This window comes from Barbus barbus (assembly GCF_936440315.1).
Source record: "Barbus barbus genome assembly, chromosome: 1".
Classification (NCBI taxonomy): Eukaryota; Metazoa; Chordata; class Actinopteri; order Cypriniformes; family Cyprinidae; genus Barbus; species Barbus barbus.
Genome location: NC_136729.1, coordinates 18,409,152 through 18,481,240, shown reverse-complemented (window position 1 = coordinate 18,481,240; position 72,089 = coordinate 18,409,152). Strand labels below are relative to the sequence as shown.

Below are 72,089 nucleotides of genomic sequence, written 5' to 3'. Positions count from 1 at the left end.
GCAGCGTTTTCAAGATATGGGACATTATTCGATTTAGAGGGGGATAAAGACCCCATTTCTAATAAATACAAGAAATGAATGGTCAGTTCTTATATGGGATGTCCCATACTATATGTACACCTCATAAGAAACTATTTTTACTGCAGCGTTTTCAAGAAATGGTATGTTATTCGATTTAGAGAGCTATAAAGACCCCATTTCAAATAAGTGGAAGAAATTAATGGTCAGTTCTTATATGAAGCTATTTTGCAGAGACGTTTTAGAGAAATGTACCATTATATTTTACTTCAAAGGTGTAATCTACGTGCAATCTAAGTACAAAAACAGTTGATTCTTATAAGTCATTTCCCATCTTCTATACATACATCAGAGGAAAACATTTTACTGTATAATTTTTAAAGTGCATGCTATTATTTCAATTATAGAATTATAAAACTGTACATTTTTGCTTTCTAATAAGTACAAAAAAAATCAACAACCAATTCTTATAATGGACCTCCCATACTATCTGCACCCTTTAAATTAAAATATTTTACTGTAGCAATTTGGAGTTCAAAGTCAAGAAAATTCTCAGACATTGCACAATTTTTCCAGTATTGAAAACTAGAAATATTATTTCAAACAAGTTAAATTTCTTCCAAAGTACCTCCTCCTTTTCAGCACACCTAACGAGAAGTCTGTGTACTGCGGCAGTTTGAAGTTGCATACATCCAAATTCAACAAAGTTCTTAAAGACAGTACATTATTTCTCCAATTTTGAGGCTTATAGAAACATCAATATAAATATGTACATAATAAAATAATGGCCTTTGCATGCAAGGTGCCTCCTACTCTGTCAGCACAGCTAAAATGAAGTCACACACTGTCAGAACTGTTACACTATACCTCACAAACTTTCAGAACACTTAATATGGAGTCTTTGCTCTGTAGCAGTTTGGAACATGGATGGGTCATAGCGTATGCCCAGTCTTGCTTCTGGAGATCTCATTAAAAGTTTAGCTCCAAACCTAATCTAATTACGAGTCAGGAACAATAGATAGTTACAGGCAGGTTTGTTGGAGCAGGACTGACACTGAACTCTGCAGGAGGGTAGGTCTCCTGAAAAAGGATTGGGTACCCCTCATGTATTATGTGCCTTTTAACAAATAGTCAGTGGTTCTACTTCTTTGGTTAAATAGCATTTTGTTGTATTTGTTATATTCAGATGCATGCTATGTCCAGTACACATAGCATGAATCTAAATCGAATGATCTTCCATATCTCGAAAAAGCTGCAGTAAAATGGTTTCATATGAGGTGTATATATATTATGGGATGTCCTGTATAAGAACTGACCATTAATTTCTTCTGCTTATCAGAAATTATGTCCTTAGATAAAGTATTCATCTGGATACTGATTTAGAGTATTCATTTGAATACTTATCCAGAGTGAGCAAAAGGGCTGGGAAAATCACTCTGGACCCCTCACATCCAGCCTCTTTGAAGTGTTACCGTATGGTCGACGCTAGAGTTCTGAGCACCAGAACGACCAGACATAGGAACAGTTTCTTCCCTCAAGCACTCCATCTCATGAACACTTGACAATAAATGTAGAGCACACAACACTATTATACATTATTTATTTACCATACGTTCTTATTTTTTAATTTCAAATTTGCACATATCAGACCTGTACATACATAACTGTCTATATTATATGTTGTGTATTTGCTATTTTGTACATTGCGCCTATTTGTATATTTGTATATTATTCTTTTATTATTTTAACGCTGCAGTAAAATGGTTTCATATGAGGTGTGCATATAGTATGGGACGTCCCATATAAGAACTAACCATTAATTTCTTGTACTTATTAGAAATTAGGTCTTTATAGCTCTCTAAAGTGTATTAATGTCCCATATCTCAAATATGCTGCAGTGAAATGGTTTCATATGAGGTGTGCATATAGTATGGGACGTCCTATATAAGAATTGAACATTCATTTCTTGTACTTATTAGAAATGGCATCTTTATAGTCCTCAAAATGTAAAAATGTCCCATATCTCAAAAATGCTGCTGTAAAATGGTTTCATGTGAGGTGTACGTATGGGACGTCCTCTGTAAGAACTGACCAATCATTTCTTCTACTTATTAGAAATGGGGTATTTATACCCCTCTAAATCGAATAATGTCCCATATCTTGAAAACGCTGCAGTAAAATGGTTTCATATGAGGTGTGCATATAGTATGGGACGTCCCATATAAGAACTGACCATTCATTTCTTCTACTTATTAGAAATGGTGTCTTTATAGTCCTCAAAATGTAATGTCCCATATCTAAAAAATGCTGCTGTAAAAGGGTTTCATATGAGGTGTGCATATAGTGTAGGACGTGCTGTTTAAGAACTGACCGTTCATTTCTTCTACTTATTAGAAACGGGGTCGTAATACCCCTCTAAATCGATTAATGTCTCATATCTCCTTTTCTACGAATCTTGCAATGAAATGTAGGTAGAATAATATAGTAGGCCTAATACAGATACATCAAAGACACCAATAAATAACACGAATATTAAGCAGATGTACATAAAACAAACAGAAAAGTAACGAAAAATGTCATTAGCTATATCTCAATTCTGGGCATCTAGAATGAAAAGCGCTCTGAATGCGCGTTCCGTCTGTGTTGGTCCTGGTCATAGTAATACGCGCGAAATACATAATAATTTCAGTCGCGGCTGGCTTGACCGTGTTTTTCTTAACTGCGGCTGATTTGACCGCGGTATTCTACTGCTGGTTATCAGGCCAACACGGTAAAAGAGTTAATGGTTGTATATTTCTTTATTTGCGTTGATGTCCTTTGAATTGTTGTGTGTAAAACAATTTCTTTGTGTTTGTTTGCATGTAGTTTTCACGGTGTTCCATATCAGGAAAACAACACATATGGACATCAGTATCTTGGCAGCGTGGACTGTTTAATGACCAGCGATTAGTTATAGTGATAACGTGGCCTAATTCCATTCCATCGAAGTCTGTTTTGGCGGTGGTGTTCTGGTTTCAGCGTGCGGCTCGCCGCCTATGGATCTCGGCTCGCGGTTTGGCTGCTTCCTGCGGTGATAGAGGCTGTCTTCGGCGCGCGACTCTGCTACGTTGTTCCTGGGACTTTGGGTGCTGTTCGGCTGCATCTTGTTGAGAACTGACTTCATCGTGCAGCCGTTGCCTTATTTTTTGTAGTGCTGGTTGCGGAAAGTTTTAGCGTGCAACTTTGCGTCTTCCTCCTGTGGTGGATTGTCGCAGGTTGGCGTGCAGCTCTGATACAATCCCGGTGGAGGACTTTATTACGCAGCCTTGATTCATCTATGCAACAGCAGGTCAGACTGTTTAATATTCCAATACTATCTTTGGTAAATAATGGATGGTTTTAGACGTTAAAGTAAAATTGTTATAAGATAAAGCTGCCCATTAACAGAGAACAAAGAAAGAAATGTCCTGATGGTAACCGGTCCTTAATTTTTGTGATTGTAATAATGTTTAAGATTTTAAGTGTTTGCAAAATTGAATTTTCATCTTTGTTATTTAAGTGAATATTTCAGTGTTAAGGGCATTGATTTCAGTGTGATTAGTTAAGAGTGTTTCACTACTATTTACTGTCATTTCATTATTTGTTTGTACTATTTATCTGAAGTGACAAATTTGAAAGCTGAGCAAAATGAATTTTTGTTACAAGAACAAGCAGTCTTAATTGCTGATATACCAGAAAATGAAATTACTGAGGGTATTGTGAGAGATCACCACGCGTCATGTACCACATGCACAGAAAAATCAGAGGCAAGACTTAAAGAGCTTAATTTTGCTTTATTAAAGACAAATGAAATTAGAAAATCTTCCTGTGATAAACGTTTAACACCAAAGATGCAGGAGTTAAAAGAGCAAGAACTGGTTCGAAAGGAAGTTCAAATCTGCATATGAAAATTGGAAGATTTATGTTAGAGATGTTCGTTCAAAGTTAAAACATGAGTGCTCTGAAAGTGATTTGCGTGACATGATGGATGAGGTTGAGAAGAAAGAGTCTGAATTGAAAGAGTTATGTGATGACGCACGACTCCAAGCAGTACCAAGCCAAGAAGTTAGGAGAAAAATTGATGCATGCTCAGCTGTGACTGCAGACTTGATGAAATAATGAGGGTACGCCTAGTGGAAGATGGCATGGAGTTTGATGCCGAAGCTGAGAAAGCAAGATTGCGTATGCTGTTGGACTGTGAGTATGCTAGGTCCATATATGGATCCACAATTTGAATGATGAATGATGCATTTATATAGCGCATTTATTGTGTATTGCCATACACCCAAAGCGCTTTACAATCATGTGGGGGTCTCTCCTCAACCACCACCAGTGTGTGTTAGGACCCACACAGACCACAGGGTGAGCACCCCCTGCTGGCCTCACTAACACCTCTTCCAACAGCAACCTAGTTTTCCCAAGAGGTCTCCCATCCAGGTGCTGACCAGGCTCAACCCTGCTTAGCTTCAGTGGGCAACCTGTCTTGGGCTGCAGTGTGATATGGCTGTGGATACTGAGCCACAGTTTCTAGAGCCACAGTTCTTAGTAATCACTCTAAACCCCCTTCAGAGTCTGCAAGTATTTCCGCTAAAAGGGCAGAGACTGCTGCATTGTTAGCAGCAAAGAAAGCTGAAATGGAAATGGCGGCTGACATTGATGCACAAAGGCAGCGACTGAAGAAGCTTGAAAATCGTAGAGACGTAGCGATTATGGAAGCAAGGCTTCGAGTGTATACTGAGGAGGAGTCAAGAGTGAAAAGTCAGTGATGTGAGTAACCCCAGTCCCCTTGTTCCTAATACATGTTTGAATCGGCAAGTTACAAAAGGTGAAGTACCCGTAGTACAGGTGTTACAAGAGTCAATGGCCTTATCTCGACTTCCCATTCCAGAACCCTTTGTATTTTTTGGTGACCCATTGAAGTTTATAGAGTGGAGCATAACCTTCAAGGCTCTTATAGAGCGACGGTGTCTAAATCCAGCAGACAGGCTGTTCTATTTGCAAAAGTATACTGATGGTGAAGCAAGATCAGTTTTGGAAGGCAGTTTTTATAGGAAGGATGAACAAGCCTATCAGCAAGCTTGGGAGAAGCTGAATGCCAGATATGGCCACTCTTTTGTGGTGCAACGTGCCTTCAGAGAGAAACTTAATAGGTGGCCTAAGATTGGTGGATCAGAGTACGTCAAGCTAAGAGAGTTCAGTGACTTATTGCAATCATGTAGTGATCCTATGCCGCACATCAAGGGTCTTCAGGTGCTGAATGACTGTGAAGAGAACCAGAGGATACTGGTAAAGCTTCCCAAATGGGTGACAAGCAGATGGAACCGTTATGTCACAAAACAGTTAGATCAAGACAAAGGTTACCCAAGCTTCAGTGAGTTTGCTTCCTTTATTTTAAGGGAAGCACACATAGCATGCAGTCCGGTGTCATCATTGTATGCATTAAAGATCTGTGACGAAAAGCCAACGAAGGAGGTAAAGCGTTCAAGAGTAAATGCGTTGGCAACCACTGTGAAGGATTTAGATGCAGTATGTGCTACGGCAAATTCCAGCAATATCATTAATGGCAAGATTAAAGAGTCTAGTAAACCGAAGAGTACACTGGTGCGTAGCACAAATGCAGTTGAATGTATGTTCTGCGGAGAGGGTCATTCTCTCCATGAGTGTCAGAAACTAATGGAAAGAGCTGTGGAGGAAAAGAGAAAGTTGTCCTGGAGAATAAGTTGTGCTTTGCATGATTGAGAAAGGGACATTGCTCCAAGGACTGCAGGAATAGGGCCGTATGTGCTTTATGCAAGAAGCGCCACCCAACTCCATTGCATGAAAATCGTCAGCCATGAGACGAGTCTCCGTTACAGGTAGTTTTGCAGGCTGAAGAGAGTATGTCCTCCTTATCTTGCTGTGTGATTACAGGAGAAGGGGGTATAATATGATTGTTCCTGTATGGCTGTCTTCATCTAACTCAGAGTCTGAAACCCTTGTATATGCCTTATTAGACCCTCAAAGTAGTCACACATTTGTTGTTCAGGAAGTGTGCAAAGGTTTACAGGCATTAATGGAACCAGTAAAACTAAAGCTTTCCACTATGATGGGGAAAGATTCCATTGTGGAGAGTCAGTGGCCTTAAGGTTACAGGGTTCTCTTCAGACAGCCCTATTTGCTTGCCTCCTGTTTATACAAGGGACTTTATTCCTTTTGAGCACTCGCACATTCCCACCTGTGAAACAGCTAAAAGGTGGAGACATCTAGAAGTAATTGCTGATGAAATGCCTGCAAGAATGGATTGTGGAGTGGGTCTTTTGATTGGTTACGATTTTTCCAGAGCACTGGCACCTCGACAGGTCATCACTGGCGGTGATGAAGAACCTTATGCCATTAAGACCGACCTCGGGTGGAGTATCATAGGAGGCACTCCACTGCATGTGAGCTCCAAGGATGTGACTGGTCTGTCACCGCATGTTAGTCAGGGAGCTTCTCCCTGTGACACCTGCTGCTGATATTAGAGCACTTGAGCTTGATTTTGCAGATACTCAGGCAAGAGAGAAGAGTATGTCTCAGGATGATGTTCAGTTTTTGCGGGTTTTAAAAGGTATCCATGTGAATGAAGTTGTCCAACCTGAGATACTCCTTCCTTTCAAAGCACATCACCTTTCAAATAAGAAGTTTGCAGTTGTACGGCCAAAGCACCTTAAAAGAAAATTGGACCGGAATCTTTGTCTTTGATTGCTCAGCTAAGTTCGAAGGTACTGCCTTGAATGACCATCTATTGACTGGGTCTGATCTTCCCAATAGGCTGACTGGAGTGCGTTGCTGTTTCTTTAAACACTCAATTGCTGGCATGTGTGACATTGAGAAAATGAAGCTGCATCTTCATAAAGGCATTTCTGACAGCAGAGAAGTTCTGGAGTCCATTAGTGTGCACGACTGTACTACTGAGGTGAAGATGGTTGATTTTCATCATGACTATCTTCCAGGACAGAATGCAGAAAAGCAGAGTACATTGTACAGAGCGTCTCCTCCACCTTTAATGTTGAGCTTAATGGGAAACGTCCCACATGACGTGGAATTTTCTCCATTGTGGATTTAGTTTACGTTTTATTGGGGTTCTTGGCTCCATTTGTCACGTTTGGCAAGAGGGTGCTGAGATATGCCTTAAGGGCATGGGCCGGTATGAATCCGTACCCACTGAGCTGAGGCCAAGGTGGGAGAGTTGGCTGAATGATCTACCCAACCTAGGTAAACTACAGATCCCAAGATGCTTCACACCTCTAAACTTCGGGAAGTGCCTAAGAACTGAATTGCATCACTTTTTCAATGGTAGCAGTCAAGGTTATGGTTAGTGCTCCTACATTAGACTGGTGCAGAAGGCCACAATAAAGATGGGGGATTGGGGGTTGGGAAAAAGGGGTTGGGAAAACGCCTCACTAAACCCTCTATTGTTGAACGCCCTATTCAAAACTTGGTAGTTCTTGTAGCCAAAAGTTGAAAATTTTAAAATACTTTATTAGAATTTTAGTCACACTGATATCATGTAGGTATTAGTTGGTGTCTTGGTCACATGTTGTGTTTGTATCGTGTTGAATATTGTTCAATATTGGAATATGATGAGCAATTTGTTCATTTTAAAGAGTGTGTGTGAATTATGTTGTGGGGTTGGAATTATGTTGGTTAATTTCATGCATTGTGTTGACGCCTGGAAATTTCCATTGACTATTTGATTGTTTGCATTTTGCATGTTTTTCAAATAAGTCAAGGGTAATTTGGTGGGAGTGTAGCTGACGCTGATAGGTCAGTTATGAGTTATGACGGACGTATTTCGATTTTAGGGATTAATGTTTATATTGTTTGTATCGGTATGATTTTACGATTTAAGTGTGTATTTTTGTGTGCGTGTTAATTTCATAATTTTGTTGGTATTGTACTATTTTGTTGTATTCTCAGTTTGACTAAAATGAATGTCACATGACCCTTCCCGATTAATTTAACCTGAAAGTATTGGCACAAACTGAATGGCGAGATGTGAATTCAGAGACACATGTTAGAGCTCCTTACCATTCTACTGCTGGTTATCAGGCCAACACGGTAAAAGAGTTAATGGTTGTATATTTCTTTATTTGCGTTGATGTTGATTTCACGGTGTTGCATATCAGGAAAATAAAACGCATGGACATCAGTATCTTGGAAGCGTGGACCGTTTAATGACCAGTGAGTAGTTACAGTCAAATATAGAATAAATGCATTTGATTGGGGGGGGGGCTTTGGCCAGTCAATATACCAGCAGCCATATCACCCTGTAGCCCAAGACTGGTTGCCTACTGAAGCTAAGCAGGGTTGAGCCTGGTCAGTACCTGGATGGGAGACCTCCTGGGAAAAACTAGGTTGCTGCTGGAAGAGGTGTTAATGAGGCCAGCAGGGGGTGCTCGCCCTGCGGTCTGGGTGGGTCCTAGCGCCCCAGTATAGTGATGGGGACACTATACTGTAAAAAGCACCGTCCTTCGGATGAGACGTTAAACCGAGGTCCTGACTCTCTGTGGTCATAAAAAATCCCAGGATGTCCTTTTGAAAAAGAGTATGGGTGTAACCCCGGCATCCTGGCCAAATCCCCGGGGCTTCTGCCCTGCTTAGCCCAATGGTTAAAACGGCCCTGCCAGCACTGCACATTTGGTATGTCACCCTAATCAGACACACCCAATTTAGTTCTTGCAGTCTCTACTAACAAGCTGATGAGTGGAATCGGGTGTATTAGATGAGGGAGACTTACAAAATGTGCAGGGCTGGGAGTCCTCCAGGACAGGTTTGAAAACTGGTTTAAGGTCTTGCCACAGCATCTCAATTGGATTTAAGACCGGACTTTGACTTGGCCACTCCGAAACCTTAATTTAGTTTTTCTTGAGCCATTCAGAGGTGGACTTGCTGGTGAGTTTCGGATCATTGTCCTGCTGCATAACTCCAAGTGTGCTTGAGCTTGAGGTCACAAACTGACAGCCGGACAATCTGCTTCAGGATTTTCTGATAGAGAGCAGAATTGGTTCCATCAGTTATGGAAAACTGTCCAGGTCCTGAAGCTGCAAAGCAGCCCCAGACCATCACACTACCATCACCATGTTTGACTGTTGGTACGATGTTCTTTTTATGAAAACCTGTGTTGGTTTTATGCCAGATGTAACGGAACACACACCTTCCAAAAAGTTCAACTTTTGTCTCATCAGTCCACAGAATATTTGCCCAGAAGTCTTTTATGACCTCCTGGATGAGTCGTTATTACGCTCTTGGAGTAATTTTGGTAGTCCGGCCACTTGTTCCATGTTTTCTCGATTTGTGGATAATGGCTCTGACTATGGTCCGCTGGAGTCCCAAAGCCTTAGAAATGACTTTATAACCCTTTCCAGACTGATACATGTCAACTACAATATTGTTTCTCATCTGCTCTTGAATTTCTTTAGATCGCAACATGATGTGTTGCTTTTTAAGCATGCTACACTTTGTCAGACAGGTTATATTTAAGTGATTTCTTGATTCAACAGGGCTGGCAGTAATCAGGCCTGGGTTTGGCTAGTGAAATTGAACTCCGCTTTCTAAAATAATGTGGTTAATCACAGTTTTTTCTTAAAAATACGATGTATAATATTCGACAGGCAAATTTGTTATTCTATTTCACTTTCCAAATTCGCTGCCCCAAATTCAGTGGTTAAAATTCGGCAGAAAATTCCGCGTTGCACATCCGGGACCTGCAGACAACCGTTCAGACAACTGTGATGCTGTGTTCTCTGCTAAAAAAATTTTTTTTTAATTTTTTTAAATCTGATTTAATGTTATTGTTTATTTAAATTTTGCTTGAATATTCCCAAACACTATGGCAGTGCGATCTCTGTGTGAGATGTGATTGTTGTTTGCGATCTGCCTTTGATCTTGTAGGTATCTGTTCTACTTCGAGAGGTCAGAACTGTCCACCTTGACTGCTCTTATTTCACTCCTTCCCTCACTGTAGCTGCCTACTCTCACCTGCGCCTCGCCTCGTCTGAAGTGTATCTCAAACAAGCCTAATAGCTGTCATTGCATTAGTGCTGAGCCACGTAATGTGTTGTCTTTAACCGATTTCTGAGGGAAACGGCGTGAAACCTTGCGCGTTCGTTCATATTCTAGATCTGCTTAACTGTCGATATAGTTCACATAATCATCAATAAAGTGTATTCTGAGATCTGAGGTCTTACATCACTGTATTAGTTCACTGAGTTCATGCATCGGCGCTCTACTGTGCAACGCAGAATTTTCTGCTGAATTTTAACCACTGAATTTGTGGCAGCGAATTCGGAAAGTGAAATAAAATGACCGAAATTTGCCTGTCGAATATTATGCATCGTATTTTTAAACGGATTGAATATTCTGGAAGGTGAATATGAATTATTGAATTTTTAATTATGAAAATGTGTGTGTGATTTATTTTGAATCGAAATATTCACAGCTTAAATAAACAACTGTTAAATTTCAGGACATAAAAATGCAAGCCCTGTAAATACAAGGCATTAAAATGCAAGCACTGTTAATTGCAATTAATCATTTTTTTCGATTTGTGGAATTCAGCATGCTTTGTTTCAAAAACTATTGTCATTATTCTGCTGCCATATTTAAGAGGACACACTGTCCCAGTCCTTTTTCACACACCTTCAGCCTGAGAGAAGCTCTTGCTTCCAACTGTCTGTTAAAAAAACAGCACAATACCTATTCAACAGGTCACCAAATAACATCTGATACTGTAAAGAATACAAGCCACAATGGTGTACCTTCACAATATTAGTATATAAAGCAGACTCGAAGACCGGCTCAATGAGGCCTATGATAATGTACAAATGGGACTCAATTAAGAAAGTATGGTTTCATTTGCTGTTTAAAACGTCCTCTCCATTCCCAGAATCTCTTCCACTAAACAATAGATTGAGGAGATCCAGGGAATCATGTTCTCTATAGAGGCTTTAGAGGGACAGTGGCCAGATGGAGGTCTGTGGAAAGAGAATTGAACCTTCATTGTAGTAGAGGGGGGTAAAGGGACAAAAGTGCAGGGAAACTACACAGGTCAAGAGTATCAGATACACTATACACCAGCAGCTTGTGCTAACAGAATACTTTCATTTACTTTTGCAAAGAATGGGGAGGAATAGGGAATGGAATGTCGAGAGAGGAGTATTGTGCTGGCAACTGTTTCACTGTTATGGAAATAGCTAAAGAGAGAAGCTGGGCTTGCCAGACAGTCCTAGGATGTTGATGATTTCTGCATCTTCTTGTGGCATTGGAAGGAGTGTAGGTTCATTTCAGTTTCAAAATGGATGTAAACTTGTATCAGAGTGGAATAAATTAATTGTCACTCTCGACTCAAAATCTGTATAGCTGTCTTACTTCAATGGAAGTTGCTTTGTGTTTTTGTCCATACAATGAAAGTCAATGTGGTTCAGTTTTATTTGGGCCCCATAACCCATTTTTAAAATATATTATTTTGTATTTAACAGAATCACTGTCACTGCTTTAATCATATTTTCAGTTCCGTGTCCATCTGAGTATCTGTTTTTATTCATTAATTTCAAAAGACCCTGCTTTCTCTTTCCTATCTAAACACCCACTCCTCATCTTTTAAGTCAAAGGCCGTGAGCATGGAAAAAGCAAATCTAAGAAAAAATAAGCTGTACTCAAAACAAAAGAAAAGAAAGAATATGACACAGAGAAAACGGAATGAAAGTGAATGTATCTCCTATCTCCTACACACCCAATCAATTTTGCATCTCTCTCTCTTATTTTTCATCCTTGCTGTTGTATTACGTTTGATCATGGGAGTAAAATCAGGCCCCTGCGGCTCTGCTCAAGTCTACAGATGGCCCGCTTTCCCTGCAGTCTGTACAGCACTTCTGGAGCTCACTGAGTGGCTAGGAACCCTAGCAGGCATCCAGATCTCTGCCTGCCTGCTGTGCTTCCATCTCTCCAGGGGACTGCAGCTGTGAGGCAGGTCTCAAGGTCCAGGGTGTTGCCCCTCCTTCATTTTGTAATCACACACAGGCTAGCTCTCATTTCTTTCAGGCACATACACATACAATCTCCCACTCGCTTCAGATAATCCACTTCCAGCTGCTCTGTGCTTCCTCCATTATCACATAAAGGCTGCACACCTCACTAGATCGTCATTAAAAATCCTGCACAGCAGAGCAAACCTTCTGCATCAGCCACCCACCCTAAAAGCAATCAGCTCACTGCACAAGACAAGCCTCATTCAGTCGTGCGTAAGCCACCAAGCTCCACACAGAATGGATGCCAAGCTGTGATATCAGGTGCTTTCAAATGGAAGTTAATTCTGCAGCAGTATTTTGGGTTAGAAATAGAAAGTTATAATGACAGTTAATATCATTAATTTTGTGAGCTGCATATGTGCTTAATAGGGCAAAACGCATCACATAGTGTATTTTTTATTTTTTTCCTCGTCTTTCTCATTCCATACTTTAGGGAATTGTTACATTTTATTTTATTCAGCTGTTGTGTATTGTAATATTGTAATGTATATACAGTTTTGACCAATCTTTATGAATTGGCAACATACAATTTATACTCTGATTCAATGTGTCTTTGTATTTTACAACCTGTAGGTTATGTGTATGCTTTACGGTACAAAGATTTTTAAAGTGGTATTTTAACATAAGTATTAGGGCTGGGCGGTATATCGAGTTTGTACGATATATCGATATATTCTTTTTAAGCGATACGGTATATCGATACACAGTAGTTTGATACGAGCGCATCTGAAAAATATAGCGGAGGACACAGACTCAGCCGCTGCGTTCTTAATGTTCTAAACATGATATGACAAGCTTTATATTAAGGGCTTTAAAAAGAAACTCGTAAGATGTAGTATAAATTATAGTTTTGTATAGTTTAAAGCGGCTCGCCCCGTCAGATGCTCTGACAGAAAGTCTGCATGTGAGGCTGACAGCGACTGTACTTGAGCTGTTTAATGTGTTTGAGATGTGCTGTTTACCTTAATGCATAACTTAATTTTACAGGAATATTCTCCGTCTTATGTGAGACGAAAATATTTCCATTTTCCTGTCAGGAGTGCACGAGCCTTCGCTAATTTCCGCTAAACTTCAGACTTCACTGAACTAGCTTGTGCGCCAAACAGACAGACCGCACGCAATGAAATAGGAGCACAATAATTCTGACTAAAATATATATTTTGCTGAAATATTTGTAGTTGGACAATATGACATTTGAAGAATTTCTAAACCTACAAGGAAGTGTATTTTTATGATAGCAATAACTGCAAAGTGACTGTAATGTGGATGTGGTAATCAAAATAGCCTAATACAAGGCTGAGCTTTAGTTCTTATTTTCATTTTTAGTTTAGTGAATTTAACTTCTGCTTTAATAGCATTATTTTTGTTTTTAGATTGTAATGTTACAATGTTAGAATGAAATGTGATTTTGACCCTTTTTGCGGATAATATATAGGCTTACATCGTTACATTCAATTTATTAGTTTTCATAACCTTTAATATGTATTGTTTCATTGGACAACATTGGGCAGTATGTAAAGTATATATATAGCCTATACATGTATATTAAATAGTTTTTTTTGTTTTGTTTTAAGGTGTTATAACACCTGCTATACTCGCTTAGCAAACCGACACTGCAAAAAAATTACTTATGTGTTGATTTTCTAATAACACTACTCAAGCACACACACAGTCATGATCTCCCACGTAAACTTCTACAATATCTCACACTTACCTGTTTTCCCTCCCACACAAGCTCACAGTCATAAAGAAAAGATAATGACACATTTGACTAAATGAGCCTTAGCTGTATTATTCATGAATGTCATGCATATAGACATGCAGCCTTCTTTCTCATGTTAATGCAACCACTAATGTTTAGTGAGTTCACCACTCGTATTATTCCATACTCATCTTGTATTCCAAATTATACTGAATTCATATGAGACTTGTCATTGCTAATCGGTACTGACAGACAGTGTTGGGAAGGTTACTTTGGAAATGAAATGGGTTACAGATTACAAGTTACCCTACTTAAATTGTAATAAGTAGTGTAACTTTTCAGTTACTTTAATGTAACGGATTACTTTTTGATTACTTTTCTAAATTCCTAATGTTTTCAACTGTTAATCACTTTCAAACATGTAAAGCAGACAGGGTTAACCTTACAGTAGTACTCAACACTGATTACTGTTACTGATTATAATATTTAAATTTTAAAGGAGACATTGGAGGCCAAATATCTTCATTTGCATATATATTTTTAATCCCCCAAAAACCTAAACAGTCTCAATTATCAAGCCATTTTGATTTTGGAGTGAATAACCAGTGCTCTCTTCCACCTTCAATACCACGACTGAGGTGAGACCCTTGAGCAAGAACCGAACCGCCAACTGCTCCCCAAGTGTGTGTGTGTGTGTGTTCACAGTGTGTGTGCACTTGGATGGGTTAAATGCAGAGCACAAATTCCGCGTATGGGTCACCATACTTGGCCTCATGTCACTTCTCTTCACTTTCACAAAATTTGTTTGTCTGGCTGCGCAAGTCATTTTGCTCCGGACTGTTTTCTGAATGAGGGACAATTCAAGGCAGGTTTTGTTAAAACGTTAAAACTCAAGGATGGAGCAGTACCCATTGTTCATGATCCAGCTGCACCTCCAGAAGAAGTAAGTCTCACACTTTATATTTTTTATGATTATTTGCAAATCGCCTTTACTCTTCCACAGAAGAGAGGGGCGGGGTGAGCAGAGCTCATTAGCATGTAAAGAGATATGCAGCGAAACAAGTTGCTGTGAACAGAGCTGTTTTTGACAAGGTTAAAAGGGTGTTGTTTTTCACGACCACTGAGACCATTTAGAGAAGACCCTAAAGAATCATACCAACGTGTGGAAAATGGGCATCTGATGTCCCCTTTGAAGCACAGCCACCACAAAATCAGACTTACTTTAAACTCATTCTGACATACAGGTTTAAAATCATAAGATAAAGTTTAATAGCTATGGTACTGTTTTTGAAATCAAATCTTTTCATAGCTATGAAGGGAAACACTGGAATCTAACATTGCCTTAGAAAAAAAACTGTTAATCTTAAACAAATAAAAATAAAGCAAATACATAAACCCATATAGGAAATATAAGAGTTATCGGATAAGCATGATACAGTATAAACTTCTGAAACATTGGTGTTTCATATTTTAGAGCAGTAACTGCAGAAATCAATTAAATCTGTATGTGGGAGTGTATGTGGAAAAAAAAAAAGCTGATGTAACCCCCTTTGTAGTCTTTAACATTTTCATAAGTAACTTAATTACACATTTTTTCTTAGTAACTGTAACTAATTACAATTACTTTTATTTTGTAATTAAATTACGTAATTCCGTTACATGTACCTAGTTACTCCCCAACACTGCTGACAGAGAATGTAAAATCTGCTGTTTTTATCTAAACAATATTATTAAATTATATACAATAATTTAACTGTCACCCCCCCCCCCCCCCTTTTTTTTTTGAACATAGATGTAAAAGTGCACTATTCAAACTTAAATTGTTATAATTCATGAATGCTAATGCAGACCTAAGGTTGGTCTCTTTTTAAAGAAGATAATCAACATATTACAGAAGTGCAATAATTTCAAAAAATGAAAGTACAAAAAAGTTAGAGGTTTAAATTTACTGTAATGAAAGTGTACTGTACTTTTCTTATTCACTTGCTTATGTCTTGTATCTTTTTTATTGTATATAAAATAAATATTATACAAAATGGGTTTTAATCCAAAACTGATTTAAAATAATTTATGCATTTTCTGTCACAAATGTATGAATTTCTCTCTCAATATTACTTCTATCACAAAATAAAATATGGAATCTTGAGACTCAGACCTTGCAAATGATTTTATCATTGATTTATAAAAGACTGTAAGAATATGACACCTTTAAGGGGGAGGAGCCCTCTAAAAGATTTTAAAGTACCATTTCCATGGTAAAGCTATGTCTGATTTCAATTGAATGAATTTTGAGGTTTTAAGCTTTCAAATGATATATAATTTATGATGATTACTAAAACATGTAATAGGGAAAAAAGAAAACGAGACGTAATTTTTGTGACAAAGGTCAGACCTCCTGTTATGATTTATGTGTTGAGGTGCACTTTTGTCATAAATTAATCTATTACTATTCCTACTTTTTTTTTTTTTTAATAACAAAGTGGTAAAATATCTATTTAGGAGTCATAGACAACTAAGTATAGTTTGTCATGATAATCAACCTATCTCACGACCATATTTTACAAGGTAGCTAATTTGTACGAATTCGTAACATTTTGTACGATTTGTCTAAACCCCAGTGACTGGTAGTTATAGGGGCGGGGTTAGGTGTAGGTTATTCATATAAATTCATACGAATTCTGCAACTTGTAAAATATGTATGATTTGGAAAAAATCGCATGAATTTGTACTAGTGAGGTCTTACAGATTCGTACGAATTAGCCACCTCGTATAATATGTTCGAATTGCCGTGAAATCGGGCTGGATTAATAGTAATATATTGACTTAAATTTAGGCATCCCGCTGGCGGGACGGTGACAGTTAAGGGGTTTTAATATGCAATAGCAATACAATAGATTATATACAATAGCATTGTGTAAAAGATGCGCTTACGTTTGTAGCATGACAGATTAAAAATGCATTATTTAGTGTCTGTAAATCTGTGGTCTCCTGTTCTTCTCTCAACATGTAGTAGCCTATAGGTCGATCAGGTTAATTATGCACAAACCACAAAAGCCTTGTGGGCCAGATCGTTCACATGCAAATTCCGGATACAATTATAGGCATGTTCATGCTAATGACATGCTAATTAGGTACCAAAACCAAGTGTCTGTTTAAATGTTTCTCAGTGAGCAACATTCATATTGAAGGGCTGCTGCAGGAGAGCACGCCAAAGAGACAAATCTACGGAATAAGCTTTAATTGGGTAGTTACAGAAAGTGGGAATGAGGCATTTAGAGGCTTAAATGGAAGGCAATTTGCCCATTATCCTTTTCTATGTTACTGCTTAGTGCTGGGATTCAGATTTTACAATGACTGGATTATATACTGGAGTTCAGATCCATAAATTAGCCCCATTATTCCTTGTAAACATGGGAGTCCACACCTGTAGAAACAACCATAGACAACAATGACACACATCACTGGAATATAGTGGTTTGGAATTAATGTTCCTTTTATGGCCACACCCAATGTGCTTATTTATGGGATTAACATTAATCATGGCTTTTTAATTATGGCCTGGCCCTGATAGTTGTAATATTTAAACCAAATGTTTAATGATCTCGTGTATTGAAATGCATGGATGATTTTTCTTCATCAGCTTTCATCTTGATCTTTAAATCCCAAAAAGCCTTTTCCTTAAAAACCTATTCGATTTTAATGCAATGCTGTCTCTGCTGATGGGTGTTGTTTTCAAGCGGTATGAGGTTTTGCCAGTGTTTCTGTCCATTGTTTTTTCTTAGCGCTCCCTATATAGAGAGCTGTGGATGAAAATGATTTTTTTAGTTTGATTGATGGCTCTCGTCTATTAAGGCATCTGTCATTTTCCACAGGTGCACAAGATGCCTCTGGCACTCTGAACATCGTCCATACAGCACCTCACACTGCCACCCAGTGGCGAGTCATAACAATTACACATTTGAGCTGAGATGGTGATCTGATGAGAATGAGAAACGAGCTACTGAGTGTACAGAGAGGCTGCTGAAATTACATTCATCTGAACACTGCTATCATCTGTTCGTAATAGACGTCCTCCTGGGGAATTTCAGACAATCTCTGTATGATGATGTGTTTTTGTTTCTACAATCCTCCATGTGAAACTCCAGATGGCTGACATTACGTCTATATCACAATAACAAATTCCCATTGAACCCATGCTGTAATAAAGAGATGACTTAATTTAAGATTAATGACAGAGCAGGATCAGAAAGAGAAGAATAACAGGGAACATTTGTATTTCACAATATAATATTACACAACAGTGAGCTCACTTTGTATTGACATTTTTATAATAACATTTGGCAGATATAGCCTGTGCTGTAATGTCGATAAGGAGAAATAGTTCTGAAGGAGATCCACACCTGATCAAGTGAATTCGGCTTCTTGAAACAGTATTTTCTATTACCCGTCTCTCTTTTTATATATATATATATATATATATATATATATATATATGAGTGCTATTGAATCTTTTTTATTTATTTTTTCTGATGTTTTACATTTAAGAAATTGTTTGAAATTTTTCAATAGTAAACAGTACCTGCTTGATACCTCATTACAGTGTCACCTAGTGGTTATTCTTAACAAATGTGATGTTAAGACGGGTCATCAAACTTGATTCTGGAGGGCCGGTTTCCTGCAGAGTTTAGCTCCAACTTGCCTCAACACACCTGCCTGGAAGTTTCAAGTATACCTAGTAAGACCTTGATTAGTTGCTTCAGGAGTGTTTGATTCGGGCTGGAGGAGCTAAACTCTGCAGGACACCAGCCCTCCAGGACAGAACTTGATGACCCCTGCTGTAAGATTTTAATCCCCATTAGATTCCTCTCCCCTTTAAGACCTCAAAGCTTTTCTTTTTGCTGAAAGAACTTCCATCAGACATGTTTACTATTTATAATTTGCTTATGCTAGCTGACACAATGATACCATTATGCATACAAAGGAATTGTGACACCATATTGTTTTTCCTTTTTGAGTATTGGGTGTTCATGAGTCTTTCAGCCTGTCGTAGGCTACAGCTGTTACAGAGTCTGGCACATGTAGCCCGAATGTCTCCATATCCTTTTCCAGATGGCAAATGGGCAAACATGGCGAGAGAAGTCTTGGACTTTGATGATAGTCTTTTAGATGCTGCTTAGATGGAAGGTCGAAAAGCCCCAGTGACGTTCTCAGCTGTTTTAACTATCATCTGCAACAACTTGCGGTCAGAAACCGCAGTTCCGATACCAGACAGTAATTCAGCTGGACAGCACACTCTCTACCTCCAAATGATACAGGAACAAATACTTTCCATATATCCTCTGTTCACGCATAAAATACAATACGTCAATGCAAGAGCAAAACATGTAGACATGAGAAATGTTTGGACCAGTCATGTTACACGTTTGGCTCTGAGCTGACTTTTGTGGTTTTCTTTGTTCTTGGATATCCTCTCCAGAGGAAGAAGGTATGTGTTAATGCGTGTGTGTGTGTCTGTTCTGTGGAGGAGGAAATCTTGGGGATTTCACTGGCTCTGATTGATTTTACAGGGCTCTGTCTGAGAATACATGTCTGTTTGCATATATGTGTCCATTTATATAGAGGAGCAAATGATAGGGGCCTTCAATTTTAACTGACATACAGGCATACTTTACAAAGCACTCTAATCCCACCTTTCACCCCAATTACACAGACCATTATGAGCGTAAATTGTGTGGTGTTAAAATCCCTGCATTTGAATGAATCCTTTCAGCACCTGCTCTGGACAATTTTTTGTGGATTTTATTTCAATTATTTCAATGCAAGGAAAAATGACCAGTGTTTCTGCACAGCAAGGTCAGATTAAAATCACAATTCTAAAAGCAACAATTTTCTTGTACTGCTTGTTGTGACCTGATTTAACGAGGTTTTTGTCACAGCCACGTGTTGTGGCTATTGGACAGATACAGGCAAGACAGGGATGAATGATAGCGATGAGTGCGCAGACCTCATTGGGCAGGCAGTCAGGCAATGAAGAAATCGGCTCTCACATTTCTTTTGACCAATTTCGACATTTCAGAGTTTGTATCTTTTTGTTTGAAACATGACTTGTTTTGACAGAGGGGATCAGGGGAAGATTTTCATTTACGTTAATTTGTCACAGCAACATTTTTCAGTTTAACTGAAATGGCTCTAAATTCCAACATAACTGAAAATTAACACAATCCAGTCTCCTCTTTTCTCATCTTGCTCAAAACCACACACATTTAACCAGGATTAATGTGGTGGATGCTAATAAGTGACCCATTACAACATTTGTCAGTTGATACGGAGACTTTTTCATCAAGGTCTTGAGAGAATGTCAGTAGTGAGGCTGTTGAAATAGTTTTTTAAAGCAGCCTGAGGTTTTAGTTCAGAAGCACAAACTTTATTCGAGAATGAGAAACAGATGTTTACCTAGAGTCCTAGAGGCTTTCTTTTTTTTTTCTTTCTTTCATGCGTCTCACTCTCAGTATTCTTTTTCCAGGTTTTTGTTTTTTTGATGGTGAACACAAGAAAGGAAGGAAGCAGGCTGGCCTGGAGCTCCCAGACAGTGATGTAATCTGTTTGTGAAAAACACTCTCAAAATGTGATTGTAACAGCCACATCTTAAGAGGGTCACTTTAAGTTTGGCAGGAGACAGACTGACTCACCAGCCCCTTCACACTGTTTGGTGTGCCTCCCATCTCCCCCTCTCTGTCCTCCTATCTCTCTCACTTTCACTCACACACACACACAAACACGCACACATTGCTTTATTAACCAAAAATCTTGGACACCAGAAAGTTTGGCTTTTCTTACTTTTTTTTCCCATGATAAATGTGAAAGTGCAGAATGTCCTTATCCTCACGCAGAAATCCACAGGATGTGAGCGGATTTGTGGCCACTGTTAGCAATGTGTGAGAATGGTGCTGTGACTAAACAGACCAGCAGCATAAACAAGTTTTCTAAGGTCTTTCATGGCCCGAAAACAGCCATCAACAGAGCTGGAATTTCACTTTAGACTCATTAATAATGTGCAAAAAGAGACATTCATATCACATCTTTCAACACATCTTTTAAATCACATCACAAAGAGCATTTTTTAAACCAATGAAATAAATTAACAAAGAAAAAAAAATTAATAGTCCTGAAAAAGGACCAGACAGCTATCAACAGCTCTACATTTTTCGTTCACACATCTTGACATTTTTCATGCAGACTGTTTATCAACAGAGGTTTTATGTTTCTTACATTGGTATTTCTTCTCAAAACATTTATCGCTATTGTTCTGTCTCTGAACATTGCCTCCATTCTTATAGTATTAAACATAAGAAGTGTGACAAACAGCCAAATTCAATTGCTCATTTAGTTTTGAATTCTTTTCTTCACTTGCTCTAATTGTTCTCTGCAGAGTGAACTTGTGTGAGTGTATTAAACTTCACAGGGTTAAAAATTAAAATTTCCCAAAACCTCATTCTTCAGGGTTTCCACACACATGCAAATATCATGGAATTTGAAAATTGGGTTGCTTTTGTATAGAGTACAGTCTTCTTGCAAGCTGTGGAAATGTACGTGTTATAGATTTTGTTTTTCAGGGAATCTTTGTGCAAAATATTCTTAATGATTCATTAGTGAACTGGCCTGAATAAACATGATTTAATTTTTTTTTTTTTTGTCTAGCAATAACATGATGGAAAGGTTATTGAAAAGTCATGGAAATTCATTCATTTGCCATAAACGGGGAATACTGATGCATACTGATGTTCACGAGATGACATTCTTGGAACACAAATAAAAAGGTAGCTCAAAAGACACCCTTTGAATCTTCAAACCAATTAAATTGTATAATTTTATTCCCTTATGTGAAGAAAGGAAGATTTGAAGCTTATTTTCCTTGAAGTATCCTTCTTTGACTTTTGAGGGAAAGAGAGACTGAGTCAGAATAAAATGAATGTTAGAAAGTCGGAAGATTTCACCACCTCAGCATGGTATAAGCGCATCTCATCCATCTTGCAGGTCTGTCACATGTTTTCAATCTCATGGACCATTCTGCATGTCTTTGTTTTATAGCTGCAGGGCAGCTTCATACTGAAAGCGCTCGTTGCTGCGCCTCAGGTCATATGCATGTGTGTAAATGCTGAACATGTCCTTTAAATGTTTATATGGCTATGTGTCTGATCTTGGGAATATTTCAAACACTCCCAAGCAAGTCACTATCAGCACTACTTATCTTAAACACAAAAATGACACAAGACAATGTCCAGCAAATCTGTTTCATATGTTCTTGATCCACAGGCTCAACCACTTCTGATTTACCTCTCAGAGTGAATCGTGTAAGCTTTTAGCCACTTCAGGGAATGTGTGCATCATTCAGAATGGCAAGAGGAAAGAGGTTAACATGCTCTTCCTGGGGTCCAGGCCCCTTAATGACCCTACCAGAAGCTGCTCTGCATACTTTCACTGGTGCATATATTAAATCAAGCTTCCTCAAGAACCCCAGCACACCATCCCTGTATGATTCAGTTTGGATCCAGACCCACTGAGTTTAGCCATTACTTGTATCTGCCGGTCAAGATTAGTCTCGCCTGGATGGCCACAGAGACCTTACACAACACTAATTCAAACAGTTTGACCAGAAACATTGCACTTGCTACCAGAAGAGTGCAGTCTAAAGAGAAGGGGCTTTACCATGACTGAAAGGATAATGCAAACTTTACCCAGAGTACAGAAACTTTGGGTTGGATCTTTATTTTCCTCCAGCATTAGTAGTCAAAGCACTAGACACCTGCAAACCACGTGTTCCTTACTGAGGTCTTGATGTGTGCCATCACTTGTCTTGAGTCTTGGTGACCAATGGCACCATGGCATTTTTTGAAGCATCTTGGAGCATAGTAGTACATGGTAATCATTCAGAGCCATGGTATTAGCATTAGAGATCGACCGATATATCGATTTACCGATATTTTTCCCGATATTTTAAGCATTTTTTCATAATCGAATATCGGTTTTGTAATATCGGATTCCCCCATAAACACCGCCATCTTGTGGACGTTTTCAGAATTGCGCGCAGGATCGCAATTGCAGCGCATCTGAGGGGAGTCAAGACAGCAATGGCGTGCAGGTACTTGATTTGCTGTAGTTAGTAAACTATTTAATATTACAGGCATTAATGCACAAATTAGATGTATTACATAAATGCCTGATATATAGTTTAAATGCAACTTGGCTCTAAGAAATATGATAAATAAGATACTCTGTCAAGCCCTGTCCCTATAAAGATAGGCTATAACTTTGCCTGAAATAACACAGCCATGAATTAGCACATGGTGGAAATAAAAGCGCTGAATTTAATTCTCTCTGTGGTCTATTAGTCTCGTGAAGTCGGAGTCACATAGATAATCCGTCAAGTCCTCTCCCAATAAAGACGTAACTTTGCATGAATTAAATAATACAGCCATGAATGATTGCATGTTGGAAAGAAAAGCATTGAATGTAATTCTCTCTCTGTTGTCTATATGCTCATCATTAGTCTCGTGAAGCCGCTTTCATATTGCAGTTCACTCAGCGGGTTGATGCTCAAGAAATGCTCAGCACGGACACCGCATGTAACTTTTAACAAGATTCACTTTTTTGAAGTACCCTAAATTGTATTAACACTTACTATATAACCATTATTTCGTTTATAAACATCTAAATTAATACAACTCTATGGAAATTAATTATTTATTATCTCCGCGATCGATCGCAGTTTGAGTAGCCTATAGTTCTGTGTAAAGGCATAGATAAACCGCGCTGTCAGCAGCATAATTTAGAGCATGCCAGTTGAGAAATGCAATAAAATACAATGCTTGTTATATTCCAATATTCCAGAGAATATTATTCCGTGAATTAACATTATCCAGTGAATTATTCTTCACTCTTTATCCTATTAAACAGCTTAAAAAACTGTTTTTAAAAATGAAGTTGATATGACTCCTTTCCTTTATTTTCTCCATTTGAAAACATTAGACTTTCTATGTTCATTTTGCTTACTGCTAATATTAGTGTTGCTGCTAAAGCTTTTTATAAATAAAATGTTTTTTATTGTTGTAATACGAAGATTACATTTAACATGACAGGGCTCTAGACTGCGACCAAAATGGTAATTGTTTGCGAGTTAAAATTTGACGTGGTCGCATTTGTACGAGTGCCAGGTCTGCGCTCCTCCAAAGCGTCTGCTTCATACAGCGCGCGCTGCCAGCCGCAGCACATTATAGCAGGAGTCAGATTTCACTGATCACGTGAAGAGAGGTGCTTTCAGCGCGAGCGCTTAGTGGGTAGAGCCTGGTTTATACTCGCCGCGTCAGCACCATGGATGGAGCGCAACGGATGGATTTGTTTTCAAACTAAAGTAAAAGACCGCTTCTTAAACCAGAGAAGGTGAACGTGGTGGTATTCTTGTAGAAAAAAACATGCAAGTCCTGTCAGCTACAGCCAGTTTAGTTTTACTTTTCTTTTTGTTTTCGTTTTGAGAAGCTTGTTATCTTTGCTGTTTACCTCAGGTTATGCTGCTTTCTTAATTAAAAAAAAATATATATTAATATTTATTTGCTTCCTCAGAGTTTGCTAAACATTCTGTAATATACTAGGTATATAGTACAGCATGTGGTGTGTCCTATGCCATGCCTCGTCTTATTCGTTTTTGTTGATAAATGTTATGTAAGAGTTTGTCATTGTCAACGTACTGTTTTATTGTTGTTGCGCTTTTTAATTAAGAATAACAATGAATCCATCTTTTGTTTTAGTCTTAAAAAGTTAAAGGTGTATAGATATAAGCAAAACACAATTATCTTTTCTTGTAAAATGTGACACCAAGATCGCAAATTTGAAAGTAAAAAGCGCACGAAAAAAGGAATTCCTGTTCACAAAATTTAAATCACAAATAATACAGATGAAAAAGAACGAGTTGAATGTTGAAAACTTTCGTTACCATATAACTATAAACTATGATAAAAGTTCATCAGCATGCATTGATTAATCAAATGTTGTAGCAAAAACAAAAAACAAATTGCAACCAAATTATGTGCTCGTGCGCAAAAGTGAGATCAGTGGGAAGAATGAGTCTAGAGCCCTGCATGAAAGACTGCTAATTCTCAAAACATTTTTTGTTAAGATGACTGAAAGGAGGTAAAACCAAAGTGAAGTATGGACTTACTTCACGCAGTCATTTATTTACTTTATAACAGTAAATAAATATCGGTTCTGCATATCGGTTATCGGGCACATAGACATGCAAATAATTGGTATCGGTTATAAAAAAATCAATATCGGTCGATCACTAATTAGCATCTGGCATCACACCACCACCATAGTACCATAGTTAATTTAGTATGCAATGAAAGGAAAAGAGTGTGTCTGTATGTGTGTGTGTAAAATGTAGGAGTAGGGTACAAGAAGAACCTCTAACCAACAAAGTCTCTTCTCTCTCTTGGAAAATAATAATATTGTCTGCATTCTTACTGAATTTACCTTTGTGAATACTAGCATCTCATCTGGGACACTAATTACTTCCTGTTTTTATACTGTTCTAATGACCTCACACTCCACCAAATTGCCCTAAAACAGGAGGCTCATGCGATACTGAGTGTCCAGAAAACCTGAGGTAAGATTTTATTGGTGTTGTTTACTTTTCCATTCATGCATGCTGGGCTTAAACGTTGCCCGTAAAAAGGAATTGCCCGCTGCATGACTCTGTTTGCATTTAGCCATTATGTAACAGTAAGTAGAAAATGAATTTTAGCCATTTTTTTATGTTCTGTCATTCTCTCTGTCATTCTCACAGTCATGATGTAGAACTGCATATCAGAATGCTTGTGAGTATATGTAGCCCAATCATAGCCATTCTAATATTTAGCAAAACAACACCAGCACTGTTGAAATGGCTTAAACAAATACAGATATTGAAATAATTCTACAGACAGAAAAATACAAGAGCGCTAACCATAGAATTGAGGTGTCTTTTTTAAAGTTAGAGCATGCTTCCATATTGCTCTTCCATGCATTTTGCTTTTTCTTATTAATGTTAAGAGACAAGTTAATGAAGGTCATTTGAATTCCAGGGATGCAGATGAACATATTTTTAGAATATGCTCTAAGTCCCAGAACATCTGGTGCTTCTTGTTCTCCAGCTTCCAACAACTAAGTCAGCATGTGAACGGTATCCCGTTATGCTCCACATAGACATTGAAGAACTTAAAAAAAAAAAAAAACAATGACCCCTAGATTTTAGGACAGTAACTTAAAATGTCTTTTTTGTCATGAGAGTAAAGTTCCACAAAAATTATGCCAATAACATGATTGTTTGGCAGACTGTTGGACTTACAATGACTGTTATCCAACGCCAATCTGTTATATATCTTAAATCTCTTATACTGTAGCTCTAGAAAAATGCATTAAAGCATGTAAAGCTCCTTCATAGGAAGCACTTATTAAATACTGAATTTCAACAGGACCACTGGACTGAAACTAATCGCAGTTTTGGGCTACAGAAACTGGTCCATTGAGTAGGTCAGTTATATGAAAGTTAGATTTTAAAAGGCCTCAATCCAAGTAACACTTTCTTGTATCTAATACAAGACCTGATTTCAATATTTTAGACCTTTTTTGCTCTGACTTCCCATTGACCCTAGGATCTGTTATTCCTTACAGATTTCAATCACACAGGTTTATGTTCTGCTGATACAGTGGATTTGCTCTGCAGATTCTGACATCATGACTGAAAAGCCACAGTGTATTGCTGTTGGCTCTCGAGTGTTACAAATCATTCATATTGTTTATCAACACATTCAGAGGGACAGATGGGAAAGAGCATGCTAATGTGTTTAAGAAAGAGTCACTTAATGGCTTACATGTGTTTGAAATACATGGATGTCATTCTTGAATGGCTTTCTTGTGAATGTTGCATAACTAAACATACTCCCAGCAACGAATATCTCACCACAGAGACACAACTGTGAATCATTATGGAAAAAGGAAAAAAAAAAATCTACTTTCAGTGTGTTTTTGTCTCTGTCTACGTTCATACACCCTTATCTGAATACCTTGTCACAGGATCCATTTTTTGCTAGTAGGACTCAGAACCCCCACCAAACATCTATCAATAGAGACTTTTATTTCTTTGAGATTATTGTTCCAGAAAACCCCTGACTGAAAGCCAGCAATGCAGTCTACTGTACAGGAGCAGTAGATGGTGCTGAACCCATGTTGTTGTTTCATGGCAGAGAGCCGACCCTATGGCTCAGGGCTGAGCTATATAAGTACCGGACACAGAGCTGGACTTCACATTCACTCTCTGTCCTCCTCATTCCAAGTATTTAGCAACTGCTCTGTAATATACCACAGAAACAAGCAGGAGTACAAAAGCTTTCCATTCTCACCAAGAAACCTTTGGTAAGGTCTCAAACTTTTCATCTTTTTTTACTGTAACCACATTTTGTGGATTTGGATTCAGACATTAATGCTTTCTAAATTGTTTTCTGTATAAAGAAATTTTCTCACTGTTGTAGATTTTGTATTGTGCATATTGATTTTAGAGCAAAATTACCTGTTCATGTTTTTTGCTAACTGCTTTATGTGTATGAATGATTTTACATATCAGTTTGTAATATAGTACTTAATAGTTTGATTGTGACATTAAAACAATGCTTCAAAGTTCAGTTGAAGAGCTGTTGCGTTTTGTAGTCATTTTTGTATTGTAGTCATGTTGTGTCTGGTCATTTAAAGTTGTAATAAATGTGAATACAGACATCAACTGTTAAAATATTTTATGCCATGCATGTTTGTGCATATGGAATGTGTAATTGTGGCTGGATGTAAAAACAGTTGTGCATTCCCTTGACATGCATTGATGGCTCTCACAGATGTGATATTTGAGAGCAGATACAATTCTAAGTACTTAAGCTCTTTCTCAGCAGCTTGTCTTTGTTCAGTATGCATTTTCAAGGATTCTGTTCATTTTCAACCATTTCTTTAAAATAGGACATTTTTATGTAAACTAATTTTAGAATTCTTCTCAGGTCAGTTTGAATTTTGAAAGGTTGAAATGAGTTCATAACTAGCTGAACAGGGACATGGGAGTTTCCTGTATGATTTACAGAAATGAAAACAATATGGTCCATTTCCCTGTGTGCAATTTACTAATTGTCTTCATATTTATATCTGATCGGCACAAGATCTGTGGCTGGAGTTTTAGTGTGGAGGGAGCTGTGAGTTAGAGGTCAGAGACCCTTTACCGGAGGTCATTAACGGGAGCCAGGATGGGCTGCCTCTCAACATGGACCTTTCTTCTGCTTCTGTTGGAAACTACAGGCACCTTTTCTCAAGGTTTGTTTGCTCTATGAATTTTAATCAGCACATTTCACACTGAATTGTTAATGCAAGTTATTGCTAAAACAGTTCTTGCCTGTCAAGATTTCAACAGGATATTGACAGCTGGCTCTTAGAAACATGACTCTTCTAATACCCCAACCCCCAAATCTCTCTTCAGCAAACCCATTACTGAAGGCAACATTGTTCTAGTGTCCCCAGTATATTCAGCAGCAGAAAGCCACCTGCTAGCAATTGGTTCTACTCTGTGTGAACTACTAGCGGAAATCTCTTTCTGAAGTAATCTGAAGGGTGAAAAATCGCAAAAACAAAAGTAGTAATATTTTATTATCAAGACCCACGACAATAAGCCCGAAATGACTTAATTTTTCTTACCACATCCAAAACCCATCAGTTGGTTACATGATTGTTAAACTATACTAAGAAACTAATGTAGTTTCCTAATTAGGGACATGGAGAAGCATCATGGAGACATCATGGAGACCAAACCCAGCTGTGTACCATAATGAAGGTAGGTTTGTATGTTTCTGAAAATACATAAAATATTTCAATAGGTGAGGCAAACTGGTACTTAAAGCCATCAAATTTTTCCTTTCCTCAGATAATTACGAGTGGACCACATGGTTCAATGTAGATCACCCTGGAGGGAAAGGAGACTACGAGAAGCTGAATGTCATTAGTTTTTATTATCGTGCCCGTGTCTGTGAGGTTCCTCGAGCTCTAGAGGCACGTACTACCGAGTGGATCCCAGCTCGCAGCACTGGGGAAATAGTGCATGCTGACCCAGCTGTGGGCTTCTGGTGTGTCAATGATGAACAGCCTGTTGGGAGAAACTGCTCAAACTATGCTGTACGTTTCCTGTGTCCTAAAGGTAAGTAAATGAGCTGTAAAAGACAAATGTTTCTATGTTCAAAGCTCAGTGTTATTGTGCACATTTTCTCTGATTACTGATTATGCAAATTAAATACGGAAAAGGTGGATTTGTTGATGTCACTGCAGAAATACTTTTTCACAAATGTATTATTTTTAATTTACCATGAGTTAACACCAGTTTTTGATTTCTGATGACACCCTAGAAATTTAGCAGAATCTCTTCATCTCTCGCCATTCAAATTGTTTCAGATGTTGAAGAGGTGATATGGGGTCCATGGTCAGACTGGAGTCTGTGTCCAGCTCAGTGTGATCAGGTTGCAATACAGCATCGCTCTAGAAGCTGCAAATCCAGTTCCAAACAATGTAATGGCCAAACTGTTGAAGCCAGGCCATGCCAAGGGCCACCTTGTCCACGTAATGCATCTACGGTTTCCTACAGTTTTAAAATTATGTCTTGCCAATTAGAATTTAGGATAATCTTTATTGTACGGTGGCCGCGAAAGCTCAACCTGCAGCAAATAGAAAAAGCACCTGCAAATTAAGAAAACATCTTCATCAATTTTACAACACACGCGCTACAAATGCTCACAACACAACACAACCAAATAAAGAAATGCACTGCAAATAGAAAAAACACCTGCAAATTAAGAAAACAACATCAATTTGACAACACGCGCTACAAATGCTCACAACACAAACAAATAAAGAAATGCACTGCAAATAGAAAAAAACACCTGCAAATTTAGAAAACAACATCAATTTGACAACACGCGCTACAAATGCTCACAACACAAACAAATAAAGAAACGCACTGCAAATAGAAAAAACACCTGCAAATTAAGAAAACAACATCAATTTGGCAACACGCGCTGCAATGCTCACAATACAACCAAATAAAGAAACGCACTGCAAATACGCACAACACAACCAAAGAAACGCGCTGCAAATAAAATTCTTTATTTGGTTGTGTTGTGAACATTTGTAGTGCGTTTCTTTGTTTGTGCTGTGAGCATTTGCTGCACCTGCTGTCAAACTGATGAAGATGTTTTGTTGCTGGTGCTTTTTCAATTTGCATGCGTTTTCTGAAATTGCAGCGCGTTGAGCTCTCTCGGCCACCGTATCATTGTCATCCATATTTACAATCAAAAACAAAGCAAAATAATTTATTCAGTTTACCTTACATTTGTTGAAAAATCTCTTTTTCTTTCTTAGGCTGTGATATGCAGTGTGTGATGGGCAAGGTAAATGATGAGTGTGATGGCTGCATGTGCCAGGATCATACAGTTTTAGGATCAGTCCGTAGTGCCGGGGGTCTCCCTGCACCTGGAGCTGCCATCCTCCGTGCTGGTCCTAGGCCCAAACTCTTCACTGTAACTGATCACAATGGCCATTTTCAAGTCCCTGGAATCTGCCCTGATGGCAACACGACGCTAATGATCAAGCTGAAAAACCATGCTCCACACCAAGTCACTGTTCCCCCGAGCACTGAACGCACCTCCGTTCTCCTTTTGAAGCTAGAGAGAGCAAGTAATGCTTCTTTAAACACCTTGAATCCATTTGACCTATGAACTGTGTGAATCTGTATTAGCATTAGAATAATATCTCAAGAAGACTTTCTGAAGATCAGTTTAATATGACATGCGGGACGAAAGTTGTTCGGCTCAATGAGATCTATATGTGTATGGAGTTTCATATGAATACGTGCAAATATTAAAGTCATTTCAGGGGTCAATAATAGATGTTGCTGGCTCCACTACAAAAGAATTAGCAACTTAATTCATTAGAATTTTATAAAAAAAATTTACTAAAATAATTTCTCTTAACAAAAATAAATTAATTAAATATATAGCTATGATGTAAACCCATACATTTTGCTGGAAATCAGTGGCATACAATGTAAAACATTACTGATTGGTCTGTAGTTCAACACATTTGAATTGATGCTTCCAAGGCTATCACAAGTCATTTTGACAATTTCAATGAAACCTCATTCATATTAGCTAGATTTATAATGTTGGTGAAAAATTAGCAATACAACATGGAATTTCACAGGAAACTAAAACATTTAAGTTTGAAAAGCATAAAAATGGATGTACAAAGTCATTGAATTAATGAAATATTAATGTGTTCCTCAGAAAAACTGTATGTGTTGAAAAATCCTGAGAACAAGGCCAGAAGGGAAGGTCAGACAGCTGCCTTCTGTTGTAAGGTTGATGGGACACCTGAAGCAAACCAGTATGAATGGTAAGATTAAGCTTTCATATATAAATTGATGTTCACTATGAAATTTAGGCCGATTACAAGGAAACCATATTTCCTTATCTGATGATATTAAATGAGGAAAGACACTCTAAAGTCAAAGCCCTCAAAAGTCAAAGACACTCAAAGGTCAAAGCCCTCGTGTGTTATGGTCCTTCAGTAAAGTATTAAAATAAATAGGATCGTTCAGACAAACCAGGTTATCATGAAGTTATTTCTTCATCCCCAACGCATGGCAACAATTATCCTAAATGTGAGAAAAAAACTATGATAATCACTGTTATCAATCTTTAGGTTCCACAACGGTACTCTGCTGGACAGGAGTCAATATCAATATGACGAGACACTGGTTTTGAGGAATGTCAGTTTGGACCATATAGGAGAATACTACTGCAGAGCCAGTAATGAGAACGGAGCCATCAAATCTAAGCCGGCCACCCTCACAGTTATTGGTGTGCCCTGTCATTCTATTTTAACTACACATATTTCATATTAACCTAAAATGTATCAAAATACTTTACAAATAGTCTGGTCTCAATTTGGTATTTATCCGTTTTCTATCCATTTCTATGTTAAGGTCAAAAAGCACCATCATGCAACCCTAAGCCTTATTCCCATCTGATTCGACTACCACATGACTGCTTTCAAAATGAGACCAACTCTTTCTACTATGATGTGGGGAGATGCCCAACATCTGCATGCACAGGGAAGCTGGATAACGGCATCAGATGCAAAGACTCAGTTTCCTACTGCTGTGGAATTTCAAACATGGAGGAGAAAGAGATTACATGTCAGGGATATCAGTTGCCCATCATGGTAGTGACTGAGTGTGGTTGTAAAACATGTGTGGACACAAAGGCTATTGTTCGTGGACGTGCTATCGCAGCAGACACTGGTGAGCCCATGAGGTTTGGACACATCTACTTGGATGGCGCAAGAATAAGTCGAACTGGATACAAAGGCACATTCTCTATCCAAGTACCAAAAAACACAGAGCGTCTGGTCGTCACCTTTGTGGACAACATGCAGAAGTTTGTGAATACCACAAAAGTGCTACCATTCAGTCCTAGAGGAGGCACTGTGTTCCACGAGATCAAGCTGTTGAGGAAAAAGCCAGCTGTGATTATTAGCTCAAGAGAGACTAATAAGCTAGATCTTGGTGAGGTAGAAGGCCAGGATCCCATTGCTGAGATCGAGATCCCACCAAATGCATTTTATAAAGAAAATGGAGAGGTGTTCATGGGAAATGTTAAGGCCAGTGTGACTTTCCTTGACCCCAGGGATGTATCAACAGCAGCGGCTGCCCAAAGTGATCTCAACTTCATTGGTGATGAAGGTGACACTCTGCCCTTGAGGACCTATGGAATGTTCTCTGTGGACTTTAGGGATGAAGAAGGAGGTGAGTCGCTCAGTGCAGGAGAGGTGAAAGTGCGTCTCGATGCAGCACAAGTGAAGATGCCTGAGCACTTGAAGACCATGAAATTATGGTCCCTTAATCATGACACAGGTTTGTGGGAGGAGGAGGGCCAGTTCCATGCTGAGAAGAAACAAAGGGGGAAAAGAGAGGAGAGGACCTTCCTCATAGGCAACATGGAAATCCGTGAGAGACGGCTGTTTAACTTGGATGTACCTGAGAACAGGAGATGTTATGTGAAAGTGCGGGCTTTCCGTAGCGAACGGTACATGCCTAGTGAGCAAACTGAAGGAGTTGTGATGACTTTAATAAATATGGAGCCCACGCCAGGGTTTTCAACCAACCCTCGGGCTTGGGGTAGATTTGATAGCGTCATCACTGGCCCAAATGGTGCATGTCTTCCAGCCTTCTGTGATGAGCTGAAAGCAGATGCATATTCAGCCTACGTCATGGCCAACCTTGGGGGAGAAGAGCTAGAGGCAGTAGCATCCTCTCCAAAGTTGAATCCTAACACCATTGGTGTCCCACAACCCTATTTGAATAAACTGAACTACAGACGCACGGACCACGATGATCTCAGAATAAAAAAGACAGTGTTCAGCATCAATGTGGCCAAACCCCGATCGAACGTGGCTGAGGAGGCCAATGGTCCCGTTTATCCATTTGACAAACTTAAAGAGTGTGAGGAAGCTCCATTCAGTGCAGCTCACTTCCGTTTCTCAAGAGTTGAAGGAGATCGATACGATTACAACACGGTGCCTTTTAATGAGGATGACCCCATGAGCTGGACTGAAGACTATTTGAGTTGGTGGCCAAAGCCCATGGAATACAGGGCCTGCTACATTAAAGTAAAACTTAACAGCGCCCATGAGCTCAACGTTCGGTCTCGCAATATGGGAGGTACCCATCCAAAAACTGTTGGCCAACTGTATGGCATTCGTGACACAAGAAGCATCCGAGACATGGACCAATCAACTGTTTCAGCAGTGTGTCTGGAGTTTAAGTGCAGTGGGATGCTGTACGATCAAGACCGAGTGGATCGGACCCTTGTGAAAGTAATGCCTCAGGGCACCTGTAAGCGAGACAGTGTAAACAGCATGCTACAGGAATACTTGGTGAACCACCTCCCACTGGCTGTCAACAATGACACAAATGAGTTCACCATGCTTGCACCTCTAGACCCATTGGGCCACAACTACGGTATATATACAGTGACTGACCAAGATCCTCGGACAGCCAAAGAAATTGCGCTTGGCCGTTGCTTTGATGGTACTTCAGATGGCACCTCCCGAGTCATGAAGAGCAACGAAGGAGTGGCATTATCATTCACCTGTGGTGATAAAGAAGTCACTAGGCAGAGTATATTCCAGCAGATACAGAACTCACTGGGTCAGGCCACAGCTGGAAGTGCACGGCCAGGAAGAGGAAACCGGAGGCAGAGAGGTAGCTCAACAGCACCTCGCAGTAGTAGGAGGAGTACTCGTAATTCCTACACGCGCACCCAGACCATTGGTTGATATTCCAAGAACTTGAAAACTATGCACGAGATAATACAAGCCCATTCTCTATGGGGCTGCTCTCATGTTTAACTCAGAGTTACTGGATTTAAGCCACTTTAAAACTTGACGGCAGTAAGCGTCACAGCAATTTAGTATTGCTGATAACATCAACAGGCAAACAATATTACAGATTTCATTAATTGCAACTCAAAATAATAATAGAGTGAAGAAAACTACTTTTTACTTTGCCTATCAAAACCTAACTAAAATCATCATATTCTTTAAACAGTAACTCCAGAGGAATGTGTGCTTCATGTAATTTTTTTTTTTCTTTTCATTTTTATATTGACTTGTACTGTGGTAAATATTTTACTACTTGAAACTGTAAATACTCAAATATTTATTGCATACTTCAGAGTATCAAAAACAAGGCAGTAGAACATCACATTTACACTCAAACAAACACGTATGCCATTTATAACTCAGTAATTAGAAAAACTCTGAAGTTGTCCAAACCCTTTACAAAAATACCAAGCGATACCTTTAGTCCAATGATTTTATTAAATTAGAGCTTAAAAAACCCCCGATGTCTTTGTATTATCTTTGCCCAATTTCAACAATGTATGAGAAAATCCTCCATGCTGTTTGTTATAAAGATTTTTGCCAGTTTCATTTTACTTCACGCCTGTAGAAGCTTAATGTATAGTGACAATGGGTAAAACAAAAGCACAAAACCCCACGGATCTGTTGCTTCAACTAGTGATGATTAAAACCGATCATATACTGTCATATGAGCAACATTATTGAATATCATTAATTGATCAAATGTGCAGCAATACTGAGTCCATTTCAAATATACTTTGGCGGAGAAACAACTGCACTACTGGTAGTCTGTTCTGCATTCATTTGAAGGCAATGTCAATAGATTCAAGATGATGCTTGGATTCAGTTTTGTTTTACTTTCACTTTCTTCCATTCAGTGAGCGTGCCTCCTCTGTTCATTATGTATTGTTGACAATGCACTGACAAATGTCCTATTTTGATTTCAAATGTTGAATAGTTCACATCTGGAAAAATGTTTCCAACTGTGCATAAATATGTAAGAAAAGTACAACCATACTTTCAATAAGGACATTCTTGGAAGAAATGAATTTGCATAGAGCATCACATTTACTTCTGTGTAACTGAAATTGCACAGCTTTAAAAACAGGTCACTTTCAATGAAAACAAAAAGATCTTGTCTACAAAGTTTTCTATAAGGCATTGAAATGCTTATTTAAGCCAATCAGAGGAAACACCTCCATCAAATATGTCCCACATCATACAATCTGTTTTAGATATAAAAATGAGACTTCAAGACCATCTGAGTAAATTTACTTTCCCCCCCCCATTTGCCGCTGAGGTTCTATGGGCTGATAGCAGCTTTATGAGGAGTCTGTCACCACTGGAACCAAGTAAAGGGTCGACACATTGTTCAGTGTTCAAGATGGCACTGAGAAGCATGAAAGGGTAATGTTGCATGTCTGCAAGGGTATCTGGGCAGAGAGCGAATGGGAAGGGGGACGATGAACCTTCGTCACATGAAGTCATCATAGTCATTGCCATCGTCAAAACCACCATAATCAGCAAAGTCATCTTTCATGTTTGCTTTAAATCCACCACCAGGGACTACACCTTTCTTCTTTTTCTTATTTGCCTTCTTTTCCTGTGCATAACAGCAAATAATTAATATTGAATAATTTGCTGTTGACATTTTAATAATGAACAATACAAAATAAAAAATAAGCATGTTAGTGCCTGTAAATAAGATCCTCAACTAGGCAAGAATCAAGTTCCTCTTTAAAAAAAAAAAAAAAAAAAAAGTACACAGAGCAAAATCATTCAACTCACCTTTTCTTGCCTTTGTTTTTCACTGAGCAGAACAGATAAAGAATTACTTATTTTTTTCAGGTCATCTACTTCCACTACACAGAGGGGGAAAAAACAGTCTTCAGACATGTGCAAGATTTTATGTTTAAGAGATTCACCATATAATCTAAAAGATGTGGAAATATCAGTAATTTGCATTATTAAAATAAAAAAAGATTGACAAATATCCACACACAACTAAAAAAAAAAAATATTTCCGCACTTACATGAAATACAAAGCTCTCGAAACAGTGACTCCAAAAAGCTGGAATAATGCACTGATTTTTCAAACTGTGTTATCTTATCTGTCAGTAATTTTTCAAAAGCAACAAAGTCATCTTTGGACGAAGGGCACATGTCTTCAATTCCAGAGGCATTGTTTGTTATAACAGTAGAAGCAGCGTTTGCAGCAGCAGGATCAACACCTGAAATCAGAGTGATTGTTCAGTGATTAACTGTTAAAATTTGGACTTGGAAGACTTCACATGAAGTGCAGTGCACACAACTTATTTCTTACCAAACGCCTCACGGGCCAATTCCATGTCTGCCGCCTCCTGCAGTTTCATCAGTCGAAGCTTCTCTGCATGCTGCTCCTCTGCTGATAGATTATCACTTTTGGCTGTTTCTTCCATCTATTCAAAGGTTTCAAAAACAAATGTTAAACCTTTTAGAATATGCAAAAGAAATGAGTAACGAAAGAAAGGGATTAGTCCATTAATAAGTAATTATACAAGTAATAATATTTTTCTTACCTTATTTCTCAACTCATCTTGTTTTTTCTTTTGCAAAATTTCTCTCTCTTTTATTTTATCAGTTAATTTTTTCTTCTCAGGGGGTTTCACCTCTATAATAAATGTAAATCAAACCATAAGAGTACTTTCCACTTGGGTTAAATGAAAAACATTAATAAAACACACACCCAAAATATATACATAATTGTAAGTTTACAAGTATGCAATGGCTCTGCCTACGTTTACGCTGTAAAATCTGACCACTCAGCAGAGGTCAATACCTGCTTTTTTCTGTTCAACATTCTTCTCTTCCTCCTTCTCCTCCTCCTCATCATCCCAGTTATCCTGCAGAAATGTATGGTAACCACGTGTGAACTAATAAAACGCTTTGAACTCAATTAGAATGTTTTCATGATGCCCCATTTACTTGTTTGTTAAGCAGTCATGTAATAGGCAGAATAATGTAATGATTCAATAACACTATTCCTCATTTCTTCACCATTAAATTAATACCAGCACAAGTGACTTTGATTAGTTTGTCCATTGTAATTGCACAGACCCAAATTTTTATTTTTGAATCACTAAAGTGTAAATCTATTTGTTAATAAACAGTGAATACTGAACACAAATGGTTCTGAAGCAATTTAAAACAAAACTAATGGTAGCTAACTTTTATATTTTAACTGAGTAAGCAGAAGCAAGTGCAGTACAGAAATTTCCTCGAGTTTTTAAAATATTTTAAGACACAAAAACGATCATTTTTATGATTGCTGACATTTCCAGGTTATCTATGGCAGTGGGGACAATGCAGAATACTGTCATTCCAGAAAAGTTTACTTGAACTCCCAGTTAGCGGGTTCATTCTGGGAGTCTTTTGCATAGATACCTTTCAAACAAAACAACTTGCAGTATATGACAATAATAACGCGAGCGCGCACACACAATTCGAAAAGAGGATCGCGCGTGATAGAATTCTAGATCTGCGCGTCAACACGCGTCATGACTCAATTGCGGCATGACGTCAACAGGAGCGCAACCAGCTGCAAAAAAAATGACAGCATCCATATGACAGCGACTGTTAAGATGTGGAACACAATCTCGATCAAAAACAGAAAATGATGAGTTTTAAAACTTATGACATTCACTAGACCACGTTAGCAAACTGCCGAGTGCGGCGTACCACGTTCTTTGCTAACTACTGCAAGCTAAAGTAGCTTTATTGTAACAAGACCAACAACATATTTATAAATTAAGTTAGTACAATGAACCAATAAAACAAATGAAAAAGCTGCTAATGAAGCTCCACATGGCTTGTCACTTTCTCGCAGTCGTATATTCTGCTCCTATATTAGTTTGATTGAAGTGTTGGCAACTTAGTACTGCTAAAAGAGAAACTGTCAGATGACAGATCCGTCAGTGTAACAGGAGTAAGTTACTAGAAAATCGTGAACAACTGGATACACCTGGTGAATCTCTAAATAAAACAGGCCTATTCTAGCCTAGCTAAACTGCTAAGAATACACCACGATAGTCCACATTAGCGTTGCTACCTTCTAACATATCACGCGATAAGGCAGAATTAAAAGAACTAAAACGCTCTTTAGTGATAAAGTTTTGATAAAATGGCCATTAGCACGCTACCTTCACGTCTTCCTCCTCGTCCTCGCCTTCCCATCTATCCAGCCTCCCGGCGGCATTTGTGATCGACTCGCTCGGCTCGAAGCTGTCAGCGTCTTTCAAAAACAAAATAATGCCGTGGATAAGACAGTGACCGACACCCTGTCACACACTTAACTCTACAATATGGAAATAACCCTTACCCCAGTCGTCGGAATCCGCCATCTTGGCTAAGTGTGAGTTAGTTAAAGTAGTAGCTGAGAGAAAGCATGTGCAGAGAGTTGCTCTGATCCACGCGCTTCTGTCTTCAGGCTGATGAGGACTAGAGTCGCCCTCGTGTGGCGCACAAGAGCACGAGCCATTACTGTTGTACAAGTCTGTGTTTATATTGTTTATAATAATAGATTTTTACAATTGTTATACTTGGCAATAATAATAATTGTTGTTGTAGTTTTATAATTATAAGTCCCCTTATAATGTCTCTTGTAATACTTTATTTCCAAGGATATATGCACTGGTTTATGCACAATACAAAATTAAAATACAGTCTGACATCAGACAACATGAAGTATTACGGCAAATAGATAGATTTAAGAAGCCAGAATAAATACATGAGTGAGTTTACAAATGAAAGAAAAAGAAAACTTCACAATCAAGTTTTTACTTCAAGTTTATACAACCCCTTCTGATATTTTTCCAATTTCAAAGTACACTACCAGACAAATGTTTTTGAACAGTAAGATTTTTAATGTTTTTTTAAAAAAAAGAATTCTCTTCTGCTCACCAAACTTCATTTAAGCAGTAATATTGTGAAATATTTTTTCTACTTAAAATAACTGGTTTCTATTTGTATATATTTAAAAATTAAATGTATTCCTTTGATCAAAGCTAAATTCGAATATTCTGATTTGCTTGACAAGAGACTTCTTTAAAAAATATAATAATTTTTACTGTTCAAATACTTTTGACTGGTAATGTATGAAGGCTGGTAAAGCAGTTAAAAAAGTAAATAAATAATACAGATAAAAACAAGTTGAATAAAAATCACAAGTCATACCAAATCAGTTAAGGCAATTACAGACCTACTACATTTTCACTGACCAACTATTATAAAGTGCTGAAAGAAATATTTCCATGAGTTATTGTTCTTGTATTTCTCGTAAGTCTTATATATACACAGTATTAAAGTTACATCATATTGCACATAATTGAAAATAAATGTTCAATTCAGTATAGCAGCAATTCAGCAGCGACAGACCTAACTCATCCCAGAAAAAACAGCAGCATTATCAGGATGCTGGAGAGGTAGAAGAAAGGACAGGGATGCATTGCAACTCCCAGTGCCCTGCCTGAAAGATACACAAATATAACTGTGAGACAGAATAAAGAACATTTAACAACCAAAAATGTCTGAATCTCAATTATTAATTTAGGTTTGAGATTGCTCACATTTAATTATAAGTTAACCATTATATATTTTAATTAATGTATAATAAAAAGACCTTTTTCTTCTCCATTTTTTCCACCAGGAGTGAAAGTACCACTGAAATCAACAGGTTTGTCCTCCCAGGGTTTGAGCACCATGGACAGGGCCGTCTGCTGTACTGGAGACAGGGCAGAGCGCTGGGCCTCAGTCACAGCAACGGCCTGATCATAGGTGAACATACGAATCTGTGCCTGGTTAAACCCTACCTGTGAAGAGAGAACGTAGAAACACCAGGCAATAATGGTCCTAGAATGACTTCAAAATACATTTAATCTTAAAAAATAGAGGAAATCCTAAGAGTTTAATGAGACTAATGGTAGCTAACTTATATTTGAGCTGAGTAAGAAGCAAGTGCAGTACAGAAATTTCCTCAAAGATGTTAAGACACAAAAACAATCATTTTTAAGTTTCCTAATATTTCAAGGTTATCTATGGGGACCCTTCAGAATATTGTCATTACAGATTTTTTTTTTTTTTTTTTTTAACTCTTCAAGCCCCGGTTAGCAGGTTCATTCAGGGAGTCTTTTCCAGAGATGCCTTTCAAACAAAATAACTTGCAGTATATGACAATAATAGCACACACACACATACTCTCAGTTTGAAAAGTGGATGGCGTGTGAGAGAATTCTAGATCTGCAAAACTGAGGTAAGAAAGTAACTGCTTGTTGGATTTTTATCATTTGTTGTCAAATCGGTGACAGGAATTAGAAAAGACTAAGGATATTCCTCCTTGCTTTGCCAATAATAGTTATGAACACAGTCAAATAGCCACATACATACATCATACATTTCAGTGCAAGACACTAATGAGGCTAGAGAAAACGGATACTAACTGCAAATTTGCCCGCTGGGATGAGAGAGATGGCAAGTGGGGTGATTCCTTCTATCTGTTCCCTCACCAAAGCAGACATGGCCATGTCAGGCAGGCCCGCTACAGAAAGGGGAAAATGCACAAAAACTCCATGTATAAGAAAATACAGCAATTATCACAACTAGTAGATCAGGCACAAGTTATTTTATCTACTGATGCTAATAATATCTGTTAATAGACTCTTTTTATCTCAAGTGACTTAAAGTACACCTATTACAGGGACAATTTCAACTTTTGGGTAAAGTGCCTTGCCCAATGGTGATATCTGTGGGAATCAAACCATCAGCTTTCTGATTACAAGCTCTGAGCTGTACCTGCAATCGCTCCAATCTCAATGAAGACCTCTGATCCCCAGGAGCTGACCGGTCCAAATACCAAGCTGTGACTGAGCAGCCCTATCAATGCCTGCAGCTGCTCCTCAGAGCAAGACAAATTCAAACGGCCAAGCCACAAAACTGCTTTACTAGAATAAGAAAAACAACACATTTCACATTCAGCACAAGAGTAAATATAATCAGAGGAAACATGCTGTACATGCAGCACATTTTTAGATAATTCAGATAATTTCCATATATATATTTTATTAGATAATTCAACCTGATCTCCACTGGATTCAGGTTGCGCATGATTGGTGCATCAACCCCACACACAATGTGCCCCAATGCCACAAAAGTGCTGGAGTTCAACTGACTAGGAGTCTTTCTGGTTGAGTTCAGAACCGTGGAGAACAGTGATTTCAGCTGAAATTGCAAACAGAGGTCATTTACAATATGTATATAAAAACAGTACAAGTTTTTTTTCACATTGTTACAAAAACCTTTTTTTTTTTTTTTTTTCAAATAAATGCTGTTCTTTTGAAAATCCTGAAACAATGTATCATGGTTTTCACAAAAATATTAAACAGCAACTGTTTTCAACATTGATAATAATAAGAAATATTTCTTGAGAACCAAAGTCAGCATATTAGAATGAAAGTTTAAGTGACACTAAAGACTTGAGTAATGGCTGGAGTAAAATTCAGCTTTGCCATCACATGATTATATTACATTTTAAAATATAGAAAATAATTATTTTAAATTGCAATCATATTTCACAATATTATTGTTGTTTTTACTGTATTTTTGTTCAAATAAAATCAGTGTATTTTCATTGATTATTGGTATACAAATGTGTTCATCAACATTTCGCCTGTCTGCTCGTCCATGTGTTGAGAACCCCCATAGCTGAAATTGACTGAATTTCAGAGAGTCTAAGAGAGGCCAATTCTTCAATTGAAAGCTGAGTGGCAATGCGACCCAACTGAGAGATCACAGAAGAGTTAAAACAGGAAGGTATCCCATACACCTACACACAGGAAAAAATAATTCACCACTATTATTTTGCCACAGATATTCACAGAACATCACCGACATATTAATGGGATTTCCACCAAGTGGAAAGGTACAATTGAAAATGAGGACTTGTCTTATTACGTGTCTATTTAAAACACTTGTGAGAATGTTATTTAGGAGCAAATGAGCTGATGGAGAAATTCAGGCACGTCTTTGGTCTTTGTAAGGAGCATTAACAGCTCGAATGCACTGAAAAAATGGATCCTGGCAAATGAGCTCCAAGCACCTCCGAAATGCAGCTTGTGGCATGTTTCTAAGGCTGTCAATAGTCCAGGCAGCAGGTTGTGTCACATGCAGGCTCTCACAAGTGGGGATCAGTCCAGTATCTAAGACAGAGATGGAGAGATGAAATGAAAAGGGTTGAACAGTCAAAAGTGACAGCCATACTGATGCATTATATATATATCCCTTCACAATCTGTTATTTATTTAAAGTGAACAGAATGATTTTAACAGACGACATTCTGTCAAGGCAGAGAATTGTGCTTACAAGGAGCACGTCCTATTCTGAGGAAGCCAAGGAAGAACTGAAGCACAAACTGCTTCTTCTCAAACAGCGCTGAGGGTTTCTGACACAGAGAGCCAAACTAGCAGAATCTTCGTAGGAAATCCAGACCATCAACAAAAAAGCTCCTATCCAATTTCAAAAACATTTGATCTGTCACAAATGTAGCCATGACACCCAGCGAACGAAACTCCTCTTCAGTGTACAGGCCAGTGTACATATTCTGATGAGAAAATCAAAGAAATAGGGGTTGGAGATTCAGAGACACTACTATACCGACTGGACAATTTGACATTAAATCCCTTTTAAAAGGTTTTTAAAAAATGTACATATAATCAGGGTTTGTTAACCCTGTCAAAAATAATTATCTGGAAAGATCCACAACGGAAATATGTGCATGACCTGTAGACAGTAAAATTATATTCTTTACCAGTCTTTGAACCATCTTGTCCACCAGGACAGCTTGTATGGTGCTGGGTAGCAGTAGGAAGTAATAAGGGTCCTGTATTATAATTTTCCTCAGGGAATCCATCTTATCTTGTGGAAATTTCTTAATGGTGCTCAGCCTTTAAACAATAACATGAAATTGAATATGCGAAGACAAAATTCTATACACATGTAAATGTATTTTGATGAGTTGAATTTTGACTCACGGAAGTGACAGGGCAATCTGAGAACCCAAATCTTTTCAAGTAAATCGGAGAAGTCGTCAAACTCATACAGTTCCTCGATTACACATTTTTTCTGTAGCACACAAAAAGGAAAAGAAACTTCTGTCAAGAAAGTGTTTGTGCAATACTCCAACCATTATTCGGGATTCACGACATCTGCAATCAATTTACAGATAGGTCTGCACAATTTTATTGATTAATTGAGTGAACTATGAATAAGATTATGAATAAGCACTACGAATAAGACTAAATAAAGATGAAATTAAACTAATCTGTCAAATTTAGGTGCTAAATTTGAATGTAGGTTTACTAGATACCAGTGAGGGGTGGAGTGGCACAGGCTGCTCTCTCAGAAATGTCATAATGTCACGTAGAGGCGATAGAGATGCCAGGGTCTGGAACAATCTTCTAAGGTCCAAGCAATTCACTCCTGTAGCCAGTGTCCCCAGAGATCTGTCATGTCAGAGAAAGAGAAAACATGATCACGCTTAAGTACTTCACTGAGCAGTGTCATGATTCATTTTGTAGACCTTGTTTATAATCACAAAATTAACTCACAAATCCCTAAAGGCCAAACTTACAGAAATTCTTGAAGTGAGAGACTTGGGTGAGAGACGACAGGCTCTTTAAAGAGAACTTTAGCCTGTTGGATGAAAAACAATGCAAGGATGCTATTGTAACAACCAAGGATTTAGATTTTTAGCATAGCTTTAACTGCGGACAATTACAATTATAGAAAAAATACTATGGAAGTAAATGGCTACCAGCAAATGGTTACCAACATTCCTCAAAAAAGCTTCTTTTGTTCAGCAGAAGACAGGGTTGAGTAAAAAGAGTAAACAAACAAACAAAAACAAAACAATTGGGGGTGTACTATCCCTTTAAAGAATTGACCTATAAGTCAGGGGGCACAATTACTGTAACCTGTTGAATATTTATGCATACATTAACAGTAAATCAGTGACTTCTTAGCTCTGTAAGCTTATCTATAACAGGAAAGGGGGATTACAAAACACTTTCATGCTTAATGTCCCGGAAAAAGGGACTGACAGTACTAGAGCAACTCAGGTTGGTTCTCATCTTATTTTCTGATAGTTAACATGAGATACAGTGTCTAGTGTGCTAAATCAGACGTTACACAACAAAGAAGCTTTGTTGTGCTCCATTATCAATAATTAAACCAGTAATTAGACACTGTAGTATTATACAGATCTCTGTGATAAAAGGGAGTCATGATGGAAGACACACTTGTTATGACCTCTTGCTCAAACACACACATTTAATCAGACTATGTGAGAAAGTATATATTTTGCCCATCAGATCTTCACCAGATTTGGGATCATTTCTCAGATATTTAGACAAACTAGCAGCCAAACCAATGGGTTGAGTTGTACATTACCTTCGGGCATTTCTAATGATTGACTGTTTTGCAGCTCTTTACTATGGTACCTTTAGTTACTGAACCTTTATTTATTATTGTAAAGCATTATAATTGATGTCTAAGATATTAAACGTGTATTTTTATTATTATTATTTTTTTATTTACATTTTTATTTCTATTTATTTATTTATTTGTGAGTGCGTGTGAAGTCCGAAACAATGTTGTTTGTTTGTTTTGTGTTGTACTCTGAAAAATCAAAATAAAAAATAAAATGAAAAAAAATGATCTTCACCAGATTTGCCATCCCTAAAAGTAATACCAATAATTGAAAGGCAGCATATGCATAGTGTAAAAGTTTTACATAAAGTTATATTTTAGGTTTTGGTTATACGCTAATGAAATGCTACATGGTCTTTGCAGTGTAACAACAGACATACACTAGTTCAAATGTTTGGGGTCAGTAAGAATTTATTTATTAATTTATTTTTATTTTTTTACAGGACAAAGTAAATTTATCAAAAAACAAAAAACATTTTGAATAGTCACTAATGATTTCTATTTCAAATAAATGCTGTTCTTTGGAACTTTCTGTTCATCAAAATCCTGAAACAATTTGTCTCGATTTTGACAAAAATCAAATCAAGCAGCAAACTGTTTTCAACATTGCTAATAAAGAGAAATGTTTATTGAGCAGCAAATCAGATTATTAGAATGATTTCTGAAGGATCACGTGACACTGAAAACTGGAGTAATGGCTGAAACTTCAGCTTTGCCATCACGGGAATAAATCACATTTTAAAATACATTACATAGAAAACAGTAACAAAACTGTAACAATTTTAACAAAAACATTGTCACTAAAATTGTAAAATAGTTTTACTGTATTTTGCAGCCTTGGTGAGCATAAAGGGCTTTTTTTTTAAATATTAAATAAATATGTACAAGGTAAATAAAAAAAAGACCAATCAAAATTCAGTATGCAAATAAGTATAAAATTACCAAAAAACTATAACTGTACTGTAATTGTGGTTGATAAATGAAGTGTGTATGACTGGACTAGAACATACCTGCTGTGTGTTGCAGAGGCGAGTGTGTACAGCAGTGTCTCTGATCAGCAGCAGAGAGACTTGGGGAATCACACTGAGGAGTGGAGTGCTAGAGAGCAAAGGTTTGACTTTATCCATCCACTGGGACACAGAACTAGAACCCTGAAAGCATGGAAGAAGAAATTCACATTCATGAATTTGATGCCTGAGCTGTTACATATTCAAGATCAGCATGCAAAACATATCTGGTGAAAGGACACTATATATATTTTTTAATCTAATGTGACACTCAAAGAGATATTCAAAACTACAAATTATTCTATTCCATTGAAGGGGTGCAAGTTTTTTTGCTTTTGCTTCTCATCTGGTACAACAATGGAGCACATTTGATTATGTATACAGTCTGGTGTTAATACTAGAAGGTCTTTTAATTGTGGATTTATTTACAGCTGTTTCTCTTAACTAAAACTCCAATACGTGATGTTCATGTTCAGAAGCCTAAAGGGAAAATCTGTTAGAGTGAGTTTCTTACCCAGAGTTTGGAAATGATAGTGTTGACCTGTGGGGGGGTGAGCCCAGGTGTCTGAAGGCCCATAGCAGGTAACGCTTCTAGCAGAACATCAGTTAGTAACGTCCATAGTCTCCACCTTTACTCCACTCACAAGAGATCCCAGCATAGACAAATGCCCAGAGCCTGGTAGAGCCAGCTGAGGGGGAGCACCAAAAAAAAAAAAAATCACACTTAAATTTCCAAAATATGCCATTCAGTATCATTGAGAATTTACCATAACAAACTGGAAAAAAATATATAACTGCATTTTTTTTTCTTAAATCCACATAAAAGAAATATACGTTAATGCTGTCAACTTAATAAAAAAATGTTTTTCTTTAAATAATGTTTTAACATTTTGCAAAAAAAAAAAAAAAAAGATATATAATATGTTTCCACAAAAATATTTTGCAGCATATAAAATCAGTGTCGACACTGATACAAAAAGAAATGTAGAAAATAAAGCAGAAAATCAGCATATTTAAATGATTTCTGCAGGATCATGCGACACTGAAGACTGGAGTAATGGCTTCTGAACATTCAGCTTTACATTCACAGGAATAAATTATACACATTTTACAGTATAAATGTTTTCACAAAATGTTTGATCAAATAAATGCAGCTTTTGTGAGCATAAGAGACTTCTTTCAAAAAAGAAAGCCAACAACAACATAGCAAGCCCAAACTTTTGGAAGGTAATGTGAATATACAGTATGACTGCTATAATATTTTAGGAAGTGGATCCATCATAAAGGAATTCTCACCATTTGGGGGTCATCTGGATCAAAAATGTTTGAAAACCTCTTTCATAAACAATGCAACTAGTCTTAACTTAAATAATTAACATATGCTATAAGAAGACTATACTCCAAAAACAAATTTTTCCTTTAGGACTCTCATTGATGACACGCATATGAAAGAGGATGTGTGAGGCATGCACTTAGCTACTAGTGCCACCCCATCTGTCCTACATCACAATGTTCCCTTAAACCTTAGACACAAAATACAAAGGGCCGCTTGACAACTTCCTTGTGCCTGTTGCAATACTATACCTTGAGGAACTGCCAAATCACACGGATCATATGAGTAAATGTTACATGCACTTTCAAACACACAAAGTAAAGAGTAACTGACTGGTGAGTGTGTGTGTGTGTGTAAGGCCAATGCAATTGTCCTTGAAATACCCCGGAGTTGATTACGCTGAGTTGTGGGCCAGCTGGCTGTGCAAAAGTGCTGACATCTCAAACATAGACACAAACACACACACACACACACACACACACACACACACACACACACACACACACACACACGTAGGTTCACAAAGACATTGGCTGACTTTTCAAACATTTAAGAAGAAAAATATCAGAGCAAGCACAGCTTTTCTCAAGATATACTTACACTAAAGTTGCCTGAGATCTTGTCGAAGATAACACGTGCCTTTATGGAAAAAAAAAAAAAACTATACTGATTAATATGCAGTGAATAAGGTAGTGCATCATAAAGCAATGAAACAAGATGATGAATAAATATTCTGATAAATTAAGTCGGTTATGTTTAATTATATGGGTGTTAGGTAGGTTTTTTATTTAATTAAAACACATTTTCTGACTTTTACAAGGGCATTCCCCCTTTCAACCTATAATAAAGACATTCTATTGACATCTGAAGCTTTCTGTTTTTCCATTGCGCCCCATCCTCTGCCTTCCTTATGTTTTGGGTGCACATTGAGATGGACATGCAGAATACATGTTTGGTCATGCAGAATTGAGCAGTGACACAATCCTCTACCTATATCAGATACCATGGCTCTTCTGACAGCAGTCTTCCATCTGTTGCAGAGTCCTCAAGACTAAACCCACACTGCCTGCTTGTAACCTTTGACCTCTACTCAATTTCCACCCACTTGAGTATACTCAGTGTCCAAATTTAACATGCCAAATGCAAAATGCAAGTAAAAATGGTCTTAGGCCAGCGAATAAAACCATGCTACAGACTAGCTGTCTGGTAGCATTATTAGAACTGTAACGTTACTTGGTGTAGATCAAACCGTAAGACATCTTACCTTCTGAACCTTGCGCTGATGTAACATAAGAGACTCAAATAAAACATGTAACAATGTTGAATATTTCTAACACTGTGCTACCAAAATTAAAACATGAAAACAAAATTTAAGATTTTGTTGACAGTTGTTGACAATTTTATGTATAATACTATAAACGTTTCTCACATTCCTTTTAATGTATACCTTTATTTTCTTTTTACTTTAGCTTTTCTACATTTTTATTCTATTTTTTATTGTTATTTCTTTTAACCTTTTTGTAACTATCCTTTTCAAATATACTTTTTTGGAAAAAACTTTGAATTACCACTGTGTATGAAATAAAGTGCTATATAAATAAATTGCCTTGCCTATGAATGACCTGTCTGTGTGTGCTGTTTGTCATAAATACGCTAGGGGGAAAAAAACTCTCTGTCATAAGAACATATACACATTTTTAAAAATAAATATTGCAAAATAGAATCATGACTGGTAAGAAACATTTATGGCCTGCAGATTTTGCTAAATTATTTGCCTTGTGTGGCAAATGTATGCATGTGTGGCAACAACTGTGCGTACCTGTGCAGGGGTGAAAGGCACAGAGGCGAGGGTGCTGAGGGCAGGCATGAGCTGGGCTGAGCTGCTGCAGGACACTGGATCCCAGCAGGGGCAGAAAAGGGCCAAGCTCAGAGACTCTCTGAGGAGTGAGACTGGAGGGATACTGAAGATCAGACGATTTCAAGACAAAGCTGGAAATCTGGACACAAAATGAAAAGTAACCACAAACTTGAGGCTATTTTATATGTACCAAGCCCATACGGAAATTAACCATGATTTTACCACAAATAAAACCATAAAAAAACATGGTTACTATAGTTAAACTGTGGTAACCACAAATCAATCGTGGTTTTGCTACACTAACCATAGTTTAACCATGGTATTTGTAGTAAAACTGTGGTTATACAAATGATCATCAATATGTCAAAAAACCATGGTTAATACACTGTTACTATTGTAAAACAATGGCTAATTTTCGTAAGGGATATTTTTCAAGTGGGGGTTGTTTTTTAATGAAGAGGGTGAACATAATTGGCAACGATAAAAATGAGACCGTTGATCTGGACCATGTTTACTGACCATATTACTAGGAACACTAAAACCCTGGACCGCACACGTCCTGATGTTGTCCTGGATCACTGAGAAGGCTTCTGTTCCTGCATATGCCATCAGCTGGCTGGGGTGAGCCAGACAGGACCTAACCTGGAGGGGTGTGAGAGGAATCTATTTTTTATTTTCCCAAATCTGAAAAAATACAAGGAATTGGATTAATTTCATTTTACTGGAGTAAAACAACATTTTATTTAGCTAACCTCCTGATCTGGTCGACAGTGAGATTCCCGAAGGTTCCGATGAGACTCTGAGCAATGAACTGCTGCTTAAGGAGACCCAACGGGTTACTCATCAGGACATCCAAACCATCCAGGAGCTAAGAAAACACAACACAGGACAATGAGAACAAAACTAGACAAGATATGTCAACTGATCATTTAAGACCTCTTAAGATCTCTTCTGTTGGTTTTGATTGCTTCTATTGTCCTCATTTGTAAGTCTCTTTGGATAAAAGTGTCTGCTAAATGACTAAATGTAAATGTAAGACTATTTATTAGTCATTTCAAGTTATCAAATGGCCATTTTAAATATAAACTTAAAGTGTCATTTTTTAAATGGAATGACTACACTATAAAAGTTGTAAATAAAACAAAGATTATTAGAGTAAATTTGGCAATAAAACACAATTACATCCTTTCTACTTTAAAATTTCATGTTTAATTCAATGTGTTAATTGCTGTTTTTATTGCTTTGTAATTATAGTGTTTCAAGGTAAATCCTACATATCCTAATTTGTTTACCAAACTGTATCTTTCCTTTTAAATTTATTTGTGTATTCTGAAATGTCCTGTTTATATGGACAGCAGTGAAGAACCTTTCATTTTGGTGTTTGCACCACAGTCCACTACACAGCCATTCTTAATTCATGCGTTTCTGTGTTTATTTACGAGGTCATGCCTGTTACAATGAACCAGTGGCAAGCATTGGCATTTTCCCCAGCTGAGCCAGATGGGTTCAGGTATCTTTGTGAGGTGTTGGAGCGGTTACCTGAGCAGGTGAGAGGTACTGGAAGCTCTGGAAGGGCAAATAGGCGATCAGGTTACCAGTGTCTCTGATAAAGGATAAGCTGCCGGCTGTCATGTTAGGCAAGCTAATGGACTGACTGAACCATCGACCAAACGCTTGCTGCTGCTCCAGGGAAAGGTTTTTAATGCTGAAGTTAATGATGCTTAACCTGGAGAAAATTAGAGGAGCAGAGATGTTTTAAACAATTTGAATTATGTGTTCAATTTAACCTTATATGTTATTATTGTTATCGTTAAATAAAAGTATTACAAATTCAATAAGTGTTACAATTTTAATGGAAATAAAGCTGAAAAAAAGATATAAATATTGGATAAAAAAAACTCGCCAAATACGAAATTGCCAAATGAGAAGTGTTGCCTTGGGAGCTAAGTGAAATAAAAAAAAAGTTGAATTTTAAATAAAAATTAAAGGTAAACAGAAAAAAAAAAAAAAAAAAAAAAAAAAAAAGTTAAAATGACTAAACTAAAACTTCAATGAAAACTGAAAATATAAAAGTTAATAAAAAAATACTATAATAGTATCATTTTAAATTTACATTTATGTATCATTTATATTAATTACAATAATAAGTATCCGACTTAAGATTAATATTTTTTAAAAGTTGGCAATTAAAATCAGCCATACAGGTCCTTCTCAAAAAATTAGCATATTGTGATAAAGTTCATTATTTTCTGTAATGTACTGATAAACATTAGACTTTCATATATTTTAGATTCATTACAACACAACTGAAGTAGTTCAAGCCTTTTATTGTTTTAATATTGATGATTTTGGCATACAGCTCATGAAAACCCTAAATTCCTATCTCAAAACATTTGCATATTTCATCCGACCAATAAAAGAAAAGTGTTTTTAATACAAAAAAAGTCAACCTTCAAATAATTATGTTCAGTTATGCACTCAATACTTGGTCGGGAATCCTTTTGCAGAAATGACTGCTTCAATGCGGCGTGGCATGGAGGCAATCAGCCTGTGGCACTGCTGAGGTGTTATGGAGGCCCAGGATGCTTCGATAGCGGCCTTAAGCTCATCCAGAGTGTTGGGTCTTGCGTCTCTCAACTTTCTCTTCACAATATCCCACAGATTCTCTATGGGGTTCAGGTCAGGAGAGTTGGCAGGCCAATTGAGCACAGTAATACCATGGTCAGTAAACCATTTACCAGTGGTTTTGGCACTGTGAGCAGGTGCCAGGTCGTGCTGAAAAATGAAATCTTCATCTCCATAAAGCTTTTCAGCAGATGGAAGCATGAAGTGCTCCAAAATCTCCTGATAGCTAGCTGCATTGACCCTGCCCTTGATAAAACACAGTGGACCAACACCAGCATCACTGACTGTGGGTACTTGACACTGGACTTCAGGCATTTTGGCATTTCCCTCTCCCCAGTCTTCCTCCAGACTCTGGCACCTTGATTTCCGAATGACATGCAAAATTTGCTTTCATCCGAAAAAAGTACTTTGGACCACTGAGCAACAGTCCAGTGCTGCTTCTCTGTAGCCCAGGTCAGGCGCTTCTGCCGCTGTTTCTGGTTCAAAAGTGGCTTGACCTGGGGAATGTGGCACCTGTAGCCCATTTCCTGCACACGCCTGTACACGGTGGCTCTGGATGTTTCTACTCCAGACTCAGTCCACTGCTTCCGCAGGTCCCCCAAGGTCTGGAATCGGTCCTTCTCCACAATCTTCCTCAGGGTCCGGTCACCTCTTCTCGTTGTGCTGCGTTTTCTGCCACACTTTTTCCTTCCCACAGACTTCCCACTGAGGTGCCTTGATACAGCACTCTGGGAACAGCCTATTCGTTCAGAAATTTCTTTGAGGGTGAATGCTTGTTTCTTGCTCGTTTCTTGCTTGAGGGTGTCAGTGATGGCCTTCTGGGCAGCAGTCAGGTCGGCAGTCTTACCCATGATTGCGGTTTTGAGTAATGAACCAGGCTGGGAGTTTTTAAAAGCCTCAGGAATCTTTTGCAGGTGTTTAGAGTTAATTAGTTGATTCAGATGATTAGGTTAATAGCTCGTTTAGAGAACCTTTTCATGATATGCTAATTTTTTGAGATAGGAATTTTGGGTTTTCATGAGCTGTATGCCAAAATCATCAATATTAAAACAATAAAAGGCTTGAACTACTTCAGTTGTGTTGTAATGAATCTAAAATATATGAAAGTCTAATGTTTATCAGTACATTACAGAAAATAATGAACTTTATCACAATATGCTAATTTTTTGAGAAGGACCTGTACATTAGGTATGTGTTTTACAATACTAATGTAAGGACAAATCAAATGACTCAAGAGTTAATATTACATGCTAAGGAAGAGATTTAGATTATCCGGTGACAGGTCTAACACCTTACACCTCATGTTGATGAGCTAGATCATGGGTCAATTACAAAATAGTGGTGAACCTGGTAAGGGACATGTTTAATTAATAATCATAAAAACTAGAAGAACTTCCAGAACTAGTTCACAGTGTCTTTTTTGGGACACAGTGGTCTAATGAAAACAATGATATGCCCTGTTCTTAATATGAATTACTTTGGTTAGTAGAAATTTAATAATAATACCAACCCCAAAGCACTGCAAAAGCACACGCTTGTTGTCAAAGTTGACAATTGAGTCAAACACACTAAGCCGAATATTCTCGGTCACCCTCAGAGAGGTCATATGGCTTTCTTCTAGAGCCAACAGCAGGACCACCCACAGGTTGGTGATCCGCTTGACCACCGATGTCACCTGTGTAGTCATGAGATTCTCCAAGCGAGGCTGGAGGATCATTATCCCACAGCGCAACAGCACCCGTAGACCCTGGACTTGACTGGCACCTGGTTGGCAGACAGCGCTGACAGCATCCAGTTTAGCTTCTTAGCTAAATCTCTAATTAGACACGGCTGGGAAGATGTTTCGTTGCTCCCACCGACACTGGTGGTTTGGGGAGCTGTGTATGTGGCACAGAGAGTGCCGACCCAGAGGCTGGAGGGCTCCCGAGTGATGTGGGTGAGCATGGAAGAGTCAGCACAGATGAAGGAGATAAAGTTGGCCTGGTCATAGTCCCAGCAAAGAGCGAGCAGAGCAGCATCCGGGAGCACCAAAGCCCAACTGGTGTACTGACACTGCTGAGCCGGTCGGAAACCCCCGTTCCCAGCCCCACCACCTTGGCCAGGCGCAGTCAGGTTTGTGCATTGCTCCAATAACCAGGTGTTGTCTAAATTTGCTAGCAGATTCTGGAGAACTGTAGCGTTGGCACATACATTCCGAGTGAAGTTCTCAGTGTCAAGATCTGCACAGAGAGCAAGTTCAGTCATGTCTACAATAGTAGGCTGGCTCCAATCTGAATAGACGCAAACTTGCTCCAACACATTTGTGGTGTCATTCTCAGAGCACTCTCTAATCAGCCATTGGTTGTCAATATGAAGAGACAACTTGTCATATAAGGGTATGTTGCAGCAGACATTCTGATGGAAGCCGATCTGGTCGTACTGCCAGCATAGAGCGACCACAGACATGTTAGTCCATTTGCTATAGTTAAACCAAACTTCAATGCTCAGTGGCGGTGGGCTTGTAGGGGGATTCCTCATAGAATGTGCAATATTGCTCTACCCAAGCATTTGTGCTGCTCAGCACAAGTTCAGTGACAAACGTGTGATTAACACACACCTCATTAATGAATCGAACCTCATCATTTTGGATACATACAGAGATCTGTTCAGGGGTGATTGCTCGTACGTTCTTCCATTCAGAATATTTGCAAGAGGAGGTTGGGAGCAATTGGGCTTCAGCCAGTTGTTTTCTTCACTGGAGAACACAACCATAAAGAAGGGCATACTGTCACACAGAAAAAAATTAAATCTCTCCATGTCATTATACCAGCAGAACGTCACTATTGAAGGGTCGATGGTTTCAGCAGTCCACGTTATATGAACAATACAGGTTCACTATGTACGTGTTTGATACGTTTGCACAGAATTCCCACACCCAAGCATTACTAGGATTTCTGACCAGCACTTGCATAGCTGCAGCATTGTTACACACAGCAAGAATGAACGCTGCACGATCATTTTCACTGCACATTGTGACCAGAGCTGGGTCCACAGCATCAGCAATAGTCCAGTTCTGGTAGTCGCAGAGGAGTTCGCTGAGGCTGAGAGTGGACCGCGTGACACGACTTGATTGTGCTGTGCCAGGATCACTGCAGGGCTCAATGAGAGGTAAGATGACGTTCTTGGCCATATGACATGCGTTCCTCCAGTCTTTTGTCACTTCGGTTTGAGAGAGCATGCGGAGCGCTCTACACATCTGATAAAGGACATACGATTCCTGAAATGTGGCTTCTAAAATTGCTGCACAAAGGGTTTTGTTGAGTTGGTTCAAGTTTTGCTGTTCGCAGGTGAGACTATACGTGGGAATGTTCACTGAGGGTGTGCCAGTACGACCAAACTGGATGCTGCCTGTGGTCTTGCATTCTGGACATGTTTTCTGCAAGGAGGAGTTTCAGGGGCCAAAAACATATCCAGAAGTGACAGTCCAAAAGACCAGCTTACATTATGATTCATGCCCCTAAATACAGAAAACAAGACATAGAATAAATTGAGCCATTTTAAAATAAAACACAAATGGAAATGAACACTTGTATAATCAGCAAAGTGTAATATGATTTTAGTTTATATTGCTTTTTACTTAAAAAAGAATAATAACAATGTAATATATTATGACATAATACAGGTACAGCTCAAAAAATTTGAATATCATGAAAGTTCATTTTTTCTTGTAACATTTCAAAAAGTGAAACTTTCATATATTTTAGATTCATTACATGTAAAGACGTAAAAACATTTAAAAAGTTTTTTTGTTTTAATTTTGATGATTACAGCTTACAGCTCATGAAAGTCAAAAATCAGTTTCTCAAAATATTAGAATATTTACATTTGAGCTTCAATAAATGACCATCCCTACAGAATAAATTCCGGGTATCCCTTGTTACACACAAGCAACAGGGATGACCGCAAGCTTGAGAATACTAAGCAAAGCTGATTCAAACACTTGGGAGAGCTTCACAAGGAGTGGACTGTAGCTGGAGTCAGTGCATCAAGAGTCACCACGCTCAGACGTCTTCAGGAAAAGGGCTATCAAGCCACTTCTGAACCAGAGACAACGTCAGAAGCGTCTTACCTGGGCTGTGGAGAAAAGAACTGGACTGTTGCTCAGTGGTCCAAAGTCCTCTTTTCAGATGAAAGTAAATTTTGCATTTCATATGGAAATCAAGGTCCCAGAGTCTAGAGGAAGAGTGGAGAGGCACAGAATCCACGTTGCTTGAAGTCCAGTGTGAAGTTTCCACAGTCTGTGATGATTTGGGCTGCCATGTCATCTGCTGGTGTTGGTCCACTGTGTTTTCTGAAGTCCACAGCCAATGCAGCCATCTACCAGGAAATTTTAGAGCACTTCATGCCTCCTTCTGCTGACAAGCTTTATGGAGATGCTGATTTCATTTTCCAGCAGGACTTGGCACCTGCCCACACTGTCAAAGGTACCAAAAACTGGTTCAATGACCATGGTGTTACTGTGCTTGATTGGCCAGCAAACTCGCCTGACCTGAGAGGAAGATGAGAGACACCAGACCCAACAATGCATATAACCTGAAGGCCGCTATCAAAGCAACCTGGGCTTCCATTACACCTGAGCAGTGCCACAGGCTGATTGCCTCCATGCCAGGCCGCATTGATGCAGTAATTCATGCAAAAGGAGGCCCAACCATGTATTGAGTGCATAGAAATGAACAAACTTTTCAGAAGCCTGACATTTCTGTTTAAAATATCCTTTTTTTATTGATCTTATATAATATTCAAATTTTCTAAGACACTGAATTTTGGGTTTTCATTATCTGTAAGCCATAATCATCAAAATTTCAAGAAATAAAGGCTTGAAATATTTCACACTATGTGTAATGAATCTATATAATATATGGGTTTCGCTTTCTGAAATGAGTGACAAAAAATATTGACCTTTTTCATGATATTCAAATTTTTTGAGATGTACCTGTATAATACAATATAATATAATTTATCTCTCCAAATGTACAACAGGAATATGGGGTTCCACTGACATACCACATGATTAGCTGTTTGAGATCCCCTGTATACACAAGACAGAAGAAAACAAGAACAATCAACTGCACTGAAAAAATATTATAGTACATGCAGAACAAACATTACTGTAGAACCGAACTTAAAGCTGTGACACACCTTGTTGACACTTCTCACTCTGGTCTAGGGTAGGGATCTCAATACCGAACTCTAATCCCAGGTTTAGAAAATCCACTGGAGTTTGAAGAGCACTCATCATGAAATCAGACATGAATGACATCACAGGTGGAATTGCCATGCCCATAAAATTATTCCATAAGGCTAAAAAGTTGTCTGACAGAAGATAAAATGGGAGGCCTGAGGACAAAACATTCGTCAACTTCTCCTGAAGAGAGCTTAATTGAGCCATGGTGGAGTCTGCCATTGGCAGATTAGATGTTGACATGCAAGCTTCAGTTTTAACAGAAGAGATCATGGAAAGTACTTGTTCATTCAATGCAGATGAAACAATACTGGTTAAATCTGCTTGCCATCCACAGTGCTGTCTGTCTGCCAAAACGCAAATTAAAGCCAGAGGAAGAGTTTCAGTGAAACTGTCAATCAGTGTGGGCTGGTATATAGAGAATAAACTGTTGAATATCGTCAAGTAAGTATGTAGGTTAGTGCTGTCAATTGCGTTTTTCTCAAGGGGTGCTGACATTCTGCTCATGCTCTGATGAAGGTCAGGTGAGGCCTCTTCTCCCTGTTCTTCTTTTGACAAGGATCTGATGTTCTCCATCAATGCTTTGATGTTCCTTTGAAATTCATCCTCAGTCCTGGAGCTCTTTTCACTCGGTCTGATGATGGTCCTGGGTGATGAGGGCTTTCTGGAGTCACCACATGCAATCCCTTCGAAGAGGAGGAAAAAAAGGTCTTACTGCCTTAGTGTTTATGCATCTACTAAAATAGTGAGTGATACTAACGGTATTCATAATCATAAATGATTATTTTCAGGTGCAAACTGAAACTATACACCTATATATGGGTAATGTCAACTGTAATATAGGAAAAACAAATGCTGGCTTTAATATTTTATCTTCCCTCTGACAATTTATAAAACATAAGTTCACCTTAAAAACATTAAAAGCTGGGAGGCATTTAAAAATATACATGATAAAATGAGAAAGACTCTTACCTAAAATGATGCTGAGTATGAGCAACATCAAACGTCCTCCGTGGCGCATTTCTACCGAGAAAAATCCTAATGTTGTTGAGGGGGGTTGTTAATTTAACACGGGCATGACTACTGTCGGGAGAGACTTAACTTCTTTTGATTCCATAAGATAACTAACATAAAATACTGTGCAACACTTGTCCTGTAATGTAGCCTCTCTGTGAAGTGATTCCTGGATTTCTATCACGGCTGCAACTCAATCCTACAACAGTCGCCTAATTAAACAGCAGCAGAAAACAGGTGCGAACCGAGGCCAAGAAACACACGGAACGGATTTGTGAGTGGAGACACCGCCGAAAGTGCTTTAATATTAACAGGTCGTGTTGACTGTCAGTATCTCGGTCACAGTAATGTAACAGTTACACCCGAGCAGTGACACAGGTATAAACAAACCTAAGCACAGGTGGGTGGGTGTAGGATAATTCGCCCTCAGTGTCACTTCTGCACGAGCACACGTGAGTTTACAAGACGTTTCGTGTGCATTAAAGAACACAGTGACTTAAAACTATTCAGAGCAACTTTTTCAAAATGCTAATAACAGCCATTTCATGTTAGCCTATAACATTACACTCACAATTCAAAGCAGTTCTTATAAATAAACGTATGAAACGGATTTGGTACAAAAGCATCATTTTTTGTACCCGACTGTCCAATCGTTTTAAACCCCATTTGTGGCTGATTAACTTTGGTTCCTGATATTTAAAAGGCAACCGATCATACAACTTATTTGACCCACGTTTGCTTAAACCATCAAATCTATGGTAACAAGTGTTACCATAATACATGTATGCATTTGGTAAATGCTTTTATCCGAAGTTACTTGCATTTAAGTACATATTTGCATTTTATCACTTCTTGATTCCCTGGGAATGGAACAAGTGACCTCGGCTTAACCAGTGCAGTTCTCTAAGCTACAGGAAGGCATGCACTGTAGTAATAAAGGATCAATTGAGTATTTTTTTGTAGGTTAACATTCAGCTTTTAAACTTCAGGGTTCCCACACCTTTTGACCTTTTTGTACACACAGAAAACTTCAAGCTGATAACATACTGGAAAACAGAATATACTGTAACAAAGAAAAAAAAAAAAAAAAAAAAAAAAAATCACTAAAGGCATTTCCATGACTTTAAAATTTTATTCATTTCCATGACTGTTACGGGCCTGGAAATCACAAATTTCTGGTTCCATGATTGTGGGAACCCTGAAACTCCTTGTATATACAAAAAGCATCGGTAAAATTTGATCTCAACTCCTTTTATATAAATTAACCTTAACTTGCTCTAGTGACATTAAGGCTTTTAGTTCACTTTTGTGAGGCTGCATCAATTTGCATCAGTAAGATGCTATTTATGCTGACAGAGTCACACAAAATTGATACAAGTCATAATCATATTCATAAAATCTCCTTGATATTACACACCATTTGATGGTAAAATGAAGTAGCAGAAAAAGACATGAAATACAACCATCCATTCTTAAGTATCTAACATGTTTTGACATAAGCTAACATTAAAATAAAAGAGCATGCAATTTTCCAAAGACTTAATTTCCATTATATGAACAATCTTAAATAACACGTTTCAGGAAATTACATTTAGAACTAGAATGTTTCCCCAATGCAGCTCAAGGACAATCGCTAGCCATATGGCTTTTGAAGATGAAGTATAAAAGAAAAACAACCTGAAACATTCATCTGCAAAAAAGTGCCTTGATTAAATCCCAACTCTCACATAACAGGCTTTTTACATGCGGAGAATGTTTAGTGATTGGGTTAACTACATACGAAGATGGAAAAAAAAAAAAAAACACAAAAAAAAAACCTGATGACAAGTTCTGCATTAATACATTTGAAAATCAATAGATTTTGAAAAATAGATATGACATGCCTTTTGGAATACAAATAATCAAAAATACAAGAAGATTTTCCTTTAACTTTTTCTCATGAAGCTGCATGTTTTTAGTTCAGTATGCTTTGTACAGAAATAATGCACATTACAATGAACTGGTTGTACATATGAAACAAAGCTCTGCGTCACATTTTACACTTAATACACTACTGCTCTTTGACAATCATACAAAATATTTTTCTTTGTAAGAAAGTGACAGGGCCAAACGGTAGTTGCAAACCATCTCCCAACATCTGAGCTATCATTCTGGACTAAGGATGCCTTTTAGTTTAGCATTATTCAACTGTTTTGCATCAGTGTAAGTAAAGGAATACTTCACACACAAATAAAATGCTACTATGTAACACTATGTTTAACCATGTTCAAAATGTATATGTAACCATTGCTGAATCAGCCTATTCTATGAGAGAAATACTGTGCTTGTGGACTTTGTCAAACAGAAAAAAAACTAATTGTCAGTAGAGCAGGATCCTTGGGATCACAATTTCATCTTTGTCCTTCCTCTTCTCTTTCAACTGGGAAGTACCACAGGATATTTAGACTTACACTATGAACACCTTGCAATTCATTTTTATAGTTACAATAATAATAAAAAAAATTAAAAACACTAAATGTACCTTTACAGCATACAAGATGTTTACTTTTCATTTTTTCTAGTTGTTTTTTTTAAAAAGGCCTCGTTAAAAAAAAAACAAACAAAAAAAAAAAAAAAAACTATTGACAGGGTCACAATCCAATGAAGACAAATGATGTAATCAGGGACTGTCTATTACTAACAATGACCCATTTATCAGAAAACTGCACACTGTAAACACAAACAGCATAAATGGCACCAACGACATGTAGAAAGTGAACAAGTTCATTTCCAAAACAAACAGGACACAGAGCAGAAAAAGAGAGAAGGGAATACAACTAGCCTGGCCCTGCTTCACTCACCCTGAATGGCACTACTGTAGTTTTAACTCTTACGCTGTATTACTCAATTTTGAAGTATCATCTCTAACTGTAGAACTGAAAAAGCCAAATGAGAAGAATGGAAATGAATAAAATAGTTTTTGTAGTATGATCATTCCTTACTCTCAGACTATGATGCACACTCATTCATCTAGTTTACATCACAATATACGTCTTGACACAGGAACATCTCCCCCTCCCCAGAATAAAAGAAAAGCCAGAACGTCACGCACGCAGGTTTAAACCACAGCGATGAGACTGTTGTTATGCTGGTGCTATAAACAGGGCTCTACCAGGCTTCAGCCCTCCATCCTCTCCTTTGCAGTTGAGTTAGAATAGATTAGCTCTGGGCAAATGCTACATTAACTCAAAGTTAACATGAAAATACTTCCATGTAATTAACACTAATAGATAAAGGCGACTTTTTTTTTTTTTTTTTTAAGAACACCCGTTTAAACTAAAATGTCAAAAATACACAGGCTAAATATGAAACAATAAGAAGCAAAACAGTACTTTAAAAAATATGTAATAAAACAGTGACTGATAAAATACCACTTTGAGATGCTACTAATTAACTAATATGTTGTTGGCTCTTGAAAGGTGAATAAATATCTGAGGAGAGACAACAGATGGAAGTTTCAGGCTTCTGATTCACTGGTAGCAAACATCTTATTTAAACAGTTTAAGAATTTAATCGCTGCAAATCTTTCTCCATAAAAGAGACATCCCTCTGGTTTAAACCACTCTCAATCACACCATAAATATATATAGTGTGATTCCACTTTGCTGTGAAAAGCCGAACAATAATCTACCCAAAACATGCTTTTTGAGAAATTAACACATTTAGCAAACATAAGCCAGGAGTTTAGAGAACATTGATTTGAAATAAACACCAAGCAAAGTGTACAGATGGGGAGGAATGCATACTGAAAACAATAATGAAAAATTAAACTTAGCATAGAAAAAAAAAAATTCACTCAAGGATCTACTTTCTGTCAGACAGTACGATTTTCTTACTGGCCATTCCTTATGAAATTGGTCAAAAGCCCAACAGTGTCAACCAATCCCATTGGTGCACCAAAAGACAACATGATCCTCTTCTCTTCTGACAGCTACACATTCATTTTTGTACTGGATGAAACAACTGAAGAGACCACACAAGAAACGTCAAACCCCTCTGACTGCACAAAAAGGGAGTCCTTTTTGTTTTGATGTTATCAAAGCAATGAAAATTTGGGAGGAATAATAATAATAAAAAAAAAAAAAGTTAATTTCAATATTAAATGGCAATGATGTTGTAATGCAAAATGTATATCTGCATTTGTTGTCTTTGTTACTGTCCTGTCCCACTATGTGCACTCAGTCAGGGGGGAGGAGGTCATGAAGTCGAAACCGTTCACGAACATGTGGCCGCACATCCTCATTCTGTGGAAAGAAAGCAATGGAAAAGTACAATTTGTATTTAGAATATAGCTGTCCTAAAACCTAAAAACAAAATGCAGCCTTGTCTTAGGACAACTTTTATGAAATTTTTTGATTTGTTGACTACTAATATTATATCTATCTATCTATCTATCTATCTATCTATCTATCTATCTATCTATCTATATATATATATATATATATATATATATATATATAAGAAACAATTAAAACAGAAATAAATATATATTACACATGTATAATGTTCACAGAGACACCTTGAAAGTTGAAACCACAGTCAAGAAAACTAAGAGATGAAGAACACATTACTACTTACCAGTTCCACCAGTTTCTCCAAGAAAGGTACCAGCTTCAGAAGTTCGCTGTCATTCTTGTCCATAAACCAGCTCTCAATTGGAATCCCATTGGAAAGCTGTGAGTGAAACACATGGGTTGGTAATTTCAGTTATATAGATTTTCCTTTATCTCTCTAGGTATTTCTTTATTGGGTCATCTACCCAAAGAGCCCAGTTACATACCTGAAATCTATACTTACATATACTTTAAACAAGTACCAATGAAACTGAATACTTCATTATTTTCTAAATTACTACTCAGTAATTACTAATAAATTCTGGGTGAGCTGGGGGGGGGGATGCTGCTAAATATAAAATTTAACAATAAGGGATTTTAATAAAAGGCAACCTTGAACCACTCACCTGATAAGCAAAGGCTTGTGGTGAGTTATCAATAATTATGGTCTTGGACAGATCCCGTCCAAGGATATTCAGATCCTTAATGTAGTTTCCTTGCACACATACACAGTGCTCACGAAATAATCGGTGCCTAGAACATGTCGGAAACACACACAGAGAGAAGAAGAACAACATAAATCTCCAGGAGTACAATCAATAATGTATTCAAAGCAAAGGTTTGACACCTGAGGATGGTTTGGAGTTTACATGTGCCAGAGAACAAAGCTCCCAATCTACTCAAATCTCTCAATCCCTCATTGTAATCAAACTCTACAAAAGAAACTCTGCACAGCAATGACAAAACTGAGGTTACTGAGTACTTTACATGTACTCTTATAACAAAAACTTTTTTTTTTTAAAGGAACAAAAAAAAAAAAAAAAAAAAAAAGATTTTTATTTTTTTTAAACAGCAGTGTCAAAGAAGACTCTTTGAAAGGTTAAATTAAAGGAAAAATAAAAAAAGTCCACAGACCGCACCAGCTGTTTCCTCGGATCGAGAATGTTCAGCAACTTGTCTGCATAAACTTTCTTAGAGGCAGTGAAGAGAATGATCTAGAAGGGAAAAAAGCCAACAGTGGAACAACTTCAGTCCACTATGAGGAACAGATATTAACTTAAGCGAGGGTAAAATTTTTATTTAGAGAAAAAGGATGAGAAGTTATGTGCAGTAAAATGGATGAAGACTTGCCTCATAAATCTGTGACATGCGTTCAAGGAACTCTCTGAAAAATGGCCTCAATCGTACATAAACCTAAGAGAAATTGTGAATTTGAATTTAGCCCCTAAGAACGCAGGATTTTAGCACCCTAAAATTAGGGGGAAAACATGTAATTTCTTAAGTTTCACAAATTTCAAATCACTCAACATTAGAGACTTGCTTGAAACTCCTGGATACTTTTCTTCATTCCTAAATTCGCTCAATGGCACCCTCTAGTGTTAGGCTACTGACAAACAATGTGTTCACACAAAGACAGATTGGATTTCTACCTGGTATATGACATCTTGGAAGAGTACAGGAAAGGTTAGTGCTGCATCATCCAGCTCATTCAAGCTACAATGGACAAGGGTTTCATCCTGTAGAAGAGAAAAATAACAAGAATCTATGCCAAAATGAAACCCTTGTATTAGGAGTAAGTCTCCAGTGGTGTTTAAGACTGACCAGGTCAAGCACCAGGGAGAACTCAGGAGTGCTTCGAGTCTTCAGAGGGAGTGCAGGTTTGCGAGTTAGCTGCTCTTCTGTTAGTGGAGGTACATGTTTGATGAAAAAATACCTGCAAAAAAGACAAAAGGCTCAATCAAACAATACAAAACACTACAAAAATGATAAATAAAAATATTACATAGAACCTACACAACTTTTAAAATTCACCTAAAAGATCTTAATTTAAAATGCTAATGGGGCAGAGGGTTAGCTTTTTTTCCCCACACCAAAGGTACTTTATACCGTCTATCAGATAGAAGTACCTGTAATGAACTACAAAGATGGTGGGAAGGATCTGTCACATTACCTGAGACTTTCCTTTTTACCGTCACAGTATAGAGGTCAGAAAGTGTCGTGTAGCCTACCAATAATTTTGCCCACCTGATATATAATCCCTGAAAGTCTGTTTTTGCATTTTAGCAGAAAGAGTGCAAATTCTGTACCACATAGATCCCACCTGCTCAACTTCCTCTCATTGCTCAAAAGTATGTGCATTGACAGCAGTTTTTTTCCCCCCTTTCTGAGAGGGTTTCCGAATTATCTTTAGTTGATCTTGTACTTGCCGTTTTACTTACTTTAAACATTTGTTCTGTGTTTTATTTTTGGTTATAAAATGGATATTGTTGTGTCAAATTGTGCTGATCTACATGTGCCCAAAAAATAACTATACATGGCTAAACAACCAGGTAGGCAATAATCCGACCTACTGGCTTGACAGGGGCCAGTAGAAAAAAAAAAAACTTAAACAATTATCCCTGAGCAGTGCAGACATTCACTAAAGGTGAACTCACGGGTCAAACACTTCCCACTCCTCTTCATAAGATCCTTCAGCTGGGACAGTGAGAGAGGCATCCACATAACCCCCTGTTGCAGGACAGCCAGGAGCTGAAATAATATATGAAAAAGCACTGTATCAATACATCCTTGCCCCTGTAAATACACCTTGCCATTCAAAGATTTAGGGTCGGTACGATTGTTATAAATATTTTTGAAAGAGGCCTCTTATGGTCACCAAGGCTGCATTTATTTGAGCAAAAATACAATATAACAGTTTTAAAATTTTAAACTATTTCACAATATTACTCTTTTCTATTTGGATAAAATTTAAATGTAATGTATTCTCCTGTGATTACAATTACTCCAGTCTTCAGTGTCGCATGATACTTCAGAAATCATTCTAATATGATGGTGCTTTGGTGCTCAAGAAACATTTTTTAGGTTTGGGTTTAAGTGAAGTAATGTCATGTCTTTCACACCTGTAAGAGGTGGCAGGTCAGCGTGTGGGGTGTTTTCACTCTCCTCTGCGATTGTATGAGTGGAAGGTGGAGGTCTGAAAGCCGAGGGCATGGCACCGGTGTAGAGAGGGACACTTAGGGGCTCTTTAGATGCGGCAGTACTGGTGGGCATCTCTTCTACTTGCTCCATTTCTAGTTGTTTCACAATCTCTTCTGCCTCCACCACCTGGCCTGGGGAATCCGAGGCTGACAGGACAAGACAGGATAATAGTGAAGGAGAAAGAAGGAAAGAAAAAACAAGCCAGGTTAGGTGATACATTAATTTGAATAAAGGTGCAACAGTGTTTTTTTATAATCATCAAAATATCAATACAAAATATGAAGGGTGCATGGCTAACTGAATTCTGGCATCGATAGGATGAATGAACTGCACTTTTTAATGTTCTTAAAATTTGTCGTGTCATCTTTAGAGGTAGCTTGTGAAATGTAAACAGTTATTTGTGAAATGTAAATAGAAATGGGTTAGAAAGACAATACAAAATACAAATAAACATACAAAGTACAAGACCGAAGCTACTTAGATTCCACAAATGTGGCTACACTACCATTCAAAACTTAGGGGTCAATAATAAATAAAACATTTTTTTGATCAAATAAATGCAGCGTTGGAGAGCATAAGAGACTACTTTTAAGAACATTACTGACCCCAAACTTTCTAATAGCAGTGCATATGAAACTAGAGACTCTAATGCTGGATGTTGATTTAACAAAGGCTATTCTTCTTAAAGTAAAAAGGCCATCTTTATCAAGAATGAATGAAGGAGGCTTCAGCATTAAAGTTTATTTAAAATAAATATTGTACTGAACATCACAGGTACACCAGAACAATATTCTAAAAAGTTTGTTGGAGTGTAAGTGTTAATTGTGTTAAAGTATCAACCCTATGCAGAAATTTAAAATGATAATTTATGTCTTTACAGTTCAGTTCAGTGTTTTTCATCTCACCATTTTTAGTTGCTGGTGAGAAGAAATTGAAGACAGGAGAGAAGATGGTTCCAAGCAGGGTGGTGCGGGGTGGACTGCTCACAACCTCCTCAGAGTCCTCCAACTTACCGTTAGGCTTACTCGTGTCATGGTTTGTGCTTTCTAGAGGACAAAGTATGAAACGAAAAACAAATTAAATCAAATTTAGCATAATCATCAACTTATAAATGCAGAAGAGACCATTTAAATCCCCAACTCCTTTTTACGCTATAGTTCTTGCCCATATTCAATTGACCGCTCGATACTGAAATCAGAGACTTCATTTGTACTTTTGATTACAGTAGCAATTTGTTTCTCTTGAAGGCTACATGCCATTGTTTTGATTTAATTTTGTTAGTATTTATATAAATAAAGAACCTATGAAAGTGTGTTCACTAGTTTTTGCTGTTGTAAAGGTATTAATACCAGTATTAATACTAATGACATTTCCATATAACGACAGTTCTAGTGCAGACTGTTGTATCAGTTTTCATTGTTTAACTAGAGCCACAAGGGACTGACCTCCATTGACAAAGCTTCTTCTGCGGGCCCTGTAGATGCTTTTCCTCTGCAGGTCATTTTTCCTCTGTGGGGTGGAGGTGATCAGTTCGCAGCTCAGACGATTTCTCTTTGCTGGGTTGTCCGGCTCCACCTGAAACACCAACAGTCATGTAAGCATGAGTTTTAAACACACCAGTTTTAACATGTTTAAGGTTAGAGACAGATGAAAACTTATTATTAATATAAATGAACATTAAATTAAATTATAATGCTAAAAAAAACAAAACAACAACATACAAACCAACATGAATTCCCCCTTAAAAACTTTTGTTTATATCGAAGAACATACAGTTCTTGAAACTTCTGGAATCATGATTGGTTAATGTAATATAATATATCACTCCCAATTTCTGTGAAGAAAAAAATCTTTGCAAACAAGCAACATTTTCATGATTACAGCAGTAATACGAGAAACATCAAGGGGCATTCAAATATTGTGTTGGACAGTGGGAGCCTTTGAATTAAAAAGGCTGTAAACCACTGAAATAATATAATTCAAAATAAAACAAAAGAGCAATTAAAATAAACCAAAAAAAATTAAAAATCTGAGGAAAAACTGATCACAATCCAATAAATGACTGACAACCACACACTAGGCTACCAGACTTACAAGTTATTCAAACACAACAAACTCATGTGGAAACATGTGCCTTGTTGCTAAGAGAAGTGACAAATGAAAAGTGTGTTCTAAAATCAGCTGAAAATATCAAAAATGTTTGATATCCCGATTGAATGGAATCATAGCATACAGTAGGGTTAGGAATCGAAAATCGATTCAGACCTTGCTCACTAATCTATGCACTCTAAAGTTTGTTTACACTTGTGATCAGAATCATAGATCAGAAGCCAAAAAAGCTAAGTATAATATTTGGGGTAAGCTACACGTTGCAAGAGAGATGTCACCACCAACATGACAAAGCACTTTAATTTAACAGATCGTTAAAGTTTACAAACACGATTCAAACACCAATGTGATTCTATTGCTAAATTACAATGATTCATCCGTTTCATTCCTTAACCTTAAACGTGTGTGATCACAACGTTGTGATCACTCTTGGTTTGTCCGTGCAACGTACGATCACACCAGTGTGATTGGAACTTTTATAGCTGCTTTCACGCTGCCGCTGACCTAAACAGAGCAGCTGTCATAAAACAGCTTCACGGTCTTTTCAACCACACAGTATCACTATTTCTGTGTCTGTAAACAATCAAATAATCACAGAAGTGCTGGGATCCTAATTAGTAGGATGCTCCGGGTGTGTGTGTGTTCACTGCTGTGTGTGTGCACTTTGGATGGGATAAATGTAGAGCACGAATTCCGAGTATGGGTCACCATACTTGGCCGTATGTCACGTCACTTTTTTTTCCACTTTCAGTATTATATAACCTAGGGATTATAGGCTATAGTTAGGATATTAATTGTGTGTACAGTAGCAATCAAATTATAGTAAAATCACATTTTGAAAGTAATTTGACACTTTAAATAAGGATTTATCGATTTAATTGTTATGCCAGTAGGTGCTGAAAAGGGGCTGTTAAAATGTATTTGTCTTTGAATAATTCAAGAAGTACGTATAAATAAAAAAAAAGCGGATTCATCCAGTAATGAAGCAAGTAAATCCTACCCTAGTCTAAAGCTAAAAAACAAAAAAAAACAAGTCTGTGCCATTATATACCATGCGATTTTCTAGGAAACCCGTAAACTCAAACCTGCGGACTGGCTCTGCCTTTCGGAAACTAGCGTCAACTTATCCAAACTGTCAATTTGGGGCAAAAGTTGTGTAGTGTATTTCAGCCTTTACTTTAGTGTCAGAAATGTTGAGAATCACTGCCCTAAGTCAAACTGAGTTGATCTAGAACCCAAACAAGAGAACCTAATACCTTTACTGAACATAATGTGAAGTCCTGATTCTCCCGCAGCAGACAGCATGCCTGTTACAGCCAACCCTACCTAGCGTCATTATGTGAGCTCTGTGGAACCACAGCTAAAATTAGAACAGGACTGAGCTCCTCAGAGAAGCAGCGGCATTCCACCATGCGTTTCTGGGGGAATATGATATCAGGTCTTGCTTGCATTCTATTCTAGAACATTCTGGGCTACGATAATCAAATCCAAGAAAACAGCTGTAATGGTCTGGATCTGCCACACTCGCTGAATAAAATACAGAGAGGCTGCTTGAGACTCACCTTTATGGAACTTCCATGGATGAATTTCTTGATGCTGGACAGAAGGCCCTTGCTATCACCTGAGCACTCCTCCATCTCGGAGTGCTTCCGCTTGGTCCGGGCCGGGCTGGGCCTGCGGGCGAGGTTCGGCTGCTGAGAAGCCTTGCGCATTCTCAGCTTCATTTTGTTAAGAGTCACATGTAAGACTGAGGAGAGACAGAAGACAAGACAGAGAAGCTCACGCATGAGGTATAAAAAGACAACAAAAACAGCGCAGAGAAAAAGAGGAACACAGGAGGAAATCCATTTAGCAATGACCTTGAGAAGTCCAACTTCACTCGCTGGTTCTCCCACACAGGTAAATGAATCACATTTTTAATGGTTTTGAATGAATTATGGTCCTTAACTCAGTTTTTTAAAGTGCAGCACTTCAGCCAAGAGCTCCAGCCACAGACATCTGGATGTATTCAAGACAATATACCCTCCAACATAGTTCATCATTCAGTTGAAGCACCTCCACAGCAAAGCACTCTCAACTACAAGTGCGTTATCATTTCCCACATACAGAAGAATTCTAAAATGTACACACTTTTGGATGGACTTACTTTCTTATGCTGAACACAAAAGATTATATTTTGAAGTGTATTTTGAATTTTCAATTGGTTTTGTCCTTTCAATGAAAGTCAATGGTGTCCAAAACAACTTTCATTGCATGAACGTTACAAAAAGAAACGCTGGACTGACACAAGGGTGAGTCACTACAATTTTCATTTTTGGCAAAAATGCAATTGTCTTTTTCAGTCTTATTCTTCTGTTGCTCAATAATGCACTAGCAAAGAGAAAGAAAGGTGATCACAGATCAACAGCAGTTTCTTGCAAGACACAAAAAAGGAAGAAAAATGAAAAAAGGACAGGGGGGAAAACAGTTAATATTTTCCTGATGTGGAGGAAGTGTCCCTCTCTTCTTTGAAGGAAACCCTGTACATCAAGGAGGGGGGGGGGGGGGGAGAGAAATAATGCTGAAATTAACTACAGCACTTGGTCGTGTGTCCCCCCTCCTCAAAGTGTGCTTATGTAATAATTGACCACAAATGTGCTCCAGCATTAGTTACCCGTCAGGAGTTACACCAGCTCAGACTGTAACTTCCCAATGCTAGCCATGAAGGAATTTAACTACAATGATTAAGAAAAGCATCTAAACATCTAACACTGGAGTTGATTTCCTACGTCTTCCAAGATGCTTTTGTAATTACACACAGGATCCACTGATACACAAATACACAGAGAACCCAAATTGCACTGTACATGATAAGAACTGTCTACAGAAAATGAGTTTTACATTTTAGGAGAGGAAAACAAAGCTCCTCCTGCGACGGCTGCAGTGTGCAGGAGTTAGACAGAAGCAGCGAGGACGACGAGTTGAGACATACTGCAAGCATAGTAGCATGTAAGAGACAGGAGACGAGAAGAATGGCGAAAAGTAGAGAGAGAAAGGGTACAGATGATAATACATCTCAGCTTTTTCCTTAACCACCACAAATGGTGAATCATCCACTGCCTCGAACAGACATCTTGCCAAGACAGCTACCTCACAACACTGAGGAGCTGAAGCCTTTCTTCTAGAACAGGGGTGTCAAACTCAGTTCCTGGAGGGCCACAGCCCTGCACAGTTTAGATGCAACCCTAATTAAACACACATGATCCAGATAATCAAGTCATTAAGGCTTATTTGAAAACTACATGGTATGTGAGTTGGAGCAGGGTTGGAACTAAACTCTGCAGGGCTGCGGCCCTCCAGGAACGGAGTTTGACACCCCTGTTCTAGAAGAACAGAGGCACGGTGATATCAACAGCACGGTAAGATTCAAATAACATCAGCAGCCATTTAAACACCCTAAACAGCAGGAAATAAAACATTTTTAATCCATCAAAATTAAATGATGATTGTAAACATTACTCCTTTGACACCTCTGACCTCTTCCATCACAGCAGGTTTCTGAAAGTCAATATGTTCTGACAGCAAAAAATACATAAATTAATTAAATAAAATAAACATGACACATTTTGACAAAACAAAAACATGCCCTGAAAAAAAAAAAAAAAAGGCTGCTGACACATTTCCAAGAACTGATCCCTGAGGCTTTTTGTGTCTGCTCAGTTTGACAATGACATCAAATTACTATCATCTCTCTGAGGAATCTAGAACTTTACACCAAGTACATTGTAAACCTAAAAGTAACTGATGAACATGGATTCGTTATTTAATAAATTAGCATAACATGTCAAAGAACACCACAAATATTTCACAGACAATACCATTGCACTGTTGGTAACCTGTCCCATATTAGCCAGACAACTAGGACAAATGAACAGTGGTTCATTAGCGGGCATCAGTAAACTTTCAATGGGCCAACAAAATGTTTATTTATTTATTTTTTTAAATATGTTATATTACATGCATGTTTAAAGAAGTTTTGTTTTCCACTGCAGTTATTTTAGTATTATTTACACACTTTTATAGTAAAGGTTATTTCAAAATATTTAAATTTTATTTTAATAATCTTATGCATTTAGGTAATTTCATTCATTTGTTTTAAAATATGTGAAACATTTATTGCATTCAGTTTTAATTTTAGTGCTTTAGTAATGAAGTTTTAGTCTTTCATGTAATATATTCTGTCAGCGTTATTTTAATGAAAACAATTTCAGTAGTTTTAATTTACAAAGCTTCGCTCTGTACCTTATAAAGTGAACTCTCTATGACCTGTTAATTTGAACAGTAAAAAGTTTGACCAGTCTCTAAGCGTCTTAGTTGAATTTCTGCGTGGTTTAGCATTTTTAACTATGGCTTTATTATGAAGAACAATAAGAAATGTAACATACAGAGCTCTCACAATTGTTTCATGGTAGGGTGCAAACTAAATTTAACATTAATTTTCTCAAAAACTATGAGCAGATGCTAAATTGCTGTATTTTGTAAT

The 72,089-nt window shown here is 37.8% G+C and overlaps 3 protein-coding genes across 4 annotated transcripts in view; 1 reads left to right on the top strand and 2 right to left on the bottom strand.

The window, feature by feature from the left end:
- The first annotated feature begins 27,121 nt into the window (after nucleotides 1-27,121).
- On the top strand, nucleotides 27,122-35,000 carry LOC306871440 (cartilage intermediate layer protein 1-like). The gene is made up of 9 exons (XM_079419379.1): nucleotides 27,122-27,231; nucleotides 28,014-28,164; nucleotides 28,616-28,678; nucleotides 28,769-29,038; nucleotides 29,290-29,454; nucleotides 30,253-30,567; nucleotides 31,176-31,284; nucleotides 31,594-31,751; nucleotides 31,877-35,000. The coding sequence occupies exons 2-9, from the start codon at nucleotides 28,098-28,100 to the stop codon at nucleotides 34,228-34,230; spliced, it is 3,501 nt and encodes a 1,166-aa protein (XP_079275505.1). The 5' UTR covers nucleotides 27,122-27,231; nucleotides 28,014-28,097; the 3' UTR covers nucleotides 34,231-35,000.
- Nucleotides 34,555-38,780, bottom strand: LOC306871506 (eukaryotic translation initiation factor 3 subunit J-B-like). The gene is made up of 8 exons (XM_079419507.1): nucleotides 38,672-38,780; nucleotides 38,493-38,584; nucleotides 37,133-37,196; nucleotides 36,873-36,964; nucleotides 36,638-36,752; nucleotides 36,348-36,545; nucleotides 36,103-36,176; nucleotides 34,555-35,917 (listed from the first exon to the last, which is right to left on the bottom strand). The coding sequence occupies exons 1-8, from the start codon at nucleotides 38,691-38,693 to the stop codon at nucleotides 35,789-35,791; spliced, it is 786 nt and encodes a 261-aa protein (XP_079275633.1). The 5' UTR covers nucleotides 38,694-38,780; the 3' UTR covers nucleotides 34,555-35,788.
- A 20,477-nt stretch (nucleotides 38,781-59,257) lies between these two features.
- LOC306874013 (CTD small phosphatase-like protein 2-B) overlaps nucleotides 59,258-72,089 on the bottom strand; it is a 14,289-nt gene continuing 1,457 nt past the window's right edge. Inside the window, exons 2-13 of one of the 2 annotated variants that reach the window (XM_079423671.1) lie at nucleotides 69,130-69,314; nucleotides 66,904-67,033; nucleotides 66,364-66,504; nucleotides 65,380-65,604; nucleotides 64,915-65,008; nucleotides 64,082-64,193; nucleotides 63,910-63,996; nucleotides 63,611-63,673; nucleotides 63,395-63,474; nucleotides 62,887-63,013; nucleotides 62,505-62,600; nucleotides 59,258-62,170 (exon numbers count right to left, since the gene is read on the bottom strand). In XM_079423671.1, the coding sequence (XP_079279797.1) occupies nucleotides 62,105-62,170; nucleotides 62,505-62,600; nucleotides 62,887-63,013; nucleotides 63,395-63,474; nucleotides 63,611-63,673; nucleotides 63,910-63,996; nucleotides 64,082-64,193; nucleotides 64,915-65,008; nucleotides 65,380-65,604; nucleotides 66,364-66,504; nucleotides 66,904-67,033; nucleotides 69,130-69,291 (1,383 nt within the window). In that variant the 5' untranslated portion in view covers nucleotides 69,292-69,314 and the 3' untranslated portion in view covers nucleotides 59,258-62,104. The remainder of the gene's footprint in view (nucleotides 62,171-62,504; nucleotides 62,601-62,886; nucleotides 63,014-63,394; nucleotides 63,475-63,610; nucleotides 63,674-63,909; nucleotides 63,997-64,081; nucleotides 64,194-64,914; nucleotides 65,009-65,379; nucleotides 65,605-66,363; nucleotides 66,505-66,903; nucleotides 67,034-69,129; nucleotides 69,315-72,089) is intronic. The other variant, XM_079423672.1, reaches the window with a different exon arrangement.

Excerpts from the sequence above, each read along its gene's own strand:
- LOC306871440 (XM_079419379.1), top strand. The coding sequence starts at position 28,098 with ATGGGCTGCCTCTCAACATGGACCTTTCTTCTGCTTCTGTTGGAAACT. Across the intron at positions 28,165-28,615 it reads TACAGGCACCTTTTCTCAAG|GGACATGGAGAAGCATCATG; the intron begins GTTTGTTTGCTC and ends TTTCCTAATTAG. Across the intron at positions 28,679-28,768 it reads AGCTGTGTACCATAATGAAG|ATAATTACGAGTGGACCACA; the intron begins GTAGGTTTGTAT and ends TCCTTTCCTCAG.
- LOC306871506 (XM_079419507.1), bottom strand. The coding sequence starts at position 38,693 with ATGGCGGATTCCGACGACTGGG. Across the intron at positions 37,197-38,492 it reads ACGAGGAGGAAGACGTGAAG|GATAACTGGGATGATGAGGA; the intron begins GTAGCGTGCTAA and ends ACATTTCTGCAG. Across the intron at positions 36,753-36,872 it reads AAGATGAGTTGAGAAATAAG|ATGGAAGAAACAGCCAAAAG; the intron begins GTAAGAAAAATA and ends ACCTTTGAATAG.